The sequence below is a fragment of the Trachemys scripta genome, chromosome 11 (genome assembly GCF_013100865.1).
Source record: "Trachemys scripta elegans isolate TJP31775 chromosome 11, CAS_Tse_1.0, whole genome shotgun sequence".
NCBI classification, from domain to species: domain Eukaryota; kingdom Metazoa; phylum Chordata; order Testudines; family Emydidae; genus Trachemys; species Trachemys scripta.
The window spans coordinates 41,328,217-41,400,305 of record NC_048308.1 but is presented as its reverse complement, the minus strand read 5'-3'; the positions used below and the strand labels follow the sequence as shown (position 1 = coordinate 41,400,305).

The window sequence follows — 72,089 nt, the reverse complement described above, 5'->3', positions numbered from 1 at the left end:
TTTTCCCTCTTAGTTTAGATTACCAATATTAGTTAGGTACCCTTTTCCCTTCTCTTCTCTTTAAAAAAAACAAACAAAAACAAACTTTTTGTTCCTGTCACTGCAGCTGCTTCCGACATGCCTGGCTCCCCAGTTTTAAGCGTTGCTCTAACTGTAATGATGCCATCCCTCTTTCAAATGGCCACTCTAAATGTATGAAATGTTTGGGGAAGTCCCACATCCCCCAAAAATATGCCAACTACAGCAAGTTGAAATCGAGGGCATGCAAAGGCAGGGAGCTGCAGTTAAAACTACTCCTGCAGCAAAAATCTCTCAGACCAGCCTCAGACCCAGGCTCTGACTCTGCTGTACACCGCAGGCCTCCCCACTTCAAAGAGACAAAAGAAAACTTAAAAAAAATCAGTCTCTCTCACCCGCAAAGGGTATTAGCAGGGACAAGCCTTCTCCGGGTACTGCTTCCCTCCGCACGCTCCCCCGGCTGAGTACCTTTGATATGCCAGGCTCCTCTGGCGCTGCGCAAAACCTGCTTGCGGCTGCGGCGGTTGCAGTCACGCTAACCTCCGGTGCCGAGGCTTCAGGCTTTCAGTTGCCTACCTCTCACACGGCACCGTTTGGCACTGCAATGGAAGTGGTGCCGACGCATATTAGCCTGCCTGACCCTCCTCAGGCTCCTCTCACTCTCCCGGCACCGTCAGCCTTTGAGCTAGCTGGCAGTGACAGAACGCTCAAGACACCAGTGCAGAGGAATCCCTCCTCACAACTAATTCCTTTTGCTCAGCCCTCCCCTCACAGAGGCACTGCGGCACCGCAATTCACACACTGCAATTCACACACTCAAGACATCTCTTCTGGTGTCACCTATCTTGCAGTGACCTCTACTTAACACCTACTTCTCTCCGGACACTCAGAGCTTGGCTAAACTTGCGAGTTACAGTGCATTAAAGGAGCCCCGGCCGCACTAGCTCACTACCCGTCCACACTGGCAAGGCACGTAGAGCGCTCTGACTCCACGGCTAGAGCACTCCTGGTACTCCACCTCGGCGAGTAGAATAATGTTTGATGCACCCCCGCTGGAGCACCCCAGCGTCAGTGTGAACAAGGTGTTGCATTACTGCACTCTGCTCAGCCTCCGGAAATGTCCCATAATCCCCTTAAGTCAAGTGGCCACTCTTGTCATTGTTTTGGATATGCCCTTTGACAGCTCCGTTTGACAGCCGGCATGCTTATCTGCTCTAAGACAAAGCAACCTTTACTGTGGAATGCTGTGTGTGTGTGAGAGAAAGGCGGGGGCGGGGGGGAGGTCTGCTGCTGTCTGAACTTACAAGGCAGCATGCTGACATGCTCTCAGCCCCCCCAAAAACCCACTCTCCCCCCATACACACAACACACTCCCAGTCACACTCCACCCCACACCCGCATTTGAAAAGCACGTTGCAGCCACTTGCATGCTGGGATAGCTAACACAATGCACTGCTCTCTATGGCCATTGCAAGAACTACTAGTGTGGCCACACCACTGCGCTGTCAGCTGTCAGTGTGGACAGACTACAGCGCTTTCCCTACTGTGCTCTATGAAGGCTAGTTTAAGTCAAAGTGTAGCCATACCCTCAGGCAAAGTCCTCACAGCTTTCCTCCAGTGATGAGGAATCTGGGCTGCTTGGAGAATTTTTACCTTATCAGCTCTCCCGTCCACGGACCCCAATCAAGAGAGGTCATAGAAAAGCTGCCTTGTCCTACTCCGAGGGTCCTGCCTCATGGTGCGTGAACCCCTGGATGGCACCACCCATGTCCTTTCCACCACAGTGGCAATATTGGTCTCCATGGGCTCCTTATACTTGGGACCACACTTGTTATACCATTGCAGCTAGGCATGAGACTGGCTCGGTACCACCAGCTGACGACCCTGCCACTGACTCCAAATACCAGGCAGCCCTGTCACAACCACAAGAGCAAGCACGGCCTGCCTCTAACCCGGTAGAACCAGTTGTTCTGCCAGATGAAGCATTGCTTCCTCCTCCCCTGATGTCTTCAGACGACTTCTCAAAATTTCAAGACCTGTTTAAAAGAGTTGCCAATGAACTATGAATTAACCTGGAGGAAGTCCCTGAACAGCAGCATGAGCTAACCAACATTCTGCAGCCCTCTTCTTCTTCTAGAATTGCATTACCTATCAATGCAGCCCTTTTAGAACCTGCCAAGGCCATTTGGCAAACCCCGGCTGCAAGCCTGCCTACCTGTAAGAGAGCGGACCAAAAGTACTTTATTCCTTCCAAGGGCTCGGAATTCCTGTTTACTCGCTGGTAGTAGATGCAGTTAACCAAAAGAACAAACACCAATTTCCCTGCTCCTCCACTTCCGACATGGACAGTAAGCGATTAGATCTGCTTGGACGTAAGGTATACGCTTCTTCCACGTTGCAGTTTTGCATTGCTAATTAAGCTGTTCTAGCAAAGTGCGACCACAAAAATTACAATAAAGTCATGGACTTTTATTGATCACATTCCAGAAGAAAAGAAACAACAATTTACAGCCATAGTTTCCGAGGGTCAAATAATCTCCCGCACTGCTCTTCAAGCTGCCCTTAATGTGGCCAATACTGCAGCACAGTCCACTGCCATAGCAGTTGTGATGCGCTGAAGGTCGTGGCTCTCGTCCTCTTCCTTTCCCCGGGAGGTCCAGAGTACCATTGAGGATCTCCCCTTCGACGGTGACAAACTGTTCACTTCCACCACAAATGACGTACTCCACTCCATGAAGGACTGCAGGGAATTCAAACCCCTATGACCAGAAGGCAACAATATTGATATCAGCCTTACCAGCGACCACACTACCCCACATACACCCAGCAATTCCATAGATCTCCAGAAGTGGAAGTGATTCACACAATGGTGCTCATCTAAACAACTTCCTCCTACTTCTGCACCTCTTCTGCCCATACTTGACTACTTATTAGATCTTAAGCAATCTGGCCTTTCTTTCAAAGTCCACTTAGCTGCTATTACAACTTTTCATGACAAGATCGTCGATACCTCTGTTTTTGCTCATCCAATCACCAAATGTTTTCTCAAAGGGCTCCAATCCCTATACCCGGACATTAAACTTCCTACCCCCCGTGGGACTTTCACTTAGTATTATTCTGCTTAACTCAACAACCATTTGACCCCCTAGCCACTGTAGTAAGAGGAGGTCCTAAGATATAAACCTTGGTATCGGAGGCCCAGTATGAGACTTAAGGCCTGAACTAAAGTAATGGTCAAGACTTTGCTAACATAAAGCAAAGTTAAGCTGTGAGCCAGAGGCAGGCCCTGCTCACAGAAGCTGGCAAGGAAAGGGCTGATGCTGCAAAAAGATACATTCCTAAAAGGTACTGGACACTAGATATCAGAACATTCGGATACTTGCACATTCCACACAGATAACAAGGAACAGGCTGACCCATACCAATGACAGGGCCAAAAGGGTAATATGATGGATAGATTTGTTTTGTTCAAACCAACATGTACAAGGTGAAAGTCGGCACCTTACTACATAAAGGGGTAGTACCTTGCTGCGTAGAGGGGTTGCAACTCAATACGTTAGGAGTGATGTGAAACTTGTTTGTATCTGTGTATAAGAATGCATCCCTGAGTGGATATCTTTGTCCAGCCTAGGGGGCAGTGGAAAGTCCCGCCACTGACTGAGCTGAGTCCATTGCCAGGGGATACATATTCGTAGTACGTTCTCTAGAGTAAAGTCTAGAGGGAACTATTACTGTGCTTCGTTTGACAATAAACCTGGCCGACGTGCCTTCGTACCTTACTAGAGTCTGTGGTCATTGGGGGTTCTCTTGGGATCTGCTGTGTCAGCTATCTGCGCAGAGCTGGGGCAGCACACAGAGGGAACACAGGCACACAGCCAATTGATATCAACATTGAACAGAGCAGAGCACCACACCGGGAGCGTCTGACAACAGCCACTTGCTCCCTCTGACACCTCTCTATGAAAACAGCATTCTTAGTGGCAATCACCTCTGCCAGACATGCAGGAGAAATAGCAGCTCTCATGGCAGACCCACCTTATACACTATTTTTTAAGGACAAGGTTACTCTCCGACTACACCCCAAATTTCTTCCAAAGGTGCATTCATCATTCCACATCAATGAGCCGATACACCTACCATTCTTCTTTCCTAAACGACATGCAAATTCTTTTGAATCCACAATGCATACGTTAGATGTACGCAGGGCTTTATCCTTCTAGGACAATGTGTCCTAGATGGTGTCGCCAGGAGGGCTTTGGCTTCCTTGACCACGGGATGCTATTCGAGGAAGGACTGCTAGGCAGAGATGGCGTTCACCTTTCGAGGAGAGGAAAGACCCTATTTGGACACAGACTGGCTAACCTAGTGAGGAGGGCTTTAAACTAGGTTTGACAGGGACAGGTGAGCAAAGCCCACAGGTAAGTGGGGAACATGGAGACCTGGGAGATGGGTTGGAAACAAGAGGGAGTGTGGGCTATAATGGCAGAGAGAGAGGAGGGTCAGGGCAAAACTGGGAGGCAAGATCGAACCAGTATCTTAGTTGCCTATATACAAATGTGAGAAGTATGGGTAATAAGCAGGAAGAACTGGAAGTGCTAATAAATAAATACAACTATGACATTGTTGGCATCACTGAAACTTGGTGGGATAATACACATGATTGGAATGTTGGTGTGGATGGGTACAGCTTGCTCAGGAAGGATAGACAGGAGAAAAAGGGAGGAGGTGTTGCCTTATATATTAAAAATTTACACACTTGGACTGAGGTGGAGATGGACATAGGAGACAGAAGTGTTGAGAGTCTCTGGGTTAGGCTAAAAGGGGTAAAAAACAAGGGTGATGTCATGCTAGGAGTCTACTATAGGCCACCTAACCAGGTGGAAGAGGTGGATGAGGCTTTTTTTAAACAACTAACAAAATAATCCAAAGCCCAAGATTTGGTGGTGATGGGGGACTTCAACTATCCAAATATATGTTGGGAAAATAACACAGCGGGGCACAGACTATCCAACAAATTCTTGGACTGAATTGCAGACAACTTTTTATTTCAGAAGGTTGAAAAAGCTACCGGGGGGAAGCTGTTCTAGACTTGATTTTAACAAATAGGGAGGAACTCATTGAGAATTTGAAAGTAGAAGGCAGCTTGGGTGAAAGTGATCATGAAATCATAGAGTTTGAAATTCTAAGGAAGGGTAGAAGGGAGTACAGCAAAATAAAGACAATGGATTTCAGGAAGGTGGATTTTGGTAGGCTCAGAGATCTGATAGGTAAGGTCCCATGGGAATCAAGACTGAGGGGAAAAATGACTGAGGAGAGTTGGCAGTTTTTCAAAGGGCCACTATTAAGGGCCCAAAAGCAAGCTATTCCGCTGGTTAGGAAAGATAGAAAATGTGGCAAAAGACCACCTTGGCTTAACCACAAGATCTTGCATGATCTAAAAAATAAAAAGGAGTCATATAAAAAATGGAAACTAGGACAGATTACAAAGGATGAATATAGACAAACAACACAAGAATGCAGGGGCAAGATTAGAAAGGCAAAGGCACAAAATGAGCTCAAATTAGCTACGGGAATAAAGGGAAACAAGAAGACTTTTTATCAATACATTGGAAGCAAGAGGAAGACCAAAGACAGGGTAGGCCCATTGCTCAGTGAAGAGGGAGAAAGAGTAACAGGAAACTTGGAAATGGCAGAGATGCTTAATGACTTCTTTGTTTCGGTCTTCACCGAGAAGTCTGAAGGAATGCCTAACAGAGTGAATGCTAATGGGAAGGGGGTAGGTTTAGCAGATAAAATAAAAAAAACAAGTTAAAAATCACTTAGAAAAGTTAGATGCTTGCAAGTCACCAGGGCCTAATGAAATGCATCCTAGAATACTCAAGGAGCTAATAGAGGAGGTATCTGAGCCTCTAGCTATTATCTTTGGAAAATCATGGGAGACGGGAGAGATTCCAGAAGACTGGAAAAGGGCAAATATAGTGCCCATCTATAAAAAGGGAAATAAAAACAACCCAGGAAACTATAGACCAGTTAGTTTAACTTCTGTGCCAGGGAAGATAATGGAGCAAGTAATTAAGGAAATCATCTGCAAACACTTGGAAGGTGGTAAGGTGATAGGGAATAGCCAGCATGGATTTGTAAAGAACAAATCGTGTCAAATCAATCTGATAGCTTTCTTTAATAGGATAACGAGCCTTGTGGATAAGGGAGAAGCTGTGGATGTGGTATACCTAGACTTTAGTAAGGCATTTGATACAGTCTCGCATGATATTCTTATCGATAAACTAGGCAAATACAATTTAGATGAGGCTACTATAAGGTGGGTGCATAACTGGCTGGATAACCGTACTCAGAGAGTTGTTATTAATGGTTCCCAATCCTGCTGGAAAGGCAAAACAAGTGGGGTTCTGCAGGGGTCTGTTTTGGGACGGGCTCTGTTCAATATCTTCATTACCGACTTAGATATTGGCATAGAAAGTACGCTTATTAAGTTTGCGGACGATACCAAACTGGGAGGGATTGCAACTGCTTTGGAGGACAGGGTCATAATTCAAAATGATCTGGACAAATTGGAGAAATGGTCTGAGGTAAACAGGATGAAGTTTAACAAAGACAAATGCAAAGTGCTCCACTTAGGAAAGAACAATCAGTTTCACACATACAGAATGGGAAGAGACTGTCTAGGAAGGAGTACGGCAGAAAGGGATCTAGGGGTTATGGTGGACCACAAGCTAAATATGAGTCAACAGTGTGATGCTGTTGCAAAAAAAGCAAACATGATTCTGGGATGTATTAAGAGGTGTGTTGTGAGCAAGACACGAGAAGTCATTCTTCCGCTCTACTCTGCGCTGGTTAGGCCTCAACTGGAGTATTGTGTCCAGTTCTGGGCACCGCATTTCAAGAAAGATGTGGAGAAATTGGAGAGGGTCCAGAGAAGAGCAACAAGAATGATTAAAGGTCTTGAGAACATGACCTATGAAGGAAGGCTGAAAGAATTGGGTTGTTTAGTTTGGAAAAGAGAAGACTGAGAGGGGACATGATAGTAGTTTTCAGGTATCTAAGGTATCTAAAAGGGTGTCATAAGGAGGAGGGAGAAAACTTGTTCACCTTAGCCTCTAAAGATAGAACAAGAAGCAATGGGCTTAAACTGCAGCAAGGGAGGTTTAGTTGGACATTAGGAAAAAGTTCCTAACTGTCAGGATGGTTAAACACTGGAATAAACTGCCTAGGGAGGTTGTGGAATCTCCATCTCTGGCGCTGGATATATACCTCAGCTGACCCAGCGCCCCCTCAGTTCCTTCTTCCTGGCTACTCCGACAGAGAGGAAGGAGGGTAGGTTTGGAATTGATATGAGCAAGCACTTGAAGAACCACCACCAAATATCGTGAGACTTGACAACACTGTTCATAAGCTTAGCATAACTTGGTCCTTGCCCATGGGTCAGGACTGTGAGAACTATACCTTGTTGTGGGTCAGAATGGGTATACCACTGAACTGGCTGGGGGATAGAGTGTGTCCTGAAAAGGGCTATACTAAAGTACTACTTGCCCTGAAGTAAGAGGGGAGCAGGGAAGGAGTTTTACTGGGTCACATGCCCTGGTTTGCTCCCTATACCACTTCCAAGGGTTATCCTCAGATACAAAGACGCATGAGGGGAATCAAAGAATTCAGGAAGTCCTAGGTTGAGAGATCAGTGACCACAGAAATGTGTTGATGATAGGTGAAGGTATGCAGATTTCCTTGATTTGGTTACCTGATACAGCTGATCAATTTGCCTGCATTTCCATCATGTTTCCAGTATGTCTGGTGCCGAGAGAATAATAGAAACCCTGCCTATGCTGTGTGGAGTCTTTTTTTATATCCTAGCAAGTAATAAGTCATTTTTGGAAGCATGGTGGGGTTAGGACAAGGATACTCATTTGTGGTCTATGTGTTTTTAGGGGTACCATCAGTTCTACTCACATGGTTTGGGACAGCCTGCGAATGATATAATTCTGCTGCTAAAGGGTGGCTTAAATGTTATTCCCACAGAGTTACCTGTCAGGGGACTGTGGCCTCACTGATCTGCAGGAAACATTTCTGCTGCACTTCCAAGTGGGGTGGTGGTGCAGCAACTGAGGACATATCACAGTGGATTTAAACCTCTGGTCCATGAACCTCTGGGACTCCACAGACTATGCCTTAGGGATTTTGCAAAAGGGGATTATGAAAAGTTTCAGATCCTAGAAAAGGCATTTTGTTTTTCTGATAAATCAAAACTATGTGAATACCCCCACCTACAGGTCAAAACCCAGGTCAAAATGGTCATTACCATAGTAGCCCATAGTTTAGTACCTTTTCTTATGCTGCGTCAAATGCCAGGCTGAGCAGGGGTGCAACATTTATAGTCCTTGTTTGTGGCCTCACTCCCCTTCAGAAGGGGGGGGGCAAGAAGAGGGGGAAAAGGGCTATTTTGAAAGGACAACTTTTTGAAGAAGTTACGTGCCAGCCTTGCTGAGGCATAAACTTAATCCTAAAATTTCTTCAGCGGTAGCTTGGTCCCAAGAATTAGCAAAGATGCCAACCTTGCTCTGACACTTCTAGGATTGTTTATATATATGAAGTGATTGCTAGACCCCCACAAACTAGGACCTCTCTCCTATGTCTGTGGAGAAGGAGGCCTGCCCATCTCCTTCCCCCAAACAGGGAGAAGGGATAAATTGACCCCTGGAAAGCTGCCCTCCTATGCTGCCTAGGGCCCTTAATTACCTTAGCCAGGCTCAGACCTGGACCTCCTTTCTGCTGTCATATTTCCTCTCTGGCTTCTCCTCCACTGCAGAGAGCAGTGAGGGTCTGAGAAGAGGAAAGCCTGATGTCAGGGGGTTTGAAATGCTGGATTCACCACTCAAGACACAGGCTACAGTGTTCTAACTGCCCCCTGTGGACCCTCCTAGCACCCTCTAGATACTAAAGAGTGCATGAACATAGCACAGCAGGGTCCAGAAGGGGAGGAAAGGCGGGAGTGTTAGAGCACAACATGCAGCCTGGGGTTTGGGTGGTGAATCCAGCAGCACTCAAACCCACTCATTGCTGCAGCTTGCCTCTTCAGGTCCTCACTACACAGTCTAAATCTATATCACCCCCTGCAGCTGCAGTGCTAATTACTATATTCACTATATCATAGAGAGACATATATAAATGTATGGACATAAAAATACATAGTAGGTCAGACCAATGATCCATCCAGCCCTGTATCCTGTCTTCTGAGAGTGACCTATGCCAGGTGCTTCAAAGATAAAGAAAAGAACATGTGATTATTGAGTGATCCATTCCATCATCCACTCCCAGCTTCTGGCAACCAGCGGTTAGGGACACCAAGATCACCTATCCTCCATGAGCTTGTCTAGTTCCTTTTTGAACCCCCTTATAGTTTTGGCCTTTACAACATCCCTGGCAATTAGTTCTACAGGCTGACTGTGCATGGTGTGAAATACTCCTCTTTGTTTTATGCCTGCTGTCCAAGTTCATTGGGTGACCCCTGGTTTTTGTGTTATGTGAAGGAGTCAATAACATTTCCTCATTCACTGTCTCCCCACCAGTCATGATTTTATAGACCTTGCAAAGTTAGAAGATTTAAGCCTGAATTAGTAATTATGTTTAAAAAAAAAAGAAAAAGAAAATCAGGATTGTGGAAAATTGAGTGTTGATATTTCTGAATGTAGTAAATTAAGCTATAGGGAGAACGTTGAGGAGTTAACAGCAGGGGTTCTCAAACTGGGGGGTCAGGACCCCTCATGGGGTCACAAGGTTATTACTGTCAGCCTCCACCCCAAACCCCACTTTGCCTCCAGCATTTATAATGGTGTTAAATATATTTAAAAGGGTTTTTAGTTTATACGGGGGGGGAGGGGATGTCGCACTCAGAGGCTTGCTATGTGAAACAAAAGTTTGAGAATCAATGGGTAACAGCATAAATTCAAGACAAGAGTTCTGACAACACTAAGTTTCTTGAAGAACCTATTTTTAATTCAATTAAATTTAAACTATCAGAAAGTTCTGTAAGGGTGGGTAAAACATGCTGTGTCTTCCCATACACAAGATGTTAAACTATTTTATATGCAAAAGAACTCTAGCACTATGATTGACACCTCCATAACAAATAACTTGTTTTAACTTTTACCCTGAATTTTATTTGGGCCTGCTCTTTCCCCTAACAAGACCAGGGGGGGGGGGGGGGAGAGAACCCACAAGTATCACACCAAGTTTGTCCCTTTGTACTGCCACTGTAACACTGCACTGCCTACATGTCTTCAGCTTAAACAGGGAATGCATATACTGAGGTTGGAATAATGATCAGACTATGGTGAATGCAGTAAGCCACTATCAGATGATTTAGCCTAGTAGCAGCAGAACAGCACTGCCTTCTGAAACAGTTGAGTAGTAGTGTCTTTCTAGTATTCTAGCACTGTTGTTCCCAGCAGCATGTTAGAAACAAAAAGATCTCACCTATCTTGTATTGGACCAGCTGCTACTGGTGAGAACTACTGAGTTTACACAGAGCTCTTATTCAGGTCTGGGAAATATACTTGCACTGTCAGCTAAATGCAAGGTGGAACAGATTAAGCATAAGTAGTTAATACAATTCAAGGGACCATTCAAGGTGAAGTGGCCAGTTAACCCCTCTCCAGTCATTGGTGGTGGGAGTTAAGGGTTACAGACTGTAGTAATAAGTTAAATCGAGTGTCTGTTCAGTGTCTAGCAGAGACATGAATTTAAGCTCCCAAGCTCATAGTTTGAAGGTGTTGTGCAGGTTTCCTTTGAGAATGAGGACTGACAAGTCAAATATAGAATGACTGGTTTGTGAAAAGCATTCACTCACAGGTCATGGTTTGGTTGTCATGTTTCTGAGAGTTTAATTCAAGAACATAGTGCTTGTCTCATTTCACCCATAGTGGTCCCTGTTAGAATGTGCCTACTTATGCTAAAGTCTGTTCAATCTTGTCTTTTAGCTGTGACAGTACCTTTTCCCAGACCTGAAGAAGAGCTCTTTGTAGCTTCTCTCACCAACAGAAGTTTTCTCCAGTAAGATATTACCTCACTCACCTGTCTTTCTAATATCCTGGGACTAACATGGCTACACCTCTGCATGCAAAAAGAAAAGGCACTTTAGCTGGAGGACATTCTCCTGGGTACATTTTAGAAGCCCAATGTAAACAGAGGTATGAGAAGTCACAAAAGACTTATAAAAGAAAGTGTTAGGCAACTAAAACAATTGAGGACTGTTTTATAAATGGTAAAACATTATCTTGTAACTCTAGTTTGCTTCCAGTGCTACATTCACCCAAATTCATTATAAACACTACTAAATTAGCATTTTTGTGAAGAAACAAAACAGCTTCAGATACTGAATCTGTACTTTATGTAGTAGTAATATTACCTTAAATATCCTTAAACTGTGCTAGTTACAACTGTAACTGCACCAAAAGAGCATACTATCCCATGTGTAGGCTGCTTTGAGGGACAACATATGTTCATTCCCTCAGCAATTAAGCCCTCACATCGATCAAAGCTCTCTGAACTTGTGCGGAAGAGATGGTCCTTCCTCACTTCCCACAGTTACAATCTTACCCCCAGTTGCTTGGCAGTGGACCATTTAAATGGGGGTAATTATTCTCCCCTCCCCACCCCAAGTGTGGTCATAATTTGTCCTATTATCAATTGGCTAGTGGTTCTCAAACTTTTGTACTGGTGACCCCTTTCACACAGCAAGCCTCTGAGTGCTACCCCCCCCCCCCATAAATTAAAAACACCCTTTTTATATATTTAACACCATTACAAATGCTGGAGGCAAAGTGGGGTTTGGGATAGAGGCTAACAGCTCGCATCCCCCCACATAACCACCTCACAACCACGTTTGAGAAATCCAGGGGCAGATGGTTATGCCAAGACCTGGCAGAGGAGTGGGGCACATCACAGGCTCAATCCAGGGAAGAAATTTGGGGGGAGTGTTTCTAGCAAGTTAGAACTTGTTAAGGTCTTATGTTAAACCTAACATATCCTACCTCATCTCTCCTAAAAAACATTCGCCACAAAACCTCCACATGCACAGCTTTCCAGTTTAAAGGGTGATTTCAGCACACATGAAAATACTAGATAGTTACAAGGGCAGTGGCAGTGCAAGTTTTCCTATGCAACCCTGCCAGTGTTACACAACATTGACCTACTATACTCTCAAATCCCCATGCAGATCCAATTAATTTCCTGGTCAACCCCTCCAGTTCCAAGTGTTGCGAACACTGGACCAGGACTTTAATGAATTAAGACCACACATTTCATTCAAGTCAAATAGCATTAGAAGGGTTGCTTCTGGCCACAAGCCTCCTTTGAATGGCTCTAAATTTAATTACTTCTACAGTACTATAGGAAGACAACAAAAGATCTTACTGACACACACTACTCAAAAAAGAGAACTTTTAATAAAAAAAGTCATGACAATTTACAGTTCATTCTCGTACAGAAAATGAGAAATGCATTATCGACAATATTTTGATATATATAGTTAACATTTATGGATGTTCTTTTCTAAAACTTGTTTGAATGCAAACTGTAAAGTTTCACTACACTATTATTCTTTAAGCCTTTATCTGACATTTTAATTATAGATTTAATTTCTGTTTTCAAATCTTGTGACATTATCCTCTACGGAAGGGTCGTTTTTCTTCTATGATGGATAGACTTGCACCACTGAGTTCAGGAAAAAGTTCTTAGAGGTACAGGAATCAACCTGCAGCATCCACAGTAGAAAAAGAATCAGATACATTAGAAAGTTAGCATACCCCAGACTGACTTTGTATCACTATGTTCAAGCATATTTTTAAAATAAAAGTGTTGATAAATGAGATCAGATTGATATTTAAAAAGGAATACTCCAGTGAAATAACTTATTTTATTCGTTGTACAAAGTGTCTTAAACATATAGCCAAGAGACGGTAAGCCAAGGCATTGAGACATTCTGATACAGGGAAGGACTACAATCTTTCCCTCCACCCACTAAAATACTGGAAACCAGACTGTTTCAAAAGTTGTAATATAAGATAACCAGTTTAATTAAAAACTTTCAGACTGATTTCCATAGTTTCTAGTGGCAAACCAAATTCCAGTCTTACTCTGCCTCAAACTGGGCCCCCCGTTGGGAAACAGGACAGTGTGCGTGTGTACACACACACACACACGAGTTTTCATACTTGTAAGTATTTAATGGAGTTTCCCATTAAAGTTGCAATGTAGGAACAAATGCCTTGTAACTCTTTATCCTTGATAGCAAGGATAGCAAATTAAGATTGATCCTCTCTATTATAATCTGATTTTATCTAGCATATTTCATACTCTTGGTATCCTAAAGTACTTTACAAAGCAACCAATTAGAAACTGGTATGGCAGTGACTTTGTTCACAAGCATGGCAACTACTGCTAGTTCAGCAACTGCACCAAGTAAATTGGTTCCAGTATCTGAAGTGGATCCCAGTTTGGAGAAAGGGAAGTGTTGTCCATGAAAAAAGGACAATCCTCACTCTTTAAAGCGCCTATGTAAAGATTACCTGGAAATTCATATATTCTGGTATAACATATGTCCAACTTTTCTTTAAAATAATTCTTTCATCTCCTTGTCTGATGAAACTACAACATAAGCAATTGGAAGACAGTAAGCAGAAGTAAATTAGTTCAATATTTTACATATTGATATTGGGAAGCTGATTTCAAAAACTCGGATATCCAAGCTTTACACTTAAAATATTAAGAAAATCTCCAAAGCACATAAATCTACAGAAAAGACTGATGTTTTGTAGCTACGCCTCTACCCCGATAGAACGCTGTCCTCGGGAGCCAAAAAATCTGACCGCATTATAGGTGAAACCGCATTATATCGAACTTGCTTTGATCTGCCAGAGCGCGTAGCGGCCCCCCCTCCCCAGGAGTGCTGCTTTACCCAGTTATATCCAAATTAGTGTTATATTGGATTGCGTTACATTGGGGTAGAGGTGTATTTTCTGGAGTCATCGTAAGGAGAACCAATATATCAATCTATAGCTCTTACAACTGAACTAAATACTTTCCAGGAACTGTATACCTAGATACCCCGTATGTTCTTAACACTTGAAGATGCTATAGGCAGGCTGCAGCAAATCAATCGATGATCTGAATGCATATGATCAACAAAGGGTCACTTCTAGATTAGAAGAGGTTCCTCTTAGCCAGGGTTGGGAAGGTTACAGCAGGCAGGCACAAGCATTTTTCAACCTCTGGCTAAGAAAGGATGCTAGTCACCAGATGCAACAAGGGTATCTAGTACTCTATGACTGGTATCGAGAACCTTCTGCCTCAGTACAAAGCTACCTTTTCAACCTTGGCTCAACCTAGGGTGGGGGAATATAACTGTCATTCATTTAATTTGTAAAAAATGCACTAAATGAGATTTTCATGGTGTTTACAAACATGCCATCTAAAAATAACTATTAAGAATGATTCACACCAGTGTTTTCAAAGGTTGAATTTTTAGGTGCTCACAGGCAGATGTTGCCAGGACTCAATCAGTGGGATTCTAGTACTAATCAAAATCCATATATGAACACTTAACAGCTAAAACTAAGTGAAATGTGTTCATTTGAATTTTTCATTTTAGTGCAATTTAAGCAGACAATACTGGCTGAGTTGTATTTGAACTATGACTGTTCACTGAAAAGCAGTCTTAAAGTAAAAATAAAAACTAGTAGATATTTTATCTGACTGAAAAGTTTAAATGAAAACAGGTACTAGACTCCAGTGTAAAAAAGGGCTACAATGGAAATATTCCCCACCATGACAGCTTCAGGCCTTGAGAAATGAACACAGAAAAAACAGCAAATGTCCAAGAGAGTCAAGGACTTGTGTGCAAAATAGAGAGAACAAGTTATTTTATTGTTCTGTCCCCACAGAAATAAAAGCGTTGTTTTGGGCTAAAATCCACTTTAAGTGATCCCTACTTGTTATAGGACATTCTAAGGAAAAAACTGCCTTTGCTAATTTACTAATGCCATTAGAGAGCCTAGACTTTTGCAAAGGAACAGATTGTTCTCGTTAATAGGAGGAATGCTTTCATCTGCAATACTCTACAGCCACCATGTTAAAGACTATTTTGAATTGTGGTCAAAAGGTTGTTTAGAAGCTTTTAACAGTGGGAAGACTATAGTACACTGCTCAAACACTGATCCACATATTATTGCAAGACAGTTGAAAAATGAATTATATAGAACTGCTTTCACACCCTCAAAAAATATCTTTAATTCGGAGCAGCAAATGCTGTGATTTGCTAATGTACTTCTTTCTCCTATCTAGGAAAAAGCTCAATACAAGTTAATAAGGGGGGGAGGGGAGGACGGGAGAGAGAGAGAGAGAGAGAGAGAATCTAAAAGGGAGTGAGTTAAAGGGTCATGATCAGCTGCTTGTTGTACAGGACAAGTCTTACCTAGTCAGAAACCTTTGAACTGAAGAGGATATGCAAAGACATTCCTCATTTTGTCAAGCTGCAGCTTCTCATTCAACCTGCAATGTAAATAAATTACTCTTATCTTGTTTAAAAAAAACACTACTATTCTAATTCATGAAAAATTTTTAAAGGAAAACCTTACCTATCTCATTGCCCTTCCTTTCAGGTCTAAATGCTAGACCTATTGATTTTGTGTCAACTCAAGTGGCTATCACTCAAGGAGGTTCCAAAAGGTGAAGAACTCTTGCTAGACTTTCTTCGATATTTCAGCAGATTTAACTAGCCTTTGGAAAGCTGCTCACTATCAGCACAGTATCTTATGCCTTCACTTCTCTGGAAGTTGAAGCTGCTGCTGCTGCTGCCTTGTCATTCTTTAATTATGCTGACTTGTCCATACTCAATAGGCTGCTGAAGTCCTGTCTTATGAGTCCTTTGATCCATACTTTGCTAAGAAGTACATCCTAGGTTCTTAAAGCTGGTTAATCACTGTCTCACAGCTTACACTTTTCCATATTGCATACCACAACTAAGCTACCCCACCCATTTAAGAGGGTCACTTGCAGACTTCAACTGTTTCAAGTTGCAAAGGAGTCTTGTTGATAATCTTGAAACTAATGTAAGTGTTACAGGGCAGCTACAGAGGCCTTGTTAAAAAGAACACTGTCAAGACTTTACCTCAACCCATCCTAATTCTTTCCCTACAATCAGATGCAGAGCCAAGTCTACCCAACTCCTTGTTAACAAGCATTTGCACATGCAAGTCAAGGAGTGATCTAAATGTTGTGTGTCTGCAGAACTCACCCCCAATGTTGCAAGTATCCAGATCAGATGCCAGATTTGATGTACCTTTTAAAGTTTGGCCATTGTCTACAAGCTCCTTGGAGGTGATTTAAATATCTCATTTAAGTGCTACCTTTTCAACTCCCATCTCAATGCATGCCATTTTACTATATCTGGATTCATGCAGATACTGGACTATTGGGGTTTTTTAAAACTAGAGATAAAAAAAATCATTTTAGAACATTCCCACAGGAAAAAAACCTGAGCAGAGGAGGAAAAAATCCAGTTTGGTGCCTAGCAACCTTGACAGTGTTCCTTGTTTCTTTAGTATTCTGAAATTTGAACACACCCATAACAATGTTTGGCAACATTGCTTAATGATTGTATTGATTTTTATTTCTTCTACAACCTCTTAAATAGTAACTTATTGTAGTTTGACTGGTTGTAACTTAAGCCATTTCATAACATCTTTGAAGATGGATTCCTGTGCTGGAATTGCATTTACCTTATATCGCACATTGGACTCAGAGGTGAAACAGGTGAGATCAATTTGAGCATCACATACTGTCAAATGTCTGGGGTTTTTCTTCTACTGACTGTATCCCTACTCTTCTGGGCCTGTATGACAGAAAGCACTGCTCTGGCAAGAGTTGAGAGAAAAGTCAAATCAAGTAGAGGAAAGGATGACCAGTGCCTGAATTTGGGGTTCAGAGTAAGGCATTAAGCATACTTGCTAGGGCTATATATATCACAATCTCAGAAATGGCGGACTGGAAGGGACCTTCAGAGGTCATCAACTTCATCCCCCTGTGCTGAGGTAGGACCAAGTAAACCTCGATAGGGTTTTGTCCAACCTGTTCTTAAAAGGATTTTCCAGAGCCTCTTTTGGAAACCTATATCAGAACTCAACTATTGTTATTGTGAAACAGGATTTCCTAATATCCAACCTAAATCTCCCTTGCTGCAGATTAAGCCCATTACTGCTTGTCCGACCTTTAGTACATATTGAGAACAATTGATTACCATCCTTTTTGTAAAAACCCTTAACGTTGCTGAAGACTTATTAGGTTCCCCCCTCCATGTTCTTGTCCCAAGACTAAACATGCCCAGTTTTTTTAGCCCTTCCTCATGTCAGGTTTTCTAAGCCTTTTATTTGTTGCTCTCCTCTTAACTCTCCAATTTATCCACACCTTTCTTGAAGTGTGGCACCGAGAACTAGACAAAATGCTCTAGCTGAGGCTTACCAGTGCCAAGCAGAGGGACAATTAACACCACCCCTCCCCCCCATATCCTACATGGAGACACTCCTGTTAATACACCCCAGAACATTAGTCCTGTTTGCAAATTCGTCATTGTTGACTCATTTGTGATCCACTATAACCCCCAGATCCTTTTCAGCATTACTGTCACCTACCCAGTTATTCTGCTTGTATTCCACTTTGATACACCGCCACCATCCAGTGTATCATATCTGAATTGATTATGGGCGTCTCTTAAGCAAACGGATGCTGGTATCAAATCTAGCCCAAACAATGGAACGAATAAGATTTCCTGCCACTAAAATATGGCCAAGTTTATTTTTAAATAGCCCTAAATCCCTTACTTGAACCCATTTCTTCAGAAGTAAAATACTTGAACTATGACAGTTTGCCCATCATCATGAGGCTTTTTAATGAATTACCTGAGACTGTCAGGGATTATACCTGTGCTACTCTTTGTTCCAAGTCAGAAGGATGTGTCCAGAAAAAATGCCTAGGGTGTATACAAGGAAGCATATAGCCATTAAATGGTTTTACAACATATACCTATTCTCTCACTACTACAGCACTTTCAAGTGAAATAGTTAATTCAAGAGAAAGACATCATGGCTGTTCTCTTCAAAGCACAATTTCATCCAAAAAAATATCTAACTTCATACCCTAAGGTAATAGGCACTTGAGTTTCACCCTTTTGAGCTTTACAAGAATTTGAAAAAGGTAAAAGCAAGTCCATCTCCTCTTCACCCAGAACTTGAACAAGAGACTGCAGGTATCCCCTACATCTCAAAATGAGACTGGAGGCAGTTTTTATGTAGCTAAAGAAAGTCTTGTTAAAATATTTGTCATGCCTTATTTTCTTGCAGAGCCAGCACTAATACAGAACCACAAATTAAAAAATATGCACAAAACAAAAAGTAATTTGAAATTTTCATTTGAAAGTAAGCTTAATTCTATCATTCACAAACACTAGTTTAAATAACTCAATCCTAATAATACATCTAAAACAAACTATAACGCAACATATGTTATCTCTATTTGCATATATATATATAACTCATGTCAATGGGAGTTACATATATGCATTGAGACTAGACCCCTTAAACTGCAAATCAGGTGTTTCTACAGTTAAAGTTAACACAAAATGGTAATTGAGAAATGCATCAATCTTCTCTATTAACAAGAAACACCCTAAACTACATTTCTTTATTTTTGTTAAAGTCTGAACTAAATGTGGAAAAACTGAACTACACAAATATTGAAAAGTTAAAAATTCCTTAATTGTTTTTTATTCCTGGTACCACTACCACAATTTACAGGGCAATATACCTGATGTAATGAGAAAAAAAAAAAAAAAGAAAGACAAAGCTACAACAGATAGAAGACCTCAGGAATGTACATCTAATTGACACTACATTGCATTAATCAATAGCTGCACTTTTTGCAAACTGTGGCTATGGCAGTCCTGAACAAGAAGGGTTTTCTGTTTAAGCTGCAGTAACTTTTCTGACTATGGATCATCGTTCCTTCTGTGGCAGATTTTACAGTTCCTCTAATGCATTTGGGACGACTGTCTCAAAGTAACCTGCAGCTTTCCTGACAACTCCTCGCTCTCTCTCTCCTGCTAAGAACTGTAGCCTGTTGAATACAGGATAAGAAAATTATTACTCAGTGAACAGCTGTATATTCTTCATCATCATTGTCATCTATATGTATACTATACCCACCCTTTTTCTGGTTCAGTTTAGAATCTTCGGCCACCATAGCCACCACTGCCACCTCCAGATCCATAACCACCTACAAATAACATATATATTTACGTAAAATTTCTTTGCAAGCATTTAAAATTTTTTGCTCAAAGAGTTATATTTACCACCATAGGGACTGCCTGAGCTTCTGCCACCAAAACTGCCACCTCCTTTCATGGGTCCATAGTTTGACTGCTGTTGTCCACTATAATTGCCAAAATCGTTATAGTTTCCACTGCCACCATAGTTACCTGAAACAAAATTTATTTTTAATCATCTCAAACTTACCAGCTAAGACAGCTTCAAACACAAAAACCTGAAGAACCCCACTGATTGGCCTCAGGTTGTATACCTAAGCCACAGAAGTGAAAGGCAAACTCAAAACTGGTATTGTTAATGTAGCCCTCAACATAGAAGTTCTCTCCCCTCCCCACCCACAAAAGAAAAACGTGAAACATCACTTCTGATTTAGGGGGAAGTAAGAAATGGGTCTTAATTTTCTTATGAGGGAGAGCAATGTGGACAATTAGTGTTCATAATCAAGTTTTACAAAATTCTGGTCATATGGCTTGCCACAGCCTCACCCTAACCCATGCTAGTCCAACTTTCAACACCATCTTGGGGAAGAGAACATGTACTACCTTGTCTTTGACCAAGCATTCACACCATTATATCACTCCTATTTCTACCTCCATTAAGGCAGAAAGTCAGTTTTTCTACTGAGGCGCCCTAACCATAATTACTCAAATTAACAGCTTTCCACCTGTAATTCAGTATCTTTAAGGCAGAACTTAACAGTGCGAACCCACAAATACTGCTATATTAGTTGCCGAAAAGCATCGCTAGATGAAGGCTCTACAGTTAGAGAGAACAGTTAAACAAGATGAACCCTTTTCAAGTCCTTGATAGCCGCTAACTAGCTACCAAACCAGTCTTGGAAGAGAAAAGTTATCCAGGAAAACTGCAGAGAGCTTCCCCCCACCCCTCCTATAGGAAAAACAAACTATCAATTCAGGCCCCACTCCTCATTCTATATCCAAAAAGGCCAGTTAACCATTAATGGCTTGATTAGCCCTGTTCTTAAGAATGTGCTTAACTGGGGCCTTTGGCCAGATCTATATATAGAAAGTGCACTGATTAAAAAACAAATTAGTTACACCTATCTGGTTTAAGTAGTGCAATGCCTTTGTAGGGCTCTTAAGTCAGTGTAGGAGTGGCTGAACTAATATCACCAAGTTTAACTAAATTTATATTAGCCATTTCTACACTGATTTAAGAAAGTTTCCTCCAAAAGGGGCTCCACTGGCTTAATTAAATCAACTGAAAAGCCAATTTGTTAATCAGTGAGCTAATCCTATTAATCACTGCAATGCCTCGAGAGTATAAAAGCCCCATAAACCCTATCAACATGAGCAAAAAGTTTTCCAATCAAGCCAGATAAGCTCATAAGATATAAAATACATTACAATTGTCTATATTGGTATTTGGAAGGGTTTCCAATCAAGTTGATTGAACTTAGTGGAAAGAGACATTTTGGTTATGTTGACAGGGACTTCCTTTCCTTTCAAAACAGACTCATCCAGGTCTACACAGCCCCCAGGGCAGGCTACAGGAGTGAGTTGTGGCATGCACTGCCAGGAGTACATTAATGTGAACTAGGTAGCTTTTATGCTCATGCTACTAGGGCCTACGCAGGGTATTTACAGTACAATGGTTTAGTGCAGGGGCAGGCAACCTATGGCATGTGTGCCAAAGGTGGCACGCGAGCTGATTTTCAGTGGCACTCACACTGCCCAGGCCACTGGTCCAGGAGACTCTGCATTTTAAATGAAGCTGCTTAAACATTTTAAAAACCTTGTTTACTTTATATACAATAGTTTAGTTATATATCATAGACTTATAGAAAGAGACCTTCTAAAAACATTAAAATATATTACTGGCATGCGAAACCTTAAATTAGAGGGAATAAATGAAGACTCAGCACACCACTTCTGAAAGGTTGCAGACCCCTAGTTTAGTGCATACTGCAACTCACACCCCCATAGACAAGCCTGAGGTGGGCTTTATAGGGGTATATTACAATGGCAGAGTACTCCTAGTATGAGTTCAGCTTGTACCTTCACAACTGCTTTTGTTGGCATATCTTATTCCAGACACCAAGGGATGTACGCTACATTTGGCAAAAGCAGAGTTTTGCCAGTGTACTTGCATCCTACAGTAAGGATTTTTACCAGCACAGCTATGTTGATCAGGTATCACCCTCCTGACCAATACAGCTATACTAGCAAGAACGTGTAGTGTAGACCTGGTCTTTATTCTAATACACCATTATGTAACCAAAAACACTGAGAGTGTCCTCACTGAAAGCTGCATGTATAGACATTGGTGATATTTCAACTTTTCAAAAATGCCCCTCCCTTCTTTACCCATTCATAACACACAGGGACTTAGTAATGCAACCTTTTGCTAATAGTTAACCTATATGTAATTGTCAAATATAGTTTACATATCAAGACAGTGGTAGTGACTAATTTCCTGACTTTTGCAGTCTAATTAGTAATTTTGCACTCATTTTCTAATGAAAGAAAATGCAATAAACTGAAATACTTAGTGTTAGTATTTAAATGTCTTATACAGACTTTGATGTTCAAACCTTGCTGAGGTCACAGGATGGAGGAAGGTAAGTTTTGTATCTTAACTTTCTGGCCAAAATAGCACTAGTCTGCAGGTTATGAAAGATTAAACTAAATACCTTCATGCCACGTTATACAGAATTTTGATATATTAAGTTGGGCATAGTCCTGGGAATTCTCTACTCCTCCTCGCTCAAGACATCAGAAAAAAGTCTCTCCTCTACCTGCTACTCCCCCCCTCCACCCCAAAAATTATGGTCATTGCTCTTTATAAAAAATTCCTGAGCAATGGAAGACTGTACAATTAAGTATAAACATAAGGAAAGTTCGCTTACCCTGTCTGCAATATCCTTATGTTGATTATATTTGGGGCCAAACCCTAACCTGTCATTTCTAGAAATCATTACTATATCCCGTAATTTTAGGTTCTATATAGTTTATATTTGCGAGCTATAGGCTACATTTTAAAGATCTGCAACTACTACTTACCGCCACCAAAATTTCCTCCTTCGTTGTAACCATCGTATCCACCACCTCCTCCTCCTCCACCACCACCGCCGCCACCATATCCACCACCTGGGTTTCCGTATCCTGGTCCTCCACCACCACCACCGTAACCCCCTCTACTACTGTAACCAGGGCCACCTCCATAGTTCCCACCTAAAAAAGAAAGATTAGTCAGTGTACCAAAAAAAATTAGGTATAGATTTAAGTAGAATAAGTATGCTGCAACTGAAATGCTAAGTTTTTTCAGCTACAAGAACATTCTTTGATAAATTAATAGCTAAGTAAGTCACAACACATTAATCGGTGTCTGTACCAAAAGCAATAAAGTAGCTTTAATTATAAAATAGTCTACTGTTCTATTTCCTCTATTGTTTTCAAAGGCAGAAGTGCCACTTACACATCTCGCTGATGGAAAACTTCCAGAAGTTCTGTCCAGACACTGGTTTGGATGCTTATCCAAACCCAAGTCTGCTAAGATTACAAGTTTATGAAATCTTTTACATATGAACCTCAGATATTAAGTCAACTTTCATGTCATCTTGTCATATCTGACCCTTGAGGTTTCAGCTGTAACAGGCATAGGGACTGGAAAAAGTTAGCTTTCATTTAACTGTTTTCACTCAATGAATTATTTGACTATCATTTACTTAAATGTAGATGTGTTTAAGGCTCAGTTTACACTTGGATCAGTTTCATTTTTACCAGCTTGCTCATCTAGGGAACATGTAACTGCGCTGAAAAAAAAAATATCAAAAGGAAGTCATTCAACTCATGTTGCACAATATCCAAGTAAACAATCACTGCCAAAATAACCTCACTTTCCAAAGTCCAAAGCCAGTTCTGACCAAGTGGTATTAGGATATGCTTACCATCGCCAAATCCATTATATCCATCACCACTCCCAAAGCTTCCACTTCTCCCACCACCACCGCTACCGCCACCATAGCCTCCTGGTGGAAAGAAAAGAGGTTTTCATGAACAAATACAAGTCTGGTTGAGCCAACATCTCATTTTGATGAAATATGAAAGAGACTCAATCATCTACCTCTGCCACCAAAGTTTCCTCCTCGGCTGAAATTTCCACCACCACCACCTCCTCCTCCTCCAAAACTTCCACGACCCATGAAGTTGCCTGAGCCACCCCCGCGACCTACAAGACATTTTACATATATTAAATGAAATGCAAACTAAGCTATGTAAAAAATAGCCCATTATGCACCACCTCAAACTTACCTCTCTGTGAGCTAGCAGTCTGCATCTCTTGCTTGGAAAGTGCTTTTTTCACTTCACAATTATGTCCATTTATAGTATGATATTTCTGAACTAGAAAATAAACAATTTTGAAATAGTTTCTCGTTTTCACTGTTCACTAGAACATGAGCTACACAAAGCTTTAGTAAAAGCATAAGCACAGGTTAAAAGCAAAGATTATATTACATGCAATATTTCTTGTAGCATGCTTTCGGTCAACTATTTGCTTACTAATAACACATTCCATGCATGGTTCAGGTCTGTGTAAAATCAGTTATACTATTTCAAGTAATTTCACATTCTATAACAGTCACATACCAACAATTTTATCAACTGTATCATGATCATCAAAAGTTACAAAAGCAAATCCTCTTTTCTTTCCACTCTGCCTGTCTTCCATGACTTCTATGGTTTCAATCTTGCCATATTTTTCAAAGTAGTCTCTTAAATTATACTCTTCTGTATCTTCTTTAATTCCACCAACAAATATTTTCTTTACTGTTAAGTGTGCTCCAGGCTTTACAGAATCCTAGAAGGCCAGAAATTATATTTAGTACTTTATATTTCTCATGACTTCTTAATATACTCAGTACAAATTAAGTTATGACTTACTTCTCTAGAAACTGCTCTCTTGGGCTCGACCACACGCCCATCAACCTTATGTGGTCGAGCACTCATTGCAGCATCTACCTCTTCCACACAAGAGTATGTCACAAAACCAAAGCCTCTGGAACGTTTTGTTTGTGGGTCTCTCATCACCTACAAGAGCATAAGAGACATGCTATCATCTTACTACATTTAGATATTTACATTGTTTCAGAAACATTTTTTGAATTATGACAACTTACCACACAGTCTGTGAGCGTGCCCCATTTTTCAAAATGTTCTCTTAAGCTATCATCTGTTGTTTCAAAGCTCAGGCCTCCAATGAACAGTTTTCTCAACTGTTCTGGCTCCTTCGGGTCATGGCCCTGCAAAAACAAGACATTTTCTCAGCAAGCTACACCAAACACTTGTGTCCTATCAAGTTAACAAGTTTGGTAGCATTACTAACAATTCTTCTGAGTTTTTTTTCATAATATAAATATTTAAATAAGTTTTGTTCACAACAGTAAAAAACGTTTAACATTTGGTGAAGAAGAATAGGTTTAAGTAATTCCACTGGTTAGCTTCTTTAGTGATGTGTGGTTTTGTTTAGCAGGCTAGAACTTGGTTTTGAATTTTAATATTACAAGTTTGGCATACTTAAGGGAGATACAAGAGAATCAAACAGTTTATTTTTAAAGTGTATCCAAATATCTATGGCATGTTAATGCTATTTGATCTGCAAGTCTCAGGAACTATATCCTACGGATTTCATTATAAGTGAGCCACCACTATATACTGGCAAATAACTTCTACAGGGTTAAAAATAAAGCAAGACACCAAGCCAAAGGGCACCGTCAAGGAACTGAAGTCCAGAGTCTCAGTGGTCTGAGAACATGCTGTTTTGCTAGATTTAAGTGACAAGTGACTTTGGGAGCCCACACTATAAAGGGGTCCAATTTTCAGAGGATGGGATCTTTCAAAGATAAGCAACCAAAAACTAAGATATACAAAATCAGCCACTTTTTGAGCATCTCGGCCCCTGTACAGAGGCAAACAAAGTTGTAAAAGCTTTCTTATAGCAAGATTCAAATGTCTCCTTTGCCAACCTTTCTGACTGGACAGCAACAATTCCATCCACCAACAGCCATTAGCTATGTTAGTCTGAAAGTATAACAAAAAGCATTGTGGCCCCACACCTTGTCCAAAAGTGAAACAAGATCTTCTCTATATGACAGGGTTGAACTGATTTACCTGAAGGTGTTATTTTAAAAACAGATTTAGTTAAACTGCTGCAAAAAGCTGCATGGACATGTGAAGACAGCGCTTAAAAATGTGAATCTTATACAAATTAGTGAAGCAATTACAAGTATTTTAAAAGAACATTTAGGTCATGCTAGAACATCTTCTATGACTTATTTTTGTAGATCAAATTTAAGACATTTTTGGAAATCTGAATTAAGTGTAAGCTTATTTTAGGTCTTCATTCAACAAACATTTTTCTAAAAGGCCACAATGTAAAGTATCTTGAAACACTAATCTCACAACAATGCTGTGAAAAAAGGGCCCCCAAGATACTTTCTTGAGCTGGGCCCATGAAACAAGGTTAAAGCTGGAGGAACAACTACTGTATTGGAAAGCAAAAGTAAGGAAAAGCTTGTTTCTAGTTTAGTTGAGCTAAATTTTAATGTGAGCTATTAAAATTAAATGCACAGTTTAGTTTTCCAGAGTGCAGCTTCTCAGGGAATTCTTTAACCCAGGGGTTCTCAAACTGGGGGTCGGGACCACTCAGGGAGTTGCGAGGTTATTACATGGGGGGGGGGGGGGGGCCACGAGTTGTCAGCCTCCACCGCTTTGCCTCCAGCATTTAAAGTAGTGTTAAATATAAAAAGTGTGTTTTTAATTTATAAGGGAGGGTCGCACTCAGAGGCTTGCTGTGTGAAAGGGGTCACCAGTACAAACATTTGAGAACCACTGCTTTAACAGTATACTTTGAATTTTGTTTAAGTTTTAAAGACATAAGGGGTTTTCTCCTTCCTATTAGTTTCAAGTGACTTAAGCAATGAAGGAGATAACTGACTAAGTGCTGACAATGTACAATATTTTTTCGGCAAACTTACCAATTATTGTAACCACAGGTTTTACTAAATTACATAGCAGGTTAAAAATTAAAGAGTGTTTCAAGTTGATTAGATCTCTTTAAGACTACTGGGCAACTCACACAACAGCTCACGTGGGAAAAGCAGTAGAAGAATATTTTAATGTTTATGAAGGCATAGTCACAAAATAAGAAACAGGAAACACTCCAGAGTGGAGTGCTGGCACAAGGCCCTGTGCACAATTAAAGCCCTACAGTGGGGATGTGCATGAGGGACCACTGCATCTGCTCCCAACAGGCTAATGTGGGGCAGACACAGGGCAAGCTGAAGGATGGCTGATTGCAGATACAACTCTATGGATCAAGTAACCCTGGCCTCAGACAGAGGTGATCTGCCACTCCAATCTGCAAGTGGAGCATTCCAGTCCTGCTCTCAGGTTAGGGAAGGTCATTTGGCTTTTTTCAGGAAAAAAATGTATTTCCCTTTGAGTGAATGCAATATGGCTGCTTTGAAGGACAACATATTTATAAGTTATTTGTTCAAGAGTGCTTAGCAAACAAAGGCTTAAGGCTGAATTTTGTACCACTTCTGGGAAATATTCAATTAAGTGGGTTCCAAACTATAGTGCAAAGACCAATGGCTGGTGATTCACGAAGAGCTGGCTCTCATTTTCAGATGAGAAACTCTATAGGTATCCAAAGGCATTCCCCCCCTCATATTAGTTTTATATTTTAAAACAACCGACTTAGTTACCATACAAATACTATGTAATGATTAAGCAGAGAGGGGGGTTTCAGGGGTCCTGTGACTGCAAGTGGGAGACATGGGTCATGAAATACTTTAAATGGTCCAGACTCTGAAAATATTTGAGTACCTTTACTCCAAATACTTTAGTTACATTTGTATTTAAAATTTTTAAAGGTTCAAGTTTAGTCATGGTGTAATTATTGCTTGATACAACTGCAATATAATGCAATCAGCAGCATTCATAATTTTACATGACATATGCTAAAGAGTCAGTATTTAACCTACAACATATTTTTTACATTTACATTAGCCAGCTTTGTTTTTGATTGTATATGTACACATGCTCCTTTCCCTGCTGTGCCTGTCTGTTTTAGTCTTAGCAGGCACTGAATTTACAGCAATAATAAGTACAGGTCTTGAATATTTCAAACTTGCCTGCTCACAGTAATGGAGAAAAAGGAAGTGCGAAGAAAAGCTATCTCAACATGAATTTTGTTTGGCAGTTGAGCCTGCTAACAGAAAAACTGAGCTGGGTTCCTTTGTTAAAAGGGACCTACAAAGAGAAAAAGTGGACCCGGTTCCTTTTGTTTTTCAACATGCATCAGGCCTGCCATTTTAATATAAATATACAAATAAGAGAAAAATAGGTCTTATCTATGCTCCAGAAATATGACTGAAGAACTGAAAAGTGTCATTGCTGGTGGTAGGGGAATTCTGCTGTGTCATTTTCTCCCCCTGGTTCCTGCACAAACTGCAGTCTTTCCTTGGGATTTCTTGTGTATTGTATTCTCATTGGGCAAGAAGGAAGAGATCTTGGTGTATTAGTTTCTCCCTGAGGCAGGAGGTATTTTGCTGGGTACTGCACTCTCCTCGTAGTGATTTTCCATCTCTCTTTTTTTTGCATGAGAGTTCTGAAAGGGGGATGTTTCTATTTTAAAGAAGCTCTCCAGGAAGATTTTTTTTTTCTGGGAGTTTGTCGCTTGGGAAGCGGGGCTAACTTGTTAAGGATTTCATTCTCTCTGGGGACGGATGGCTGGGGTTTTCTAGATGTTAGTTTCCTGCGGATGGGATCAGCATTGTCCCTCATGCGTGTGTGAGATGGACTGTGGTGTTAGTCTCCAGGATTGAGAATTACGCTGAATATTATACTCCTGTCAGCCTGTTCCATTTCCCTCCCGAGCAGTGGTTGCAATGGAGAGGAAACGCAGCACAAGCGCTCGCAGCCCCTTGCGTAGAGGAAGGGCAGCCTCCCCCCAGCCCACACTGCGGGGCTGCGCGCCATTTCGCGGCGCCGAGACGCCTATTCAGGGGGCGAATTCCGGAGCGGGAGCGGCCAGTTTCTGCTCCACCCGGCCCAGGCGGCACGCTCCGCCGCCAGCCCCCCCCCCCTCTCCCGGCAGTCTAGGCCAGCTGCCGCGCTCCCCCGGCGCAGCGCTAACGCGGCGGCGGTTACCTCCATTTTGTGACCGGACACGAGTCGCCGTGTTCACCCTCGCCTCAATATGGAGCAGAGAGGAAAGCGGAATCACGTGATAGGAGGAAGGCGGGCTTGAAACCAGCGCGCGCACCCAGCTGTCGCTTACTGGCAAGGGGAGGAGGGAGAGGGCCTGTCCCTCTTTCTCCTGTGGGAGCAGCGTCTCTGGCCCCATAGGCAAGACCAACATTTTCTGTTTGGAGACCCCAGGCTCCTTGTACTAAGCAGCCACAACAGGAGCGCATGAGGGAGGGGCGAAATACAACACATGGCCGGGTGCGAACGCGCCGCTTCCTTAAGTCTCTGTCCTTCCCTTGTACAGGCACCCCCAGATCCCAGCATTTCCACCTACATGTAGAAACCGCTGCCAAAACCCCTCTGCAAGCCCGCACAGCACTCCATGAGAATCCTTCGCTTTGTCTGGAGACACAAAGTTAGCCACTGAAGACTAAAAAGCACTTAAGTGCAACAGCAAATTACGTTTTGGAAAGCAGCTCCAACACCAGTTCACTTGTTTCATATTTATAGCACAACAGCTTCTGGGGAACACTTAGATTACAGTGTTTTCCCAGATTACTTACAGGTGCTGTTTTCACAGCCCAAGATATCAATATCCTTTATCAACAGGAAAAAAGACATGCAGATAGGAACTGTGGAGAAGCTTGTATTGGCACTGTCAGTGTATACCAACTGATCTGCAGGGACCAACCCTAGCTAAGAATCTATCAGCTCAATCTCCAAGCCTATTCAACCCCCAAGTATTTTCAGAGACCAAAAATAAGACCGTTAGTGACAGTGTTTGGTGGAGACACTTGTCCTCTGGAAAACTGGGTGCAGATTTGTCATGACATTTTTAATCAAGAAAATCAGCAAGTCATGGTAACTTTAGTAAAAGCCATAGGTTGTGATTTTTTAGACAATACTTTAACATAGTATCTTGTTAAAATCATAGGCCAGTGTCTACAGCCTTTCCTCTGTCATGTTCTCCTCCTCACCCTGCTGAGGGAGCACCAACATGCACAACAGAACCATTATCTTCTGCACAGCAACTCTAATCTTGGCCCAGTAAGGAAGGGGATGGAGGCTGAAGAGCAAGCCTGCCCTACATTCATCCCAATGGCAGCTCCTACATCCTGTAGGACTTAGCCTGACTCCCTGCTCTGGATATTGCAATCTATTGCATGGAATCACATCAGCACTCAGGTTTGGCCTGGTCACTTCTCAGTCATGGGGGCACTGAGACCCTTTGCCCATGTTGCAAAGCCCTGAATGGAGAACCAGGCCCTACCCCATAGGAGCCACCACTGAGGGACAAATGTGGGGCAGGCTTGCTCTGACATACCCCATCCTCAGGGCCTCCCCTCTTCACCAGGCTGGCAGGCCAACCCACCTAAAGCGTTCCTGCATGGAAGTCAGAGAAACCACATCCATAACATTTTCACCACCATGAAATCTGCAGCCCTAAAATGACCATTAAACTCATTTTTTGCTTGTGGGTTCAGAGACTGAGCGACTGATGTTACACTCTATCCAAAGATGCAAAAAAGTAATAGTTAACCTTGTAACCTTGTTTTTAAAAGGTTTAAGGACCACTTTTGATACAAAATATCCTTATGCACAATTACAAAATGTAGTGGTAGTACTGCTGAAGGTGGTAGTACTGCTGAAGAGGATCTGGGGGGTATAATAGATCAAACTGAATGAGACAATATGAAGAAGTTTAAAAAGGCTAGTATTCTTGGGTGTATTGACAGGAGTGTTGTAAGTAAGACATAGGAAGTAATATTCCAACTCTACTTGGCATTGGTGAGGCTTCAGCTGGAGTACTGGGTCCAGTTCTGGGTGCTACATTTTAGGAAAGATGCAGGTAAGCTGGAGCAAGTCCAAAGGAGAGAGAGGAACAGAAGTGATAAAAGGTTTAGAAAACCTGACCTACAAGGAAAGATTACAAAACCCAAGTCTTTTCTCAGGACTAAAAATGCCGAAGGACCTGATAGGGAAGTTATCACTTTTACGAGATATAGTCTCACTTCCATTCTCAGAGGTTGTAGAGAATTGTTGTTCATTTTAGTTACAGATAGCTTGTCTTCCCTCTCATTGAGACAAATGGAAGGAATTCTGAATAAAATCAAGAATTCATTAATTTACTGCTGATGCTCCTGAGCATCAGCAGTAAAGCAGAAAACACCTCAGTGAAAATTAGCAACTATGAGGGCATTTGTAAGATAAATTTTGTTATAGTAACAGAATAGAAGTACAGATTTTATCTCATTCTCAGAGTCTATCCTGTAGAAGTAATAAACTATACATAACATTTTAGCAAACAAATTTGTTGCTTGACCCGGTTTTGTTTCGGTTTTTGTAATGCAAGGGATGGGAATGTTTGAACAAGTTGTTAATAGAGCCCAGCAGGGATGAATGGTGAAGTGTTGTTACATACCTGGCATAGAAACATTCAGACAGACAAGACTCTTTCATCTACCCATATAGGAGAACCAGAATGAACTTAAGAAATAAAGGAAACACTACCTGTGAAGATCTTCTTCCTTTCCTCTTGTAGTCTTCAATATCTCTCTCCTCTTTGATCCCAGACATTTTGGAAGGATGCACTAACTCAGTTGCTCCTTTTAACCTAGGAAACAAGTAGTATGAGTCAGTATTTACCTCTGTGGGTCTTTTTCTTCCCCATATGTAAAGATGCATGCCTTTCCATGGGTTGGAACAAACAAGTGGCTTTACTAAGGGGGGGCAGGGTATGGCAATGGGGCAAAGCTCTATAAAAAAAATAGAACAAGTTACAAGCCAGTAGATGGAAGCTTAGAGGAAGAGTGCTGCAACGGGATTTGTTTTTTGTGTTTAACCTTTAGGTTATTTTTAAGATAGTTACTTTAATTGCTAGTTAGGGAAGTGAGGTCTGAAAAAAAATGTTTCAGTTGATTTATAAAACCATGAAATCTGACTGCTGTTGTATAGCTATCATAGTCAATATATGATTCATCTTACTACATAAAATTTCATTTCTGGTCTTAGATTCTATTCCGGATATCCTTTAAAAGGAGTGATGGGCAACCTGCAGCCCATCAGGGTAAACCACTGGCAGGCCACAGGTTGCCTACCACTGCTTTAAAGCCTCCAATGTTTAACAAATATTATTTATTAACAGGATGATTTCCCTACTTTATTGGATATGTTTCCCCTTGTGTTCTACTCACTGAGCAAGTAGCCTACAAGACTGGAGCACTATAACATGGGAAAAACAATTGCCATAACAGTAAATATTGCTCTAATGCTTTACTTTAGACATTAATGCAAGAATCCTCTAATGCCACTGTCAGTTGACCACTAGTGATTTGTATGTAGAGTACAACTGGTCAGATGGTTTTGCCTTATCTTTGTTTCCCGTTGTAAGTTTAATTAAAGCTAAAAACCTATAACATTTCTAATATCTGTCTTGTAAGCAATGGCTTACACTTACCAAGGGCACATGCAGTCACAAATAAGGGAGGTAGTCAACAAGAATCTTCAAGATTGAAAAGTGTCTTAACTCATGTGCTAGATCAGCAGTTCTCAAACTGTGGGTCGGAACCCCAAAGTGGGTCAGGATCCTTAATGGGGTCGCCAGGGATGGCGTTAGATTTGCTGGATCCCAGGGCTGAAGCCCAAAGGCTTCAGCTTTGGGTAGTGGGGCTCAGGTTACAGGCCCCCCAACTGGAGCTAAAACCCTTGGGCTTTGCTTCCCCCATTTTCCCCCAACCCAGGCAGCAGGGCTTGGGCAGGCTCAGGTTTCTGTCCCTCCTTGTGAGGTCATGTAGTAATTTCTGTTGTCAGAAGGGGGTCATGGTGCAATGAAGTTTGAGAACCCCTGTACTAGATTATTGTCCTTTAACAAGTGAAAGGCAGCATGTCCCCCTTTACTCCTTGGCTATTTCAGTTAATACTGAAGTTTAGGCCCTCAATTTCCTCTACACTTCTAAATGAATAGCTGGAAACAACTGCACACAGATTTAGTCAACATCTAAATTTTCTAGTCACCATATGAAATTTCAACTGTGAAATATTCTGGTAAATGTATTCTAAAGTGGAAGTAAAGTATAAGCTGAAAACACAAGGACAGTTTTTCCTCTGCCCTCGTGATAATTCAGTCAGTTTACTAAACTTAGCTTTTATATACTTAGCTTTTACAGGATATATGTAAATCAGTGATTTCAATGTACTTTTATTTCAGCCACTGAAGAATATCCTGGGAAGGCAGAGACCCCAGTTAGTAAGAGTCAGATGTACAGTTCTTCATGGGGCAAGAAGCATCAATAATCTAAAATTATCCCATTTTGTTACCAATATAGGAATCCCCAATAAGGGAAAAATAAATAGTTTTAATACTGTATGTTGGTTTTAGATTTAATTCTAACATTCGGCAAAATATAGCAATCCAGTAGAATCTAGTAAATCAGGAGCAATTCTATGTTTATTCCAACAATGATATTTGAAAAATGTAATTAGTAAACCAAGTAACTGTTTGACCATCACATGTGCAAGTTACCAAACAGAACTATTAACTTTTTAGGTAGACAGTCTACACATTTAATGCATGCAATAAATAAAAGTTTTGATTCTACATTAAACGAGAATGAACTTTTATTCTGCAAACTAAGACAAGACAAGATTTAAATCAAACTTTAATTTGATCAGATTTTAAACCAAATTTAAATGCTGTGATTTAAATAACGCATCCTGCTTAGAAATAAAAGCTTTTATAGGAGCATTTATGAAGTACTATCAGAGCTTCTCTATTGTCCTCAAACACCGTCTACCTCAATGTTAAGTTTGGTGCAGCTTCATGTATGTCATTTCAGAGGTAAAAGTCACCAATTTCTCTCTCAAGATTCCTCAGAGCAGGTGTTGGAGAAAATAGGAGTCTAGTCCTTGCTTCTGAAGAACATAGGGAATTATGGGTAGCTGGAGGAGGCACGTGGTCGAATTGGAGGCAGTCAGGGGCTGCCAAAGGGAAGCATGGGTGGGTTTTGGGCTAACACATGCCTGGGGGAGTTGTTAAGAGGTGTGGGAGGAGATCCCCCAATCTATTCCCTCTTTTAGACCTCTACTGTGCCTTTTTAAGGGTCTAAATCCCCTCACTTTCCTATCAGCCACTGTTGTCACCACCAGTTAGGCTCTATGCAGGCCAGCACTGCAGGAAGGGTGGAGACGCTGCCTGAAAATCTGGTGCCACAATGAACACAGGAGCCCAGGAGGAACTACTACTGTGTGTTTAGAGCAGAGGTGGGCAAACTAAGGCAGGTGGGCCAGATTGTCCTGCCTGGCCTTTGAGCTCTTGGCCAGGGAGCCTAGCCCCCGGCCCCTTCCCCACTGTCATGTCACTGTGTGGGCAGCGCTCTGGGTGGCAGGGTTGCACGCACTTGCTGAGGAGAGTGCAGCATGTCTGGCTCCGGCCGGGTGGCGCAGCTGCCAGACATGCTGTTCTGAGCAGCATGGTAAGGGGTCCAGGGGGTTGGATAAAGGGCAAGGGGTCCCGGGGGCCAGTCAGGGGACAGGAAGCGGGGGGAGGGGGGGGCTGGATAGGTGTGGGAGTCCCAGGGAGCCTATCAGGGGGTGGGGGTGTGGATAGGGGTCAGAGCAGTCAGGGGACTGGGAGCAGGGGGGGTTGGATAGGGGATGGGGTCCCAGGGCGGTTATGGAACAAGAAGCGGAAGGGAGGGATGGGATTGGATGGGTCAGGAGTTTTGATGGGGGCAGGAAGTGGGAGGGGTTGGATAGGGGCAAGGGCCAGGCTGTTTGGGGAGGCACAGCCTTCCGTACCCCGCCCTCCATACAGTTTTGCAACCCCCAACGTGGCCCTCCGGCCAAAAAGTTTGCCCACCCCTGGCTTAGAGGCCAGTTGAATGCATGAAGTATCAACTGGGATGCAGGCAGGCCTGATAGGCTTGCAATATGCAGAAGTGTCAACATGCATGACATTTGGCAGTGCTATATCTACAATGTGTTTCACAGAAAGTTATGGCACTGCATTTAAACACAGCTGTAGTTAAGCCAATTCTGACAAGGATAATATATTGCAAATATATCTGAAGAAGATTCCTTTAAAACATAGTTTCATAAACAGAACTAAAACTGGGCTAGAAACAATGTAAATGGTTTACACTGTTGCAGACATCCCATTCCCAATGTAAGCAGCATTATCATTTGTGAAGAGCAGGAAAATATTTGATTAGGCACACCATGGATTTTCAAGCCATATTAATCATGATCCACACTGTTAGATGTCAGTAGGACAGCTCCCCTACCATTTGCAAACTGCAACATCCCTGAAGCAACTAAAACAATTGCTTACACATAAAGTTATTCTGACCTGTTATGCTATCGTCTGGAGTTTCCTCTCTGCCTCTTATGTAGTAGCAGTTACTAATGGAGGCAGCCAGGTTCTCCCTTTCTTCTAGTTGCTTTTACACGCTTCAGGCCTGGATACCTGAGAAACGGAGTGGTGGAATCTTGCTGTGAGTTCTACTGAGCAGGGATACCCACATCCCTCCCCAATGGATCACAGAGAAAGGAACGGCTGTGCAAGAGCTCTCGCCAACAACTGGGGCATTACAGGATCTTCCATGGGTGGTGGTAGGATTTGCTTTGTATCTTACTCTCAGTGTAGGCCAGATCCAAAAATCAACTGAAGTCAATGGGAGTCTGACTTCAATGGGCTTTGGATCAGATTCCGTGTGAGACTCTTCCTTTGTCTCTCTTCCCAGAGTCGTGGCAGCTGCATGTTGGTTGTTGGCCGGGCCAGACTTTGGCTTTAGACATTTGTCTCTCCCTGGGGACAGTGGGGATTGTGCTGCTGTGGGTGCAACTGCCAGCCTGTTCTGGAGGTGGGGAGGTGTCACGTATAGCGGTTTCTCCCCCAGGAGGTGCAGTGAGAAGGATGGCATTTTGCGGTTTCTCTACAGGGGGAAGGGGGCGCAGCAGGATGGCATTTTGCAGCTGTGGGTTGGGGGGTGTCCCAGCCTTTCTCGGGTGCCGACTGGAGAGTGTTGGTCGATGCAGAGGGGGGGTTGCTGGAAATTACGCCCCTCCCTTAGGTGCGCGCGGTGAGATTTTACTGGGGGGCCGGGGCTCACTCTCCACCCCCACCCTCCCGGCCGGGGGCTATTACGAGCATTGCGGTTTCCTGGCCGGACCCATAGTGTCAATCTTCCCCCCCGGGGGGTAGAGTGCTCAGAGGGCGGCAAAATGGCGGCCGCAGCCCGATTGCTTGAGGGGCTGGAGCTTGAAGCGCAGCCCTCCCCCCGCCCTCGGTCAGTGCGCTATTTCGCAACGCCGAGGCGGCTGGGTCGGGGGAAACCCTTCGGGGGAAGCGGGGCCGTTTTGCCGCCAGCCTGCCCGACACACCCAGCTGCCTGCGCTCCCGTCCCAAAGCCACCCGCATGGAGCTCGGCCGGGCACGAAAGCAGCGCAGGGGGAGGCGGCTTCACTATCCCTCCCTCGTGTCTGGCCGGACAGCAGCCCCGCTCCCTCCACGCGGCGCTAACGCGGCGGCGGCGATTACCTCCATTTTGTGACCAGACTCGTTTCCTTCAGTTTCAAATTCAATATGGAGCCGAGAGGGAGAGGAGAGGAGAGGAGGGGTCACGTGAGAAGAGGGGAGGCGGGCTCGAGACAGCGCGTGCGCTCAGTCACAGAGAATTCGGCAGAGCTTTCGCGCGCCGTGGCGGGGCCGCCTCCTTCTGTCCTCCCCTTCCCGCCAGGAAGCCGGGGAGGGTGGCGCAGGGCGATCCCGACCCCTGAGGGGGAAAGGAAGCTGCGAACAAGAACGCTGTATGAAAGGCCACAGCTGGGGGAGGGGAGGCGAGGCTATCCGTACAAGATACAGCGTGGGGAGGGGCGGAGAGACGAATGTTCCCTGCTCAGAAGGCGCAGCGCGCGTGGCCCGCCCTGCCCGAGCCCATGACTCGGATATCTACATAGGGCCGCAACACATAAATCCAAGCCCCCTGCCTCAGGGAATATCCCTGCGAGAGCCTGGAAAGCCGCCTAGAGGGCTTGAGTTGCATATGCCACGCACGATCAAGTCACCCTTAAGTACATATACGCAAAAATGAGGGCCTCCCCCGACCTGCTGGAAGGACTCTACCCTCCTCTCTCTGGGAGCTCTGTCCCACTTCTGTTCTACGTCCAGCGAGCCTGCTCCTCCCCGCCCCCTCCACGTTTCCTAGTCTCTCTTCCCTGCCCTTCCAGATGCCAAGGACCTCCCTTCTCAGCCCTTCCAATAGTGCTCACCCCAGCCTTTCGTCCCGCTATATCTGACACCTCAAAGGAGCAGCCATCTTCCCTGACAGCCAATTGCCTTCATTCCCCGTTGGAACGAGTGGGGGTGAGCCATCTTCTCTAAGGGCAGCCATATTTTCACCCTCAAAAATCCTACGCAATTCACGGGTGGTAATGTGGGCTCACTTCCATCAAGCAAAATGGAAAATGGCAGCAGATTAGAGGAAGGGCAAAAATACACAACAGCATTAGTTAAAGAGAACAACCCACCCGTCAAACGCTGAATATTATGAAAGTTAGTAACTTAGTGAGATAAAATAGTGCTTGTTTTTAAACTCTAGAACACAGGATTGCCACCCTCAAGAGATCAAAAGTCACGAGACAAAGTTTGGCCTAGAAAAATCAGTTTTTTAATCCTTTTTTTTTTAATTTCTTAACTCCCCTTTATTCCTCTGCCAGTATGTCATAATGTCAGGTTGAAAGTCAACCAGTAATGCACACAAGATGCAATCCTCTCCCTGGATGCTCAGATGGATACTTCATTTACTCTCTACACCCCCTGCTGCCTTGGGACTTTTCCACCTGTGCCCCACCAACACCAGCTCTCTGAATCCCCCTGCTTCCCTAGGACTTCTCTGCCCAGGAGGAGTAACAGCACATCACTGCTTCCCCTCACCCCAGGTCCCTCTCCCTGCTATCTAGCCACTCCTGTAGGTAGGGCAGGTCTGTAGTATCCTCAATCCCAAGGCACTCACGTAGAATTTTGCTAGTATGCCATTGCCCAGCCCTGAAAAAAGTCACAGGCTCAGAGGAACTTCACACATCACAGCAGAGCTCCTCCTGCAGGTGCCAACAAAAAATGCCTTAACTCATGATCAGTTTGCAAAAGTTGGCATGACTGCCTTCTCCAGTATCAGGGGGTAGCCCTGTTAGTCTGTATCTACAAAAACAACAAGGAGTCTTAAGGTGCCACCAGACTCCTTGTTGCCTTCTCCAGGGGCCATCTCTTCCCCACCACTACCCCAGGCTAGGAGTGCTGCTGCCATTCTTCCCATCATTTTACTCTGCACCCCTTCAGCCCCACACCTCCATGCACCCTATAGATCCACCTGCTGCTGTACCTTATTCTCACCATTCACAGTATTTCTGCTGCTCCTCATAGTCCCTGTGTCCTGCTAACCCCCTCAACCATAGACTAGGAGCCATTTTGCCTGCAGGGATGGCATCAATCTCACTGAAAACAGTGGGAGATGGTAGCTAACTTTATAAAGGGCAGCCATGCTACCATATGCAGAGAAACTGTAGGGAAACAGTGGCCATCTTGGTGGCATCAGCTCCATTGAGTAGTAGTAGTAGGTGGCCATTTTGAATAAGGAAATTGATGCATGGGTACTATTCAGCATGTTTTCATAGGGCACATTAAAATAAAAATACCACAAAAATCACTGCAGTCATGATAAAAATCACAAGACATAGCAATATTGGAAAAGCCTTGCCTCCTGTCTCAAAATAGTAATTTTTGAGAAATCTATACTGCAAAAGTAATCTTAGATTAATGCTAAATTGTGCGCAAATGTGGTCAAGATTTTTCATGAGTGATTTTGCATACCTTAGTTTTTGTATATTCAACTGGATATATTGTAAACAGCTTTACTTGCAGGAATTATTGAGCACCTACACTTTCAAAGTCAGGTCACGTTAAGGTGTCTCAAATTGAGTACTAAAAATAAAGGCAATAGTTTCAATCTGCAGTTACCTCTGGAAGTTTTAGCTACAGTATTGTAACAAGCAAGCTCATCACCAATTAGGCCAGGTTTCTCTTGATTTTGTTATCACACACCCTTGTGTAGGGACTGGAAGAAGTAGACTAACAAACTGTCAAGTAACTCAATAAATAGGACTGGGAAGTACTCCATTTGTTTGTTTCATATAGCTTAGAAGAAGGACACAAACTGAATAGTTATAAGTATAGTTAGGCAATTCTTTCTGTCTCCTTGGAGAAGGACACTAGAATAAGCATAAAAACCCCCAAAGCTAGTCAACCTGTAAAAGTCTTCATCCTTTCTTCTTACATAGTCTTGAATATCTTTGTCCTCTTTGATTGTAGCAATAGCCATTTCAGAAGGATACACTAACTCAAATACACCTTTTAACTAAAATAATAGGTAGAGCAAGTCAGTATTTATCCCTTTGTAGGCTTCCCCTTCCCTCTATATATGGTCACAAGACCAGTTTATTGGGTGGAGTAAGTCAATAGGTGTGGTTTTACTGAAGGGGTGCAGGTGGGGGAAGGCTCTATAAAATTTGAGCAGAAACAGTACACAGAAAGTTTTGAGTAAATAAGCAGAAATGTAGCGGAAAACTGCTACAAGTGTGTTAGCTACTATTATAGTAAGGCTTGTATTTTAACTAAAATTTTGTATTTAAACTTTCTTTTTGATAAACACATTGTAATAGTTATACAAACAAAGTTTTTGGGGAAAAAGTCTCCATAATGTCCAGCACAATATCTAATGACTCTTCTTTCTATAGATCAAGTATCTTAAATCTATAGTACTCAGAAGATTACTGCTCTTTTAGATTCAGGCCAGATGCTCTAGTTCACTCCAGTTGATGCAAAGGGGTTAGAAAATTACTGGATTTCATCAACCAAGCATTCCACCAAGTTGGGGCAGAGATGGTATATCCTCTGGCCCTGGTGTATGGAGTGTACTGGAGGTGGGAAGGGATGTGATCAGATTGCTATTGTGCTCTGGCTATTCTCAGTTGATGGGGAGATGGCTTCTTAGGGGCCATTACCAAAAATCCCAAACTGGCCCTTAATATCTGATATTTAAACAAACTTCTCTGCATTTAACTAGCTTTGTTTTCAAATAAAATAGTTTCCCTAAATTTGGCTTTTGTTTTACTCATGCCCTGTTTCCTAGAATTAGGTACTATGGGCAACAAAGATATTTAATGATCATTGTAGCAAGTGTTGACCAAAAAAATTTTTTAAATAAAAAATATAGCAAAATGTCTGCTATTGTTTTTTGCTAGGATTGCCTTATAGCAATCAAAGAGTGATATGGTTCAACTTTTTAGTATTCCTTGCAAAAGCCAAGACGTTATTGAGGTCTCAGATGTACTCTTTTTATTTATATTTAAACTTAAGCACTGGAAATAGTAGTACTCTGACTTAGGCTATATCTGTGGAATTTAACATTGTAGTCATGCAGTAAATAAAATACAATTGATAGTGTAATATACAGTAAATACTTTATTGGAAAGGAGTAATAATACTCATAAGGAGAGAACATAAAGGCAAAATAATAAACTCTCATCCATCTATGACAATGTGGGAGAAAGGTGATGGTTTCTCAGGGACTAATGTGGTTCAAGTAATATCAATACATTTGGTTTAACAAAATATTAAACAGAGTAATCACAGTTACATAGAAATTCTGTTCATTAACAGTAGACAGCGTAATCTTCCTATTAGTTCCTTTAAATATATTTTTTCTATAATCATCTTTTTGTGTAATGATGTTTTCCAGACGTTATTGTAAAAATCTCAATCCCAAGAAAGTAGGTTGAATGTGCATGTATCGCCTGCAGTTATCACAATAATGTTAGAAGCGTAAATGGTTTCAAATAGTGTTCAGTAGTACTGGAAGTCTGTTTTCCTCTGATTTGATGTTACCAATCCACAGGCAGATCAAGTCTGAGTTCAATAGTCCTGATTCACAGTTACCATGCGCTTCATGAAGTCCTTTGCACAAATGTAACGTGTTAGTAAAATGCTACTAACTGAGAATGGTAGCATTTTACACTCACTTTGCATTGTTCAAGTACTATATAAAGTGCAGGGCAATGGTGAATTGTGGCTGATGATTTCACATTACACAGGTTCACATTAGTTTACCAGAACTGGATGTAGGACTACGCATCAGTTTAGATGAAATGACAGAGATTCAGGACAATCTTCCTCTTGTAAAACTGGCATATAATGGTATAAAAAAAAATTATAATGGGACCATTCTGAATAACTAAGGAACTACAGAATATCATTTACTAATTTTTCCAGTGAGTTACAGGAGTTTATAGAATTTTTGTTAGCTAGATAGCATGCCCCAAGTATTCTCAAACTGATTAATCATATCTCCCGGACATATCCCTTTCCCTTTGTGATCACACAACATTTGTTTACATGGAAATGTAATGTAGTTATTTTTATCCATTCTACTAGTGGCTCTAGTTTCCTCTTTCATGTGTCATATAGGTAGCAGCAGCTCTCAATGGAGGCAACTAAGATGTCACCTCCTTTTTTTTCCAGCTGCTTTTGCAAATATTCAGGCTCCCCTTCACAATGACAAATCTGATGGACAGTAGTTTGTACTTTTAAAAAGCATGTGGTTTATAATCTCTCTTTAGCTGGCCCGAGTGCTATATAGTTCAAGAAAGTCCAGATGAATTTGCAAGGCAGTAGACTGCTCAGTATGCAGTACTTTCACTGGATTTATAGGAATATTGTATATTTAAATATGGATGCTACTGCAGAAGCTTGAACTATTATATAATCTGCAATTTCTTCTTTATTTAGGACCCATCATTTTGACCTCTGTATTTAATTTTATTACCCAACTTTTTCTGAGCAAACACAGGAACATACACAGTATGTAAATGTGTTTAAATTTTGGTAGTCATAATTATATTCATTTTTATCCAATGTAGACTGCAAACATTCACTTCACTCAATTAATGTTAAAATGCCTAGCGCCAAAATGACTATAAGTGTCAGGATGAAAAATCTGAACAAGCTATACATTTATTCTGTTTTAAACGTTGTTTGGTTTAAATAAGTTTTTATCTATTCTGTTAAAAAGTCTCTCTCTTTGTCTATATAATGTATATACATGCACACAATAACCAAAGGAACACAACAAATAACTCCAAACACCTTCTCCCCCTGAAATTATGACTGCCCTATTCTGTCTGCTGTCTTAGACTTTACATTGTATGACTTCTGTCTCCCAGAGAGGCACATCTGGTTGCTGTGACTCTCATGGGGCTCTAACAGTGAACAAAGAATATTAAATAGTCAGCAGCTAGCTCAACTAAAAGCACTTTTAAATGGCTTTTTTCCCTTGGAGATGCTGTATATTTTGTTTTCATTCAGGGTCAGGAGAGAGATTTTTTCTACAAGCAGCATACTGTACAAAAGTGTTTATATTTTGTAAAGATTTTGTGTGCACACGCACATGCTCTGCAATTAGCCTTTACCGTATGGGAAAATAATCTACACTTTGGATTACTGTGAGTTGGATACAATTTTTTAGACAATTCAAATCTCTTTAACGTGCTAAACAGTAATCAAATCTGAACATATTTATGGTTTAGGTTTTGTGGTTTTAGCTCAATCTTATTCCCTTTTTTCCTTTCAGACTGTTTTGGTGGCATTTTTTTCTTTTTAAATTGTATCATTGAACAAACGGTTTTCTTGACTAAAAGAGAGCCCCCCCTGTCAAAAAATGAGGTGGAAATTGCTTACCAGGCATGTTTTTCCAGGGCCTATTCAGACTTACCAAATAATGAATAAGACCTCCAAAAATCAGGCAAAGGCAGCTTCTTGAGGTGCCAGTGTAATGTGTGAATGTGAGTTTGTGAACAAAGTTGCATTCCAGTGGCTGGATCACAGGATAGGCTGGCTCAAGGGATAAAGGGCCTAATATTACTAGTTAACCCATTTCCTAGGCTAGGATATAAAGAGGTAATGTTAGAATGTGTTAGCAAACATATTTGAAAAATCTAATGTAGACAAGGCAGTGTATAAGTTTAAAAATGCAAAACTGGTTGAGTTACCCTAGGCTTTAACTTGATCAGCTAAGTGAGGCAGTGTGCTTTGTGTATGCTTTTCAAATGTGTTAATGTTAGCTAACACATCACCTTTAAATCTTAGGGCAAGGCTACAGTACAAAATTAAGTCAACCTAACTTATGTCAGTGTGCAGCCACCGCATTAATTACATTGCTTTTGCATGTCCACACTATGGTCCTGGTGTCGCTGGCATCTGAGCTCACCAGGAGTGCTTGCACCAATTTAACTGTCAGTGTGGGGCATTGTGGGATGGCTTCTGGAATGCAACAACAGTCAATTCAAGCAATGTAGTGTCTACACTGACATTGTATCAACCTAACTACATCGACCAGCGCTATGCCTCTCGCGGAGGTGGAGTTATTAAGTCAGTGTAGTGGTCGATTTACATTGGTGGGAGCTACGTGTAGTGTAGACACTTACACAGTTAGGTCGACATAAGCTGCCTTATGTCAACCTAACTCTGTAGTATAGACCAGAAGAAGGACAAAGAGGTTGGGTGTGTCTTGTCAGGAGAAAATGGTGTGTTTTTTCAATTATGTTAGCTCAATTGAGTTAATTTACCACTATTGAAAACCCAGTTAAGATGCAGGCTAACGTGTTGAAGGTAATGCTAATGAATGGACTTAAATCCAGCCCTGCTAAAAATATATATATAAAGAAATCATCACAATATGGAAAGAGGCAAAGAATAAATATAAGATTTTTTGACACAGATCTAACTAATGTTGGTGTCTGCTCCACAGGAAAGAAAAGATCCAAAGATACCAAACAAAAGATCCATGAATGGGAAAGAGAAATTCACAGAAGTAATATTACCAAAGGAGAAAACAAACCCAGATGATGAGCTTTATGGCAATTCAGGTAAGATATTTTCTGCTGCTTAAATCAAAGTGTTAAGAGTAATATTTTATTTTATGAATTCCTCATGAATGATTAACAGCTTGGAAGACATTAATAAGAAATAATTGTATTATTAGGTAAATACTAAACATTACAGGCTATAGTGTATTACTGGGGCGATCTGCAAGTGAATTTCCTGATTGTCTACATATCTGTGCATGTGAAGAGGGTAGAGGAAATAAATCTTGTTCCTTCACTGACTGCAATGCAGATCTGGCTTGGGAGGGGTTTGCAGATCTGTACAGCTCAAACACATGGTCAGCATTCAACCAATAGTTAGCCTTCCATCTGGGAATGGATTAAAATGTGTGGGATTGATTCAAGATGCTTTTTTCCCTTGCTGCTAAACAGGGAAAACTCTCACTTTTATTTTCTAATCTGAATTTACACACTCTCCTGACTCTGACTATATAAAGCACAATTATGACTACTCTTCCAGCATAAACAATAGCTACCCTCAAAAATTGTTTCAGGAAGGATTATCCCAGAGTTTTTAAAAAATATCATATTCTGCACTTACTCTCCCAGTTATGTTTACTTTTCTCAGTGGCTAAGATCCTGCTTTCTGATTGTAGCATACCTTGTCTTTTTGTTTTCCATGTTCTGTTCACAAATTGTGCTTCATTTAAAAAAAATGTCTGAAATTTTAAAAGGTGATCTCAAATTGATTTTACATACAATATTTCCTTGTCTATTATTGCTGAGGGAAACTTCTTGTTTTTTGAGACTTTCAGACTATTTATCTGAGGAACATGGATACAGTTTCTTTTTATATATAGCATAAAACATATGTAAATAGAGCTGTGTCTATCACAAGGTGCCAGAATGAATTTGTTGATTCCTCCAGGGGAGTGTCTTACATCCACATTTTATACTAATGTTTGCAATGGGACTTTCATCTTAAAACATATCTTAGAAAAATACATGTATCTTGACATCTGTCTAGTGATCCCAGTTTTGAGTAAGCAGCTGTATATCATTCATTTCTCCCTATAAACAGGAAGAACATTTTTATTTAGGAATAAATAGCCCTAAATACAAACACATTTTCCCCTTTTATGTGAAATGGTCTTAATTTAAGATTGTGTCAGGAGCATAGGTGACTGCCACATGTTTTCTTCTAAGTATCCCTCTCCTTAATTTTTTTCTGGACTACACGTGAAGCTCCAAAGTGAAAGCTGTGCATCTAGCATAAAACCATAGAGAATGGTAGAATCCCCATTAACACATTGTAGCTATTTTAATCGCTTATTTGAGATGTATGCATAGAATCGACTGGGAGGATTTCACCTAAAACAAGATGTCTGTGTAGGTGTTAGTGAACAACATCAGCAGCTAATTTCTAGAGCCAAATTTACCTTTAAATGCCTGAAATACATGGACATATTTTCTGAGACAGCAAATCATATTAAAAGATAAAACCATTTGTGTGGCACTAATATGTTCAGATTTCACCACAGTAATGACGGTGTACACCTGTTTACCAAATACTGTAGGTCACATTGCAACAGGCACAGTTGGAAACTGCTGAATATACTAGAAATATTTATGGCAATATATAACCCGATGACATTTCCTGCCTTCAGGACACACATGATTTGAGTTCTCCTGGTTTCGTTGACCATATAATTAATCATTTTCCATATATTAATAAGAAGGATAGTAATGTAAGCAGTTTACACAAACAAAAATCTAAGATAAGGTCAACTGTATAATACATAAAAATGGAATAATATTTTGAGACAGTAATTAATTTTTAAACAAGTGATTTCACATAACTGAAACAGCATTCACATTGGAAATGTTGTCTTTTTTGTGATGAGAAAACTATTTCAAGTAAATAGTACTTAGCAGGCTTAGATAGAAGAAGCAGACAAATGTGGGTTTTTGTGAAATATCCATTTGATCTCCTCTGGATCCTGTTGAGAACTATCCAGAAGTTTTCATAATGTAAGGCTTTGCCCACACCAGAGCTTATATCAATGTTTGCAAAAACACTGTTATGCTCAAACGCAGCTGAAATGTGGTTTGCAACCTGTGACCAGGGTCCCAGTGGGGGCCAGCTGTGGTCACTCAATTAGAGTGAACTGCAAAGAATGGGGCAGACAATCCCCCAAAAGCTGGTGGATATTCCAATATTTAGATTTACCAAGCCAGCATAAAACAGCTTCTTTTATACCTTACTGGTTACTCAGTAGTTCAAACAACAGTTTCCTTAAAGTGATCCAGACTAAGGCCTCCATCCAGGTATCCACGTCAAATACGATGAAGATTTCTGAAAATCTTATTTCATCATATAAAAGAAAAGGTTTTACCAATCCTAAAGGATCGGACACATTACCTCCCAGGTTACTGAATATTCCAGATCTTACCCAAATACATGCATACAGCCAATTCTTATTAACTAAACTAAAATTTATTACAAAACAAAAGAGAGAGAGAGAGTATGGTTAAAAGATCAGTATACATACCGACATGAGTTCAGTTCTTAAGATTCAGATTCATAGCAGAGATGGTGAGCTTTGTAGTTGCAAAGAGTTCTTTCAGAAGTAGTTCATAGGTTATAGTCCAATGTCATTGCAGGATGTTTCAGTTTAGGACTGGGATCTCAGTCCTTATGGCCTAAGCTTCCCCTGTATGAAGCCTTATGCAGATCTGAGATGAACAGGATCAGGATGCAAGGATCTTGTATACAATTTCATGTCCTTTTTGACAAGTTGGATTTCTTCCGGGAATGAAAGGTAATTAGCATGACTTTGAAGGAGGTCCATCACCAGTACTTAGCTAATACGAATTAACATAAGGCAATTTGCTTGTTCCTCCACCATTCACAGATGACTTGGTATACATTTCAAAGAGAGATGAATACAGAGATAGCCCATATTTTCAATTCATTTAAATGCTAGGATGTTCTTTTGACTGAATTATCAGAATACAGCATAGACAGGGACTGTTGATTACATTGTCCACCCGCTACCCATATATACGTAAATACACAAAACCACAAACATTATCTTCCCACATGTTTTTAAGTGTTGTTTAATTTGCAGGATGTTTAACCCTTTCTGGCCATGTGTCACAGAACCACACATCTAACCTACACTTACCAGATGTCAAGGGAACTGGTTACAATACTCTTGTCCCCAATGTGATTGAAACACTTTGATGATTTTGTAGTGTTGATGGAATCTAACCTTTTTAACGATGTCCTCATAACATAGAAAATTCCTGGATAAAGTCTTTAAAAGGCATAGGATCAGATCCTCAGCTGATGTAAGCTCTTGAGACCTTGATGGAGCTGTGTCAACTTACACCAACTGAGGCCTTGTCTATAAGGGGGGGTTCAGTTTATACTGAGTTGACGCACAGTAGTTGGCGTGTAAAGCCCATCTGTCTCTCAGTACTTCAGAGTCTGAGCTCCAGCCCGAACTGCAATGTTTATACTGCTGTTTTTAATGCTGTAGAGCAGGGGTAGGCAACTTATAACACGCGTGCCGAAGGCGGGACACGAGCTGATTTTCAGTGGCACTCACACTGCCCGGGTCCTGGCCACCAGTCCAGGGGCTCTGCATTTTAATTTAATTTTAAATGAAGCTTCTTAAACATTTTAAAAACCTTCTTTATTTTACATACAACAATAGTTTAGTTATATTATAGACTTATAGAAAGAGACCTTCTAAAAATGTTAAAATGTATTACCGGCACACGAAACCTTAAATTAGAGTGAATAAATGAAGACTCGGCACACCGCTTCTGAAAGGTTGCCGACCCCTGCTGTAGAGTGAGCCTCAGATGCCTGAATATGTAGACCAATTTGGCATAGGGAGATCAACTGTTAGGGGCATTGTCATACAGGTGTGTGATGCTGTGCATTAAGGTAGTGCACCAAGTTATAAAGCTTGTAATGCTCAGGAGATTATTGATGGTTTTGCACACATAGAGTTCCCAAACTGTATTGGGGCAATTGATGGAACCCAGGTGCCTATTGTTCGCCCCTCTCACCAGGGCTCAGAGTTTATAAATAGAAAGGGGTATTTCTTCCTGGTGCTCCAACGCCTGATTAAGCACCGTCGAAGGCGCATAAACATAAATGGTGCATGAACATTAATGGTGGTCTGCAAAGGTCCATCATGCTAGGATATTTTGGAACTCGGCTGTTTGCCTTTATGAATAAAGGAAGCTGCCTCCAGGTGACTGTGGCCATTAATGATGCGGAGGTTGCTCCAGTTATGCTGGGAGGGTTCTCCCTGGCTAAAGATTATCCTCTGCTTCCCTGGTGAATGAAGCCATTCTCAGGCCACTTGGACAGAAGAAAGGAACTGTTTAACTATTGCCCTGATGTAATATTCCAAGCTGACCAGTGGGAAGCACAAGTTCAGACAGTCCTGACCACGACTGTAGTGGCGGGAGAAAGAGGAGAGAGCTATTACTGTTAGCCAATTGTGGAACATTGTTACACTTGGCAATATCACTACTTACTCATGTGCTACCAGCTCTCTTTTTACCCTTTTGTTTGGTTCAGTGACCCTTTGTCAACAATTTCCACTTTAACCTAGGGATTGCATCATGGTTTTAACAAATATATATGTGCTTACATTTGTGTGTGTGTTTTTTTTTTATCCCTTTCTGCACCGGGGCATTAATGTTTGCTAGTTACAAACACTCAGTTATCAATAACTGGAATAGTGCTTGATGTGAATTTTCAAATACTGCTGTGGCAAGAGATGGCAGACATTTTTTGATTTAAAAAGTGTTGTAAAAAGTCTTTTTTAAAACAGAAATTTGTGTGACGTTTTAATTTTTTGAAATTTAAATTTTCTTATGAACTCCAAAACCAAAAGAAGTTAGTTCTCATATTTTTGCATTTAAATTTTTCCTTTTTTCCCATTCCCTTCCACTCTTTTTTTCAGTGTCAAAAGGGGAAAGTGGTAAAAAGGGAAAGACAGGAGAGAAAAAACTCCAAACTGACAATATTCCAATCAAAACATTCTGAATACATTTATGAACCTCTGGATGTTGAATTTTTTGCAAACACTCTTTATAAGTTTTGACCACCTATAGCTGCGGCTGTTGGGTGTGGTAGTATGAACAGAGCCTAAGGGCTTGTCTTCACTACTGTGCTACATGGGTGCAGCTGCGCTGATGCAGTGCATCTGGTGAAGACGTGCTGTGTCAACGGGAGAGGCGAAAGCTATGTCGGTGAGAGACATCGGTGAGAGACATTGCTTTAAATCAATGTAACTTACGTTGATTGGGGGGTGGTTTTTTCACACCACTGAGTGACATAAGTTACATCATCTTAACTTAAGCGGTAGTGTAGACAAGCCCTTAGTGTTAATATAATGTTCGGTAAACATATAGTACAAGGAATGATCTACTACTACTATCGAACATATTTATACAGTAGTTGGCAAAGCCAGGCAGGTAAGACATACCCCTCAGTGCTCAGCTGCAACAAATCTGCTAGGTGTAGCTGAGGTGGGAGCACTTGTTTGTGCCTTTCCAGTACTGAGGCTGGCTTGGGGCCAGTTCAGGTCCAGCATAGGCCCAGGGCTGCGCTAAAATGTGTTTGGCTGTCTCTGCCCCCAGGAGGCTATTAATTAGCGGAGGGTTACTGGAGGGTAGTGCGAGCACTCCAGCCATGCCTCCTTCTCACAGGAAGGCCTCTAGCATGCCTGCTGTGCTGGGGACCATCTGGAGGGTAACATAAGACATGGCTATGCTGGAGTAGTACAAAGACACTAAAGTGGGATTCAGGACTGAGGACACACTATATAGATTCCATTACTTGGTAACTAAACTCCCATCTACACTAAAACATTGTTAAAACACAGTTTTGTTGTATGGTACTGAGGGGACTGGACCATGTTTTAAGCCAAATAATGTCTACACTGTCTAGAAAAGCCAAATTCACTCCCTTCTTGGGGTTCTGCTTTGTTGGTAGTTAAATAATTGAACATAAACCTCAAGCCTATGTTTTCTCCCCAAATCTAGCTATTCCTGCAGGACTTCCCTGTCCCTGTTCCTACATCCCTCTGACCAGAACGTAGTGCTTGCACCTTGGGTTAGCGTAGGAGCCCTGAATACCTGTGTAGGATTGTAGATCCTGCTACCTTGTTATAATTTCTAAATTGTGCTACAACCCTTCAAAGTCACAGACTGTAGCATGGTTTGGGAACATGGATATATCATAGTTCATCCCCATCTATGCTGCGAGACAGGGATGTGTTTTTAACTGGGGATGGAGGTGGGGGAACTGTTTTGTAAATGGGTATTCTCCAGAATAAACATGGTGTGAGAAACAAGATGGGTTAGGTAATATCTTTTATTGGACCAACTTCGGTTGGTGAAAGGGACAAGGTTTCAAGTCACAAAGAGCTTTTCTTCAGGTCTGGGAAGATACTCCAAGTGTCACAGCTAAACGTTTTGTGAACACAGATTTTATATGTTTCCTATCACTTGGGAGAATATATCTGTGTGCTTTTTATACTACTGAGTGGGGGGAATAATCATTTTTTTGCCTAAGAGTGTCACATACAGCTACAGACTGATGACCAAGTTTACCATAAATGAAAAACAGTATTGCCTAGTTTATTTTTTTAAGGTGTTTTTTTTCCCCTTGTGTAATGTGTGAGCTACTGAGAGGTAGAGCTGAAAGTTAAAGCCAAAGTGCAACTTGTTATGACACGTGGTCTCAATCAGAATATTGCCCTGCCAGTTATTGTTCAACAGGGAGACTTTGGTCTGAAAAGAAGGTCAATGTGAGTGATTGGAAGAAGAAAAATCAGCTATTAATGAGTAAGGATGCCCTTATTTCTGATTCTCAAGTTCTCCTACTTTTGCTATTGAGGTGAGCACTATAGATTAGTAGGAGAAAATATTTTTGTTTTTGTTGATATAGTAAAAAAGTGGTTGGAGAACTGTGTGGTGGCAGATACAGAAAGAAAAAAAAACCTTTTCCGTACAAGTGGTGGGTGGATACTGACTGTGGAGGCCATGTCTACTCTACCATTTTTGTCGGCAAAACTTACGTTGCTCAGGGATGTGAAAAAAGCACACCCCCCCCGAGCGACAAATTATGCTGGCAGAAGTGACAGTGTGCACAGCGCTATGTTGACAAGAGAGCTTCTCCCACCGACATAGCTACTGCCACTTGTTGGTGATGACTTAATTATGTTGACAGGGGAGTTCTCTCCCGTCGGCATAGAGTGACTACATGAGAGATCTTAAAGTGGTGCAGCTGGATTGGTACAGCTGTAGGGTGACCAGACGTCCCAATTTTATTGGGACTGTCCCGATATTTACTTGTTTGTCCTGCGTCCTGACCAATGTTCGGTCGGGACGTGAATTGTCCTGATATTTTGCCCTTTGGAGCACAGGCGGAGGGGGCTCGTGCCCCCCCGCCCCAACTCCGCCCCCTCCGTCACCCATTGGGTCCCTCCCCAAATCCCCACCCTGGCCCCGGTCCCAGCCCTGCCCCCTCACTGCCCCATTGGATCCCTCCCCAAATCCCTGCCCTGGTCCTGCCTCTTCCCCAAGCACGCCGCATTCCTCCTCCTCCCCTCTCCCTCCCAGGCTTGTGCTAATCAGCTGTATGGCGGCGCAAGCGCTGGAGGTAGGGGGGAGAAGCAGGAGGTGACAGCCCGCTCAGGGGAGGTGGAGCGGAGGTGAGCTGGTGCGGGGGGTGGGGCATGGAGCTGTTGGTGGGTTCTCAGCCCCCACCAATTTTTCCTATGCTCTGTCGGCTCTTTTTTTTTTGTCCCACCAGCATCCCCCCCGCAGCCTGATATTTAATGTCTCTCATCTGCTCACTCTATACAGCTGTGCTGTTGTAAGCTCTCTAGTGTGGACATAGCCTTAGACTCCCTTGGGCTGTCTTTGATCATACTTATACATGGAGGAAACTGGGAATAACTCCACCTAAGTCAATTGAGTGTAAAACTGGCCTACATGACATAGAATCTCAGTCATTTCTGTGTTTTGTCAAGTTGTGTTTACCTAATAGTCTAAAATTTTCCTGCTGCATTTAACCCTGTTCTACTATATGTTGGCCCAAGTCACAAAATTCAGATTCAGATCAAATTCAGAATTTTCCTGAAGTTTGGAGTTATTTGGATTTAAGGTTTGCATTCTGGTCCTTCACTAATTACTGTCCATCGCTTTGTTTGTATTGATAAGTGAAACCAATATAGTCCTTTTATATAACATCCTTTTTATAATTTTCCCATATTTGTAAATGGTTATCATGTCTCCTATCACTCTTCATCTCTTTTTTTACCCAGTTCTCAAAACTTTTCTTCATACATTTTATTTTCATACCTTTTTAATTTTAATTTTTCATCTCTGAACCCTCTCCATCTTTTTTTAAATGTGATGACTTGCACTGCACTGCATAAAACAAACTTACTTGTTAAAAATAAACAATACTAACAAGAAAAATCTGTTTTATTTCTAAGTAATACAGTATCAGTATTCTGCTTTCTGAGGCCCTAATCCTGCAATTGTATCTGTAGGGGCAGACACTTACACTTGCATGGAGCCCACTGAAGACAATGGGGCTATGTGTGGGTGCAGCAGTCCACCAAAGCAGAACAAATTAAAGAAGGGCCCAAGTTAGTCCTGTTCTTCTCTATCATTAAAAGAAATGTATCCCCTCTCCTGAACTCCTGAAAGGTAATGCTACTTTCAATTTTGCAAGCCTCATGATTGTGAGATTGTTAGTAGAATTAATTAGTTCTATTATAAAGTCAAATATATGAGCTAGAGGCCCAGGTGTGCATTTTGAAATATACTATAAATACAAAGTATGCAATGAAAATCAGAATGTATATAGCATCCTTTTTTTTAGTACCTATACCTTATACTTTGGTTGCCCTTTGTTTTCCTAGTCATCTAGTGGCTATGGTCCCTTTACCTAGCCCTGTTAAAAGAAGTGGCACTCCTATGCAGGTTTATGGACTGTTCTGATAAGAGTCTGTTTACACTCCTAAATACTGGCTATGGTCCCTTTACCTAGCCCTGTTAAAAGAAGTGGCACTCCTATGCAGGTTTATGGACTGTTCTGATAAGAGTCTGTTTACAGCGCATAATATTTTAATGCCTTTCTGGAAACTGGAAATCAGATCTAGATTAACTGATTAGGTGAAATAGTTTTGTAGTCTCAATTTTAATCCCTTGTATATTTTAGCAAACATCACAAATACACGAAGTAGTTAGCATGTTTATTGAATTGGAATTGGAATAGCCTGGAACTGGAAACATCAGGAGGTCAAATCAGAGTTGTTTTGGCAGAACGAAAGGGAGGAGTTTATACAGCAGCACTAATATCAATGTCTTGGGACTGAACTACAAAATTCAAATTTGGGTTCATATTATCAATCCCATCCCCACAAACTTCAGAAGTGGTTAGATGCAAAGATGTGGTTTGGGTCCATCTCTAATCTTAATATCTAATCAGCACTAAGAAAAGAACTCCTAAATCTATGAGGAAAAAAATCTACATTAAGTTAATTAAACAAAAAAGTGTACGTTTGGCAAGTAAGTCTATGCTTGTGACACAGAAACTCGGTTTTACTGCAGAGGATTGCTTTTTGCACAAAACAAAGAGGTGAAAATTGTCAGCTTTGTGAAACCTGGTTTTGCTTTGTAAGTGCCTCCTCCCTCCCCAACCGCTCTTCATATAAATATTGAGAAGCTTGGCATAAAGAACGCAGCCTGGGGCATACTCCATAAAACTTACAGTGCAATTAAATGAGCAATTTCTATTGGAAATAAAATGGGTACGTTGAGAAGAATATGAATTAAACCAAGCAAGAATGGAGTCAGACAACCCTACATAGTAGTCAAGGCTCTTCAAAAGATCCCCAGGGTCAGCAGTACCAAATGCAGTTGACAGGTCAAGGCCAATCAGTAAAGAAAGATAACTGCAGTTTGCAATGAAAAGCAGGTCATTCCAAATTTTGATTAATGTAGTCTCAGTGCTGTGGTGTCCACTTGAATGGGTTAGCAAAATAAAGACAGATAGCAGTGGATTAATTCTAACACTTCTTTATCGTACTGCAGCCATTACAAGCTTCTCTATTGCAATCACTGTAGCTAGTGTTTCTCCAATTTATGACCCTTTGTCTCACATTGCCATCTGTCCTGAATTTTGTGGAATTGCTTCCGTTACATGGGACTGTTCTGTTGAGCGTGTACAGGACCATCAAAGTAACCCAAAATAAGTTCGGGACAGTGCAACACTAGCATGCTCTGTTGTGACATTATGATGTGTTGATGCCATGGCAGCACATATAGCAAAGAATGGCAACTGTAGTACCCTAGAAAGAGGCTGTAACTTATTGTTTATTGACAGGATTTTGTTAGATAAAGCTCAGTCTCAAAATCTGTTGTATTAACTTTAGTTGCACTTACAACACAATGCCAGGATAACCTGTAACAAACAACATTTAGGCATTTGAAAATTCCAGATGTATTTAAGAAATGTTGATATTAAACATCTTGTGAAAAGATATGTGCTCTCATCCCCACACAATCTTTTTTTTCCTAAGAGAGAGGTGGCCTTTGCTGTTTCTTTGTGCTCTTCTGTTTTTAAAAGAAATTAGACAGCAAAGTGTTCACATTCACAATCCTGGCTAATGCAGGATCGAAACCTGCTTAAAAAAAACAGTCACATTGGCCAAGAATGCAAGTGGAATGACCTTAGAGAGATTTAAAACATCGAAAGAGAATATGTTTTGGCAGTGTTCCTCTTATTACTCTTCAAGATTTTTTTCTGAAAAGCAACAGTTTTTAATTAGAGAAAGGAAAAAATATGGCACCAATTTTAATAGTTGCTGCAATTTTATTCAATAACCCCCAGTTCTGCCATATATATCCTTCCAAATCCATAATCTAGTAGAAATGGTGATCTCAGTCTAGACTGCAGATCTTATGAAGCCAGAATAGTACTCACTCTGGTAGCACAGGTAAATTCTGTGCCTGTGTGTAACTTCTTCAGTGACAGAAGTGCTTGATGCAACTGCTGTTTTTGCTGCTCTGTTTGCTCTGGTAGAGAAGCAAGGCGCTGTCTTAAGGCTAGATTCTGATACCCTTACCAACATGGAGTAGTGCCCTACTCTGTAATGGCCCCATTGATTTCAAGGGTATTGGGAACAGAGTACCCTGTAGTGCTGTATACAGACTATTTTAAGAGTTAGGTTCCTCGCTTCCAGAAAATGGTTTAGGACAAAAACAAATCATTGAGGTGTACTTTCTCAGATTGGGTATTAAAACTGCCACCTTCTATCTCATTGAATATAATCCCCTCCCCAAATACATTGTGCATTTGGGATTTCTTGTTGTCTCAGTGATGTGAGTTTTTCTGTGGGGAGAGAGGAGACCTGTTCAACAGTTGTGGGGGAAAAGGGGGTATTGGCTAGATATTGCACAGAATCTGTAATGTGGATGACATTGCTAATCAAGGTGCCAAACATCCTCCCTCTGGCTCTGTGGAAGATAGTGAGTACAGCAGGCAGCACAGCCACATGTTGCACAAACTTCCCTGATAATCCCCCCATGGAGCCATCATGGCCAGAGGGGCATAGCTCCAATGAAGCTGTGCTGTCAGGGCTCAAAGGTAAAGCATTGGGGGACAGAAGAGCCATTGTAACAGCACAAGTCCTCTGTGCATGCCCCACGTTTCAGAGTGGCTTTTATGTTGGGTGGATGTGGGGAAACTGGATTATTCTTAGTAAGAATTTCCTCACAGTGTTAAAACCTCCCTGGGGCTTTTCACACAGGAAAAGGCTCCAGATTTGCTTTACTTCTACTCCAGTCCCAGAGCAGAAACCTAGCCTCTTGGGGCATCATGTACAGGCAGTTATTAGGAAAGGGAAACCAGTGAAAGAGACCTACTGTGTGAGTTTTATTAGCAGGTCCAATAAAGAAACTTTCTTGGGAGTGAAACTGATGTGTCCTGTGAGATTAGTTGAGACTGGAAAGTCTGGTAAAGTGGCAATTGATTTGGGTTTATACCCCTCATAACCCAACATGGTGACCTCTACACTTTCTCATCTAGGGGTGGGGGAAATCAAACCCTTTCATCTATGCACAGAACCATTTATTTCTGTTTAATAAAAATGAGCTCAGAGTCCATTAACTTTATACATTTATTTTTTCAGCAAATGACTTAAGTCATCATTGAGAATACTACCTTCAGACTCATTTTAGTTTATGACCCCAAATATTTCTCATTTGCTCTGAATAATTGTTTTCTGTTGAAAATTATCTGGCTGGTTAATTAGTAAAATATAAAATGGGCTACATCACCACATTTTTAAAGCTATGGTGCCAGCTAGTGGTGAAAGATGATATACAGATAGTGTCTCAGACTTGTCATTTATGTAAGTGTACAGTATATTTTTATATGCATCATGATAATGTGACATTACATTTTATTTGAGAGTTATCACTGCATTTTGACTGAAAAAAAATCAGACAGCTGCCATCATTTTCCAATAGGATTTAATTGGGGATTGTTTATTTGAAACCTTCTTGCCATTATTGATGGAGAGATTGCATCATGCATTAGACCATTTGCCAGTCTTTAGTCTCTGGTTTCTTACTTGTGGACATCACTAGCTATCTATTCTGGACATGTAACTACTGTAGCATTTGATTAGAAATACTGCATTTCTTAAAAATGCAGTATATTTTAATATTGGTTTTCCCCCCAAAAGATTCAGGTGAGAGTATTTCTTCCTTGAGTGTACCTATGCTATCTCTGCTATTGATTCACTTATGGACACTAAGAAGGAGACCTCTAATGTGGCTAATAAAGTGTAAAACTCTTCAATGGCTATTTTTTTTATTCATCAAGTGAAAATAAAAGCCCTGTTTTTATAAGCATATAAGATAAAATTCAGCTAAATTCTTATGTACAGCAAACATATGTATTCAAATCATCATGTAATTGAATAGAAAAGTAAAATTTGCAGGGAAATTGAAAATATACTTAGGTTTTTTTTAATAAAGAATCATTGGCTATTTTTTCTAGTTTAATTAAGTGATAACTGATCTTAGTGGGGTTGTGGAAGGTTCTTGAATACTAATAAATAAAATTAGAGGCTGAGGCATTTATATAATTAAATAGTGGGACCTGTTTATAACTCTATTACTTACTGCTAAAATCAATTATTATTACTAATACTCTACGAGTAATTTATAACTAAAATCACACTGAAGGTTGTAAAGGAGAACTTTTCTTTTTAAATGTCACATGTACCCGTGAAGGTCACCTATTGTGAATAAGGATAAGCCAGATGAACACACTTGCAATCATGTTTTGTGAAGATAGATCTAATGTTAGTGACATCTGCAAGCAGTAAGCAGAACTGTCACAATCTTACTGGCAGTCTAATGTGTGTGACTGCACTAGTGTGAAAATACATTGTTATGTAATGCCATTGAATTAAAAAAAAAACAATGATTTTTGTTGAGGGATTACATCAACTCGTGCAAACTCACAGGCATATTATTTAAAAGGGTAGTTGAGCTAAAAGTTATATAGAAGAAAAATCTTCATGTTACTAAAAGCAAATTAGATTATATTAATTGTGAAGGCATTTCAGACACCCGGTGTGCTTTTCACTGTGTGCTGTTTGTTCACTTTTTGTATTTCATTCTGCTTGAACTAGACTGAAAAGAAAAGATCCTCTGATTCTTCAGTCATTCCATGCATAGCACTCATTGTGAAATCAATGGGAATTTTGTGTATAGAAGACCTTCTGGCAAAAAAAGCTGATTGATTATTTACAAAGAAGAATTGCTACATTTGAGTTCCTGATGGCTAAATATCCTATCCTTTATTCAGAATGTTGTCGATGGAGCCCTCCACAGATCTCTCCATTAGAAGATGTTGTGACTCAGTATGGGAATTTTCCACACCTGTTAGGAAACTGCTACAGATGGTTCAACTCATTAGCTGACAGAACTCCTAGTGAACATCACCGAAGAGTACTGGGACCTCACTTGGACTAAATGCTAAGCTTGCCTCCTGTTCAGTGCCATTACATTTTCTCTAAAATAAGATCCTTAACTAATTCTATTGGACCTAGGATACACTTTTAAATGCAGCCAGACTGCAATCCTGTTTTATACAATTGGCAAATGTGACAAAGTTAAACAGCACCGATTGTCATTGTACAGGCCTCTATCTAAGGATTGTGCCTCAAACATACCTTGTAGTATCTTTTAAATCTTTATTGCATCTGCTATTATTGCATCTCTCAAATGATGATATAATGAACTTTATTTTTGTAATGTTTTAAATTTTTCTATTTTGTATTATCTTAGCTTGAAAGTAAACATTTTTTTCTTTACCATTTTTGTGCTTCTCCCTTTGGCAAACACTGATGCAGTATTTCCCACCTCACCTCCACCCAACCTCATGTTTGTCATGAAGTTGCTGTTTGTATGTCAGCATCATCCATATCAGAACAATTATGGCAACAGTTTGTTACTTAATTTCTGCAGCGGAGCCTGCAGGAGGAGCTCACACTTTGCTATTTGATGTTTTTCACAGGTTTAGGGCCAAATTTTCAGCGTCTAATTTTGAATACAAACATTTTGAGTATACAATTAATGAATTTGCAGGCACAAACAGGTGGTATTGCATTTGTATGGACAAATGCAGTAATGGTAGAAATTGATTCATGAACAATTTTATGCTTGCAAAATGAGCTTTGATCCTGCAAAGCCTTACAATGGGCTTAACTTTAGGCACTGTAAGTAGTCTCATTGACTTCCACTGGACCCTGGAGATAAAAAAGGATTTACTCAATAGAGGTGTTCTATTATACCATGTAATACATGTTTTTTAAAAGTATGCATTTTAATGACAGATTAGAATGGCTTCACACTTTGCAAGGTCAAGCCCTTAATAAATCACTGTACACATTACACATATACCACCTGTCGGGTGAAATGGCTTTAAAACGACGGTTCTGGTCTATCAGGTAAATATTGGATACTTGGAGATGTGTATATATGTTAAATATACCATGCAAAAGATCCTGTATGGTTGCATATTTAACCATAGAGACTCAGAGAGCAGAATTACTCCGATATCATTCTTATCTCGTGGGTAAATAACCCACATTTTGTGCCTGATACTGAAGTCAATTGGAGTTTTGCCTACATCAGGATTGGACCTTGAAAGATTTTGTGTGTGTTTAAACAATGCAGTGAATTAAGTATTATCCTGAAGTCTGGCTATTATGTTTGTCTGTTTATGTCACAATTTAAACTTTATTTAAATGTAGGGTTTTTTTTTTTGTATTTAGCAGTATGACACTATGTGGTTGGTTAAGCCAGGCTGGGTTGATTATCACTAAAGTGTTATTTATTTCTATTTTATTAAGCCCCTTTTTACATTCATGTTACTGGTTAATTTATACTTTTATTTCATGCACTAGTTGGCTTTACTGATTAATATGCCCCATGGCATTCAATAAAGCCAGGCAGTGGAGGAAATAAGAGTGGTATTAATTTCTAACATTGCTATAAATTTGCCTTAATAAAACTAGCTCAATAACACTGCAGTAGTAATACAATGGATGCCTCCAAATTGTTAGCAAAGACACAATTGAAAGAGTAACACATTTTTTCCTGACTTTAACATTGCTCTGGTATCTTTGTACTGGTGAAATTAGATTTTATCTATTATAATGTTAATTCCTCCTTTTACATGGTCCTCTAAGAACTGGTAAATATTAAAGTCACAAATGATTATTATAACTCACTTCATTGGTTCTAAAGGTGCATATATATTCTTTGGATTATGTGATCTTTTAAAAGTGGATAGGTATTCATGACTTCTGCTTATCCAGTCCTGCAAGTTCACCTATGCAGAAGATATTTGCTTTGGCATCTGAGCACAGTCATTCCCTAAACACTGACTTGATTAAAATGGCCAAATACTGTAGTTGGTGGCATTTACAACCAAGTGTGACTGAGACAGTTTCAGGTGTGTTCCATATTTACAATACTAGAGCAGCCTAAGAACTGAATATGTTTCTCAGTGGATAGCGCTTGAAACACAAATCCCACTCACTCTACTTCAGAGTAACCCTGGAGAGATCTCTCATATATTCTAACCACCTGAGAAAAACTTAGATACCTTAGTTTCATGTCAACCTTCTAAGCAAATTGGCCAGCATTTCATGGGGATCAAATGCTCAAAAATCTCTGATCAACCAGTTTAGCCCTCAGTTACTCTGTATCTTGATACTGTGCTCTGGTTTCAATAATCTCATGTTAAGTTGGTTGACACACAATTATATTCAACTGTGCAAATCGTAACTTGGATGATTAGACCCACACCAATACCATGGCTTCCTGTGTTAAGCAACATCACTCCTCCACACATCCATCAAGAGAATGCTACAACCAGAATGGTTCAGAATATCAGGCAAAGCACAGCCTACCACAACAGACCTCTTTAACCACCCAAGAGTGCACCTGTTGCTAAGGTGCCCGTTAGGGGCCCATTTACACTGCCCAGATTTCTCTGTGGCATTGATATGGTGTGAAGAATAGACTGCAGCTGATGTCAGAAACCAGTCTCTTATAAAAAGCAACAGAGGGTCCTGTGGCACCTTCGAGACTAACAGAAGTATTGGAGCATAAGCTTTCGTGGGTAAGAACCTCACTTCTTCAGATGACTTGCATCTGAAGAAGTGAGGTTCTTACCCACGAAAGCTTATACTCCAATACTTCTGTTAGTCTCAAAGGTGCCACAGGACCCTCTTTTGCTTTTTACAGATTCAGACTAACACGGCTACCCCTCTGATACTTTACAGTCTCTTATAATTGACCTGACTGTGTGTGTACTCAGCTTTGATTTGCCATGTCAGGCCCTTCTAAATGGATTTCAAATGGGACAGGATCAATGTGCAGCCACCCTTCACACCTGGGGCCAATAAGGGGATCCCACATGTGGCTGTGGCCAAAGACAGACAATGTCACCCATCATTGATGACTGCCGTTTGACCAGATTTAATGGTGGTCTGAGGGCTCTGCACTGATTGGCAAATTGGCTTGCAAGCTCCACATCCAATAAGAAGATTCATGACTGCTGTTATCTCATCTGGCCATCAAAATGAGCTTTTAAAGTATCAGAAAGAATAAAAGAATGAGAGGCAAACAAGAGAAAAGTGGATTCATTGATTTTCTTTTGAGTAGTAAAATAATTACTGTTAATTTACATTTTGCAATTGATTTACATATTCCATTGCAAGAGAGGGGAATTCTTGAGAAAGTAAGACAACTAAGGACTCCCAAGTGATAGAACACATTGGTTTGGTCGAATAACTGACCATTATTATGTAATTTCCCCCCTATATTTCATGTTGGTCTTATTATTATGATACTTAGGGTGTAATCATCACCATATAAAAATAGGTAGTTGTGTCAAACTTTTTGCCCACTCCATGCCCTACTTCAGCAAATTCCTATTGATATCATTGGAAGTTTTGACTGAGTAAATGCTTCAGGATCCAGCCCTTATTTGTCCTACAGTACATAGTTTAAGCACTGTAGTGTGGCAACAAAAGTTAACATAAAAACATAAACAAAAATGTTTCATATATATAAATGAAAGTGTGTGTGTGTATATGTTTATATCTACACCTTGCAAGATCCGGCGCTTAACAAATCACTGTACACATTATACAGAACACCTGTGGAGGGGAAATGTGGCCTATGTTTAAAGGTTTAAAATAAATATATGTAAAAAGTAATTTATTTTTACACTCAGAGGGCTACCAAACAATACTGTCATTTTGGTATATGTATTTGTTTGGTAGAATGTAGCCTATTCTCCCATGTTAGGTCCTGATCCTACAGTCAGATCTGCATAGCTCAAAGATCTGTCTGTATGGATCCAATTGCAGGGTAAGAGCTTTATACATCCGTGTATAAAGCAATTACTTTTTCTAAATGGTGTCAGAAATTACAAAATAAATAACATTGCCTTATTTATTGAACACATAATTTATATGTCCAGAAATAAAGGTATATAATTGAGTTTGCTTATATAGCACTGATATACTTTAATTATATCAAATAACTTAATTCAAGTGTTTTATAACTTTTTAATCATAGTCACTGAAGTTAGAAATGGAAATGACCTCTTTGATAATCTAGTCCATCTTTGTGCCAATTCAGGTGTATTCCCCTACACTACATTGTGTAATATTTTGTCCAGTCTACTATTTTCTTGAAGGCTTCCGATTTATCAACTATATTTTCAACTGACATCGAGTTTCCAATCCAAAATTAAATCTTTTTGTTTTGATCCAATATATTAGCCAGTAATATGAATAATAATATTCACTGTTACATTAGATATAATCCTTCATGCTTCAGGGTGTATGCCAACCACTAATTGCCTGAATATGGGGAAAAAATTAACTATGGATGGCTTATTCCAGAATTGTATTTCATGAGCTGTCTTGCACCTTCCTGTGAAGCACCTTGTATGTTCCTCTATAGAAGACAGGATGTTTGATTAGCTAGACCATTGATCTGATCCAGTTTGGCAATTACTTTGTTTCTGAGAAGTGCTCAGCACCTGCATCACTTATTAATATGATGATTGATGCAGACTATTAGCACTTCTCAGCCATCATGGACATAAGCAGGAATTTTAGGTGCTTATCAACCCTCAGGATCAGGCCCATAATTTGTATTTGAGGTGTATATATATAAAATAATCTAACATTTACAGGACACTTCAGCTTCTAGGCATGAACACAGGCAACAGAAATGTTAATAGTGAAAAAAGAGTGCACAGTTGTAATTCTTACACCATTTACCCAAATGCAAGAGTATTGCAAATATCAATTTTCTTGTGTTAAAATACACCATGCAGCATAAGCAGCAGTGTTTGCAAGATGGGTGGGAGATGAGGATGCGGGGAAATATGTTTGGGTAGTTAAGCATAATATTGACTATTAAATATGGAAAGATTTCCTTAGTTAATAATATCTAGGGAAAAAAACACATATAGGGATATAAGTAAAACAACAAGGGTTAAGGCAACATCTTTTCATTTTCAGGGTTGGAAAGGGTTTTCCCCAAAAGCCAACTATTTTAAAAGGACATTTATAAAGAAAAGCAATTAAAGGATGGGGAGGAAGGAGGCTAAACTACCTGGTATTCCACTTATCTTAATATTGATGTTGAAACAAGAACATTAATGTTGTTTCAACTTTCTCTTACTTGGTCTATTACCAGTAAAGACTGTTAATTTTTCTTCGTACATCCAGATAAGGCAACTGTGCTTGTTTAGAAGGAGCAGTGGTTTTCTTTCTTTCTTTTTCCCTCAAAGGAAATACTTACCATTTTTTCCATTCTTTCCCTTCACAAAGTTTTCCTCCCCATCCTACATATTTATATGAAATTAAAGGTGTTGTCTTTATTTATAGCTTGGCAATTTTTTCTTTATGGTTCAGTCCTGAAAAAGGAATTGCCGTCAAAACATTGTTGCTAAGTTTTATATTTTCAGTCATGCATTTAAGTAACTTTTGTTTCAGAAGGAATAGATCACTTTACAGATGACATTTTCTGGGAACCAAAACTTAAAATGTAAAAACAATGTAGCCAAAACCCTGTCCATAACTGCTGAAAGAACACACGTTGAATACAATAAAGCCAAACAGTCATAACTGGGCTCATTAAAATATTTTCTGGACATAAACTAAATCCCCCCTATGATTGATGCAGTTGAAAGGCTGCATATTACATAATCTGGGATTTTGCACTGATAATGTTCTTTACAGGTCTGAATCTTTATTGGGCTTTCTTTGAGAGGAAAATAATTATAAATGAAAACTTCAGTTAGTACAAATAATGAAAATTGTCTTGAATGTCAATGAATTGTAGAACTATATGTGGAAAGAAATCTTGATGATTACCATTGCCCTATTCTGCTGAGTGTCCGACTTTATACCAAGACGTCCTGACAACGTATTTTTAAGGACATGGAAACAAACTTAATTAGTGTGCAATGTAATAACTCTTCAGTGCAAGGTTTTTTATTTTTTTGCATATAGGCTAGAAGATTTATATTTCCAAGCCACGGGGTGGCGCCATGATCCACTGCTCCGTATTCCGAATCCTCGCACGGCCCCCAACCCCCATTTCCTCTGCACTTCGAGAAGCTGCTGATTTTCCATGCATGCGGCGGGGCAGCTCAACGGATCAATATGATTGATGTGTAATAAACCCTAAGATCTGTTAAAATATGCAATACGTTTGACGTTATGCGATACAATTATGGTAATATGATCACTGGGCAGGGATCATTATGGGACCATAGCATTGGAAAGGGGATTGCTCTCTGCCTGCAAGGCTCCACAGCTTCCCCCAGCCCAACAATCTACATTCAAATGCAACATGCTGAATCCTTGCAGCGATTATTGCGCCGGAATTCTAATGAAAAAAAGTGCATGCAAATTGTCACCTTCTTGTTTGGGAGTGAGGGGAGAGGATAATGATTTGCATAGAGCCATAATTCCTTTCCTCGTGTGCTTTTACATGTTTGTTTTAAATCCTCCTTGAAAGGCAGGTGAAGGGAAATATCCTGCCCCATAAATTGTTGAAAATTAACCTCAGCTGATGGTTCCTGGAGGACACAGAGATGGTAGGCAGTTTAAATGAAATCCTGTGCGGGCTGGAGAAGAGGATAAGTTTGGGAACATTTTTCTTTCTGTCTGTCTAGAGTTTATGGACGCTTGAACTGGAGGCATAGTTCAGGAAAGACGAGTTTATTCCGGCGCCTGTCACATCAACATTGCCCCTTACACGTGCTAATAATAATACCCCCCGCCCCGACATCAACGTGTGGGGAAGATAGCAGACAAAAGGATCGCGCTGCCAATGAAGGTTAAGTAACAAACGAAAATCCATGGGCTCAGATTAATTCCTATCACCTCCCTAGTCCCCTCTACCTACCCCAGTTAAACGTCGTGTTTCAGATCCGAGCTAAAAACAAAGGCCAGTTTTGTTGTGTGTGTGGTTTTTGTTTTAAACAGACGCTTGCAGAAATCCCTGCCCTCTTCTGGCCCCATTAGCCGAAGGTTTATTGGAGGCTCCTGGGAGCGCGTGGATGTGGTTTGCCGCAATTCAGCGCAGGTACTAAGCCCCACTCTTAACTGCGCAATGCAGGCACCCATTGTTAATTGCAAAGGTGGATAGCCTTTTTAATTAAAATCAGTGGGCCTGATTTTATTGGGCCTTGCTTAGATTGATGCAAGAGAACCACGCATTTTTTCTTTGTATTTAATTAAAGTTTTGGTGAAATAAATAACTGGCACTTAGGTGTATGTTCAGTAGAGTGCTGAGCGATTAGTACAGATCAGTTGTGACACTCTCACTGCTGGAATTTCTGTGGTCGATAATACAATAGCCTGTAGAAAGTTATTAAAAGCAGTCTGATCTTGCAGAATATGAACCACTTGTGCCAGCACACTGTTACACCTACCACCTTCCCTAGCTCCCCTTCCCAAAAATCCACCAACCTTTGAGAGTAGGACCTTAAAGGTTGCTCTAATACCCTGTTCCTACCCATTACGTTTTGTTGGTTTGGGGAGGGTACAGGGCTTTGTGTTTTCAACACTACATCTGAGGTGATGCTGCTCCTTTTCATTATTATTTTTATCATTTTTGTTAGAGAAAATAAATAGAAAAAAAAGTTTCTCTACCCAACTGCACCAGGCAGTTGCTACAAAAAGCAGGTTTTCTTGAAAACTGGAATATGCTCTTCCAAACTGCAGCAAAAAGGACTATTTCTGGCATTGGTTACTTGGATGGGGGAGGGATAAGGGAGTAAGATGGGACTGACAGACGGGGTAGCTGAGAAATACATTACTGTAAATAATATAAATCTCTAGGAGCAATACACTTTTCACCTCTGGGTGCCACTGTTCAACTGTTTCTTGTTCAGTGACCATCTGTCTGGAAGTCCAGCATTTATGAGAGAAATATTCCTGAAAGAAGCTGTTAAAGAAACATTTCCTATATCTCTGATTATCTGAGATACAGTTTTTCAACATATGGATGTTAATTCTGCACTGTTCTGATATATCTATTTACATACTAAAAGATGAACTAGTAAACTGAGGAAGATTCATGTTTGCCCTATTTAATGAACAGAGTAGTCTATTTCTTTGAATCTTCTCTTCACTTTTTGGCCAGAGGTTGAAATTTAGGTGTTATGTTCTCCTATATAAATTTGTGTGCATATTTATTAAATCGTTAAATTTATTCTCATATTTCAGTTGATCTGAATGCTGTTACAATGCCAGCATTAATTTGCTTTATTGCTCACAAACTAGTTAATCTAAAAATCTATTGACTGATATCATCCCTTTCTCACTACTGTGGAACTGTTAATATTCAGAGCAAAATTAATTGCATTCTGTGTATCCAGCTGTTCCACCAAATTAATTATACTGTTTCTTCTATAAACTGTGCCAGGCCAGAACACATTGTTGAATTGCACTGGACCACATCTCAGAATTGTGCTGTGACTTATTCTAGCCAAGCAGACATCTCCTCTAAACAGTAGAAGGCAAGCAGTTTAACTCTTCACTGCTACAGGGCTGCATGTTTTGGCACCAGTTTTTAAAGAACATCCATTGAGATCAATAGCATGCAAGGTCACACCTGGTATGTCCTACTGCACTGGAGAAGACCACTATGAACTACCTCGGCCTGTGGCTTTTTCAACCCCTTAGGAAATAGTTTGTCACTTTAAGCCAACAATCCTGTCAAGATTTGCCTATATACACAAACACACAATAGTTTTGTGATAGCCTTTATAAATAAGCACAGACTCCATATAATAATATCTGTGTCATATATGTTCTGTGCTGGGGAGCTCTATTCTTCCCTTTTATGGGATGAAACTGATGATCTAATATATCTTTCATTCTTCAGTACTAAATTCTATGCTAAATTCTATACATGTATTTTTTCCCCCCAGTGTCAGAGGAAAAATTCAGAATGAAACATCTGTTAAAAATTAACTTAGTCCCAGATCTGTACATTTTTCTATCTAGTTACATTTGGAAAATCCTAAATAAAGAATATTTTGAAAGAAAAGAATTTAACTTTATCCTGGGAACATGCAGTTCAGGTTTTGAAAGGGGAAACATGTAATAAAGTCTGTTTTAAATGAAACTGGTAAAGCAGTAAAATACGTAAGTGGAAACTTTGAGGAAACTGGCAATGAGAAACTGGAAATCAAGCAGTAATTTAAGTTTCACTCCACCACCCTTTGCATGTGTGAGTACAAAGGAGAGACTGGGCATGAGTGTGAGTCAGAGCCCTCCTCTCAGGAACCAGAGGGACAGAGATTCCCAGCATCTGTTTCCTTAACTATCACCCAGAGGATACTGGTGGTAAATCACCGTGAGTAAAAATAGAATCAGAAGACTAGCTCAAAACAAATTAAATACTGTATTATGCAGTATATTTAATAGTGTATCTGTATGTAGCACTCTTGCTCAACCTTTATCCATTTACAAACTCTATGTGTCAAATCCATTTTATGCTCAAGCAGATTGTTGTTATTAAAACTGCAAATGTGGACACTTAGGATTTCCCAAAGAGAACAGTCTGCCAAATCTGTTTTATAGCTAGCAGAGTTAAAGAGCTCATATCTTTTAAACAAGTATACTGAAAGAGTTGATTTAGAGATGGAAGGCCAGATCCTTTGGTGGTATAAATCACTATGCTGATTTGCACCAACTGTGATTCTGGCCCAGAGATTCCAATGAAAGAGTGAATTTGGAGTCATGGTGTTTTACATGGCCCACTGATCTGTACAGAAAACTCCCATATCATCAGTGCAGGATAAATCGGAATACAGATACTCACTTGCCTTGCAGTGCTGTAGTGTGGTTTAATTAAATTGCTGTGGGTTCCTCAGATGGAAGGCACTACAGAGGTGCAAAGAATTATCATCCATCAGAGTTTTGAGTGTGTAAATAGGTACCAAATGTTTTAAATAATACCTTACTCACTTGTTAAACTCCTGACAATTTACAAAAATGTTAAAGGCCAGCTTGCTGAACAGGATTCTTCTGTTCTTTAGCACACAGAACTGGATGAGTTACTGTAAGCACTATTGTAATTAGCAATGGTTCATTCCTGAATATAAAGGAATAATGCTTCCAGGGCCTTTAGATTAATGTTTCAAGTGTTTATATTAGAAATAGGCATGTATGTTTAAATAAACTAAATTAAATATTTCTTGGACCTGGTTGTGTTTATAATATTTTATTAAATTATAGTTGCAGATTTTCAACAAATACATCAGCTTTAATAAATGAGATTAGGTGGGGAAAGTTAACAGTATGTAATGGAATTGATCCACTAAATTAGTATTGACACCTTAGTGGCTACCTTTAAATATACATTATTATCAAGAGAGAATGTAACCTATCTGCTTGTCTTTAATATGTTGCTTCTGCATATTTCAAGGATACACTTTTTGTCTTGTTTATTCATCATGAAAAGTCTTGGCATTACTGCATTAATTTAGTTTTGTTTCCAATTCAAGATGTTTTAGGAAAAGCCAATTCTTCTAAAGAAATCTTTTATAATTCATTTAGATAGCATTTAGATAGGTCTAAAAAGACTCTTGGTGTTGATGAATGTGTTTTGTTAGAACAGTTACATTTTGCTGACAAAAACATAATATTCAGAGACTAGAACAATGATATATTCAATAAATACAATGAAAGAATGAACTAGAAATGGACAAAAAAAAAAAGCTGTCAAGCAAGAAAGAAGACATCTTGCACTGAGGATCGGAGGCAGCCAATCTCTCAGTATTATTATGGACAGTGAATGTGATTTAATCAGTATGTACTGATAGTGAAGTGGCAGAACAGAAATATGCTGCCATATTGAGATTCAGATTTAGATTTATTCAAATTTACTTTAATCCCAGAGAAATTTTGAGTTTGAGAGTCTCACACAGTCTTCACAATTTGAAATTAATACAGGCTTTGGTAAGATTTTGAAAAATAGTTGCTTTAATTTGTACTCAAAATCTTGTAAATAGAATAAAGTAATTCTCAACTAACAATCAACAACTTATTATTTTGCTTTCATAATTATTTGTATCTTAACTATGCAGTTGTGCACAATCCAGTCTTTTTAATTGATCAGAATAATCTTGTTGAAGTACTTTTCTTTGACATTATATAATTTAGAATCTTAGTCTCATGGGACAAAGTCTAATTTTTAATGGAATATTTCTTTTACATTTGTCTATGTAAATACATTTGAATTATTATTTAATATTCATATTTTTAGGATCAGGGAGCAATTCTATATAGATTCTTATCTTGTTCTCACCACAGTAGTATTTCTACTGTACAGTACTTACTATTATACCACGTGTATACACACAAATATATATACATATATATAAATATACACATATATAACACAAATGATGATGTGGGGTCCCTGTCTTGAAGAAGTGAATCCCACTTTCATTTTATTATGATGTAAACCAGGCAAGGTCAGCACTTTACCCCTGCCTATGGTTGACCCCACCTAGTTTACCTGGCAAGAAAGCTAAAGTGCTTTGTTTTCATGATATTTTTTTCCTTGAGATAGCTCACATGTTACTTATGCTGAGGTAAAAAAACAAATCCTCATATAGCAGTGAAGACAAGACCTTAGCTGTTTAAGGGCAGTTATAACTTGTGCTGATATTTTTCTGTTTTCCATAGTTGTGTAGAACCCCATTTTGGGTATTTTGCTGCCTGTTTGTAGTGTACCACTTTTAGCTGTTTATCCATCTAAAATGATTTTGCTGCCTCTTTTGATACTGTCTTGTGTCATTCTTCTGCACAAACCTCTCCTGACATCTGTCATTTCTGTGGCAAGAGGGAGACCCTGGTGTACATCTACAGAGGATGCATCAGAGTGCAGCCCCTCTTCCAGCTCCGTTCTGGCTGCACTTCCTCCCACACCTCCTGATCTATGCACACCCCAACCCTGGCCCCACAAAGTCACAGGATTGCCTCATCAACCTCCTCCTGGCACTGGCCAAAATGGATGCTGAAAGGGGTGGGGTTGCCCTGCGATTGGGGGGCCTATTTCTTGTCCCTTGTCTGCTCACATTTCTGGGCAGAGTTCCTCTGGGCAGTGTCCATTGACTCCTTAGATGCCTATGAGGAGCAGTGGGTGCTGTCTTAGATTCTCTGCACGGTATCCCTTTCTGGTTCCTTGATTTTCAACCTTTGACCTCACTCTTGTTCCTGCTTTTCCTTTGTTGACCCGCCGTAATCAATTGGATCTTGGATTTAATTGTTCCTCTCCCTTAGTTGTGGGGGAGGGCCCTTAGTTATGGGCAAGCCTAGACTTGTGGGCACCAGTTCTTCAAATAGTACACAGCTTCTAACTTCACAGACAATAGCCTCCTTCACTACACAAACTCCCCAAGTCTGGCTCTTGTCTTCTCTGCATTCAAATCAGGCAGCTTCTTCCTCCTCGTTGCCTGGATCCAGTGGGAGGTGGAGGGAGAGGGATGGAGTAGGGGAACGTTAAGAGCACAGGAGAGACAGATTCCCTGCTCTCGTTTCCAGTTCCTGCCACCTGGCTTCCAGCAGCCCAGAGTTGAAATTTCAGGGAAAGTCATGCTCAGCCCCAGGCAGGAGCCTGCTCAGTGTGGTCTGATTCCTCAGAGATTTTAGCTTTGAATGCCATCCACCCACCTCCAGGTGTGGGGAAACTTGATGGGACCAGTGATGATTGGCACAGTCTCATTAGAAGGGGGAAGGAGAGCACACCTGGGGGAATGTGGGGTGGCCCCTCATCCACCAGAGGCTCTATCCACCCATTGGCCTGTTGGAGGACGAGGAGAGCTATTGGTCCCTCGCTCTCCCATTTCATTAATTTAAACCCTATTACTCTCCCCCTTCTAACTTTAGTTTCCGAGCTGCGCTTTGCAGATGCTGCAGATCTTGCCTGATTGAGGTCAGGAAGGAATTTTTTCTTCCATTGGGGCCAAATTGCCAGAGGCCTAGTGGGATTTTTGCCTGCCTTGCAGCATCCTGGAGGCACAGCTAGGTCACATAGGAGTAGGAGTTAGTGATTAGTTGGAGTACTTGGTAGGTATGTTAGTTCATTGCAACTTGAGGCCAGTTTTCAGTGCAGTTAAAAGGCTAAAAGGACTGGTTCCCACAAGTAAAAGATCATTCTAAGACTTTGCTGATGGGCCTTTTACAAATAGGATAGGAGGACACTTTGTGGCCTTCGTGCACCAAGGTCCCTTCCATTTAGTATTTCTGTCCTCCTTGCAGGGACCGGGACAAAAGGAGTCAGAAGAGTGAGCTGAATCTTACGGTAGGTTGAGGAGAGCCTACTCCAAGGTATGGGTTATAATTAGAGCCCAATCTGTGATCCACAAATAATGGTCCATGGATATCCGCAGATTTGCAGAGCTCTAGTTATAATATGTCATAGGGAGCTCTGTAACCTCCATACTGGAACCACTTAAAATCTATCACTATATCTGTCCTTATTTGCTGATGTGTCCAGATCAAGGGCTAGCAAGTCTCTGGGCATGTGTGAACTGCTATTATTTTTTTTTCAAAGGCTTATAACTAGGTTTGTTTATAACTTGGCCAAATGTGGGCAGATTTTCATGGGGAAGGCAAAAAGCATTCTCCTGATACAAAGGCTACTCCCCTGTCTCTAAAGCATGAGACCCTTAGAGCATCTCAAAGATTTCTAACATGGACAAATCATATTTCTGTCCAGCCTTTTTCATGGAAATTATGAACTGTGTAGGCAGATACTGGCATGGAAAATTTCAGTCTGAACAGTTAAAGTTTGGTAAAGTTATCAGCAACTGAAAACATGGTCTTATAATGGGGAATGTTGAGCAACTTTAATAATAGGGGGTGCTATCACCTTTGCCTATAACAATTTAAATGTATGTAATACGTATCCCATATGCGCGTACAGGTATAAGGATTTTGAGTCTGGTCAGTCAGTCAAGCTGTGTGTGGAATGTACCCTGACTTTAACTCAAGTTCTGCTTCTGGAGAACTTGAAAAACCTTACTTTGCTGTGAAGGTCAATAGCTGCAGTAAATAAAATTCACTCAGATGTGTGGCTTGTGTGCCACATTGTGTCATCTTGGCTGCCTATGAATCTACATATGAGACTTGTTCAGAGCTAATGATATGAATGATGGTGGTAGTTTGGCACAGTCTGTAGTTTTTATTCCTAGTTGGCTTCTCATTAGCTGGTCTTCTCTATGCATACACAAACTATAAAAATCTATTTATTTCAGGCAAGCACAGACAGAATGGGAGAAAATGTTTCTACCCAAGACTTAATTTGAAAGAGGCGCGGGGGTAAAATCAAGTTATTTTAATCAGGC

At 40.7% G+C, this 72,089-nt stretch overlaps 1 protein-coding gene across 4 annotated transcripts; it reads right to left on the bottom strand.

Moving 5' to 3' along the window:
- Positions 1-12,451: 12,451 nt before the first annotated feature.
- HNRNPA3 (heterogeneous nuclear ribonucleoprotein A3) lies at positions 12,452-36,310 on the bottom strand. Of its 4 annotated transcripts, XR_004647745.1 has the most exons (15): positions 36,156-36,310; positions 34,965-35,081; positions 31,130-31,232; positions 24,544-24,666; positions 24,308-24,454; positions 24,014-24,224; positions 23,678-23,767; positions 23,490-23,594; positions 23,314-23,394; positions 22,427-22,597; positions 19,430-19,555; positions 19,284-19,353; positions 15,500-15,576; positions 13,596-13,674; positions 12,452-12,781 (listed from the first exon to the last, which is right to left on the bottom strand). XR_004647745.1 is itself a non-coding variant. In XM_034786467.1 (13 exons), the coding sequence occupies exons 3-12, from the start codon at positions 31,193-31,195 to the stop codon at positions 19,301-19,303; spliced, it is 1,173 nt and encodes a 390-aa protein (XP_034642358.1). In that variant the 5' UTR covers positions 31,196-31,232; positions 34,965-35,081; positions 36,156-36,310; the 3' UTR covers positions 17,731-19,194; positions 19,284-19,300. The 4 variants fall into 4 exon arrangements, 3 of the variants coding, with proteins under 3 accessions (XP_034642358.1, XP_034642359.1, XP_034642360.1); XM_034786467.1 differs by lacking the exons at positions 12,452-12,781; positions 13,596-13,674; positions 15,500-15,576 and adding an exon at positions 17,731-19,194; XM_034786468.1 differs by lacking the exons at positions 12,452-12,781; positions 13,596-13,674; positions 15,500-15,576; positions 34,965-35,081 and adding an exon at positions 17,731-19,194 and having other exon boundaries at positions 36,156-36,303.
- Between the last annotated feature and the right edge of the window lie 35,779 nt (positions 36,311-72,089).

Coding starts and splice junctions, on each gene's coding strand:
- HNRNPA3 (XM_034786467.1), bottom strand. CDS start 31,195: ATGTCTGGGATCAAAGAGGAGAGAGATATTGAAGACTACAAGAGGAAA. Junction 23,595..23,677: donor GACTGCTAGCTCACAGAGAG/GTAAGTTTGAGG, acceptor AATGTCTTGTAG/GTCGCGGGGGTGGCTCAGGC. Junction 19,354..19,429: donor CTCAGGCAGTCCCTATGGTG/GTAAATATAACT, acceptor TGTTATTTGTAG/GTGGTTATGGATCTGGAGGT.